The sequence below is a fragment of the Xenopus laevis genome, chromosome 2S, assembly GCF_017654675.1.
Source record: "Xenopus laevis strain J_2021 chromosome 2S, Xenopus_laevis_v10.1, whole genome shotgun sequence".
Classification (NCBI taxonomy): domain Eukaryota; kingdom Metazoa; phylum Chordata; class Amphibia; order Anura; family Pipidae; genus Xenopus; species Xenopus laevis.
In genome coordinates this window covers 85172478-85244566 of record NC_054374.1, presented here as the reverse complement: position 1 = coordinate 85244566, position 72089 = coordinate 85172478, and the positions used below count along the sequence as shown (strand labels likewise).

General features: G+C 37.9%; 1 protein-coding gene across 1 annotated transcript; it reads left to right on the top strand.

Annotated features, from left to right (window-relative positions):
• The first annotated feature begins 40275 nt into the window (after positions 1-40275).
• Positions 40276-59207, top strand: ca4.1.S (carbonic anhydrase 4 gene 1 S homeolog). Its single transcript, NM_001086319.1, is given in 8 exon segments — positions 40276-40415; positions 49272-49310; positions 50262-50435; positions 53149-53294; positions 53856-53945; positions 54497-54563; positions 56006-56166; positions 58248-59207. Coding segments are annotated over 8 exon segments (942 nt in total). The 5' UTR covers positions 40276-40330; the 3' UTR covers positions 58428-59207.
• The last annotated feature ends 12882 nt before the right edge of the window (positions 59208-72089 follow it).

The window sequence follows — 72089 nt, the reverse complement described above, 5'->3', positions numbered from 1 at the left end:
CAAAAAATTCCATTTATCTCAACTCATGTCCAAAATGTGACTCTCCCTCTCCGAGCACTTTTCATTTAATTTGGAATTGCCCATTAATAGAAAATTATTGGAAGGAGATAAAGGAATTTTTAAGCAATAAATTAAATTCTCAGATACTACTTTCCTCAAAAACCGCTCTACTAGGCGATGTTAATGACATGGATTATAACACTTTAAAAAAGAATACTAAAGAATGGAGCATCTCAAATATATCTTCATTTATCAAACTAACTTTGGCTGCAGCTCGTAGAATTATCTTCAAAGATTGGATTAAGTCTACTTCTCCTTCTGTAAAGGTCTTATCAGAACTACGCAGTCTGTACATCAATGAAGCTATAAACCTCAGTTTAGATAACAAGAAGACTCAACAAACAATAACCTCCAAATGGAAAATGTATTTACATGGCTTAGACAAGGAAGAAAGAGAGAATATTAATAAATTCCTTTATGGTTCCATGGATGAATAAATAAATTCTTTACTACATAGCCTTAATAATTTGACCTTATACTGGAAAAATTGACTTTTATTATTTATAGAACTATGAACTTACATTTTAAAGTCAATCCTTATATCCTAGATACAATTTCATGAAGACAATGTTTCATTAGTTATTTTTATATTTTGAATACTTAACTCTGGACGTACAGAAAATCTACCTTTAATTTTATTATTGTTAATGTTATTGTGGTTATACATATCATGACATTTATCAATTGTACTTATTTCATTATCTATGAATAAAAAGAATTAAAAAAAATTAAAAAAAACAGCAATGCAGCATTTCGCCCCAGAATTCCATTGTAACTGCTGATACATGCTGATACATGCTGATACACAACAATTAGATTGTCGCAACTTCTGCATGTTGCACCACCATGAATGAATATTAGATTCTTTTTGAGAAACCACCTGCAGGCTGGGCTGATTAATTGGTACTGCTACAAGTTGTTAGAAGCATATACAGCATTGTGTATGGTCACAAGTGTCTTTCTGAATGGCATGAATGTAGACTCAATATAATGTCCATGTTAGCTCTGTGCACTTGTGCTTTTGAAGGAGGCTATATGTTTTTTCTGTATATTTTGTTTGGTTTTTTGTTGTTGTTGTTTTTTAAGCTTTAGTGTGATATTCTGGGGCTGCTTTCCCAGTTCAGGAAGTTCTTTCTTTGGTGTGTTTCTACTAGCCACAGCCCTTGATAAACTGGTGCCCTTTACCTCATAAATTCTATTTTGAGCTGGAGGAGGCTGGTTATAGGCAAACTGATCCCTGTGCATTTTCTTGATAGTTTGGCATGCACGGAAGCCTCCTTTTCCTTCACAAGTCACAGGAGGGTCATAGCTGAATTCTGCATATTCACATGAGGAAGGGAGTTTCCATAAAACAAATATATGTCAGCAATTCAGTAAATGCTTAGGGGCAAATTTACTAAAGGGCGAAGTGGCTAACTCTATTGAAAATTCGCCAGCGTGACCTTTCGTTTCCCCTGAGCGCAACTTCGGATTTTAGTGAATTGCTGGCGAAAATTCGCCTGGCGAAGTGCGACGAAGTGGATGCTGGCGCAACTGCGAATCTTAGTGAATTTGCCCCTATATATCTATACTTGCTTGTAACTATATAATCCCTATTAAGTCAGTCGTGTGTAGTTCTTTCTCTTCTTGATAAGTTAACATATACCTTTGACCCATCAAATTATTTATGGATTCCCCTAAAATATCCTATTGGTTATCTATGTGACTGTTGCTCTCTTTGGAGGCACAAAGGGAGTGAAAAGACGGTAACAGAAAATAGTGTACATAACTAATAAGATATAACTTTGCAGTTCACTTGCATCATATGGAGGCATAAAAACTTAAACAGCTGTGCACAATCCAGCCTTGTAAAATCGACTTTTTCATGACTATATATATTGTACAGTGTCCTTTTAAACCAGAACTAAAGCTTAACTAAAGAAGTAGCTAGAAATGTTGTACATTATGTTTTGTGTTTCTGTACCAGCCCAAAGCAACCACAACCCTTTAGCAGTAAAGACATGTTTCTCCAAAGATGCCCCAGTAGCTCCCCATCTTCTTTTCTGTTGATTCACTGCACATACTCTGTGCTGATGTCACTTACTGAACTTAGGGACCCACTCACAATATACAGTACACATAGAATAGAAATGTCACAATAAAAGGCTGTACAGATAATTACTAAATGGCAGCACATAAACTAGTGCAACTAACATCAGAATTTAACAGAATGTAATATCAGCCTTGATATTACAGGCCAAACTATTTTTCTGCTTGATAATTTGCAACGACCCCTAAGCTTAGCTTCTCAACAGCTGCTCAGAGCCCACTGAGCATGTGAGGGTCACAGACACTTTCCAAGATGGTGACCCCCTGTGACAAGTTTGAAGTCCTGGATCATTGCTGCTATTTACAAGCTAAAACTTTAGGCTGGTGCAATAAGTTTAGTATATAAAATGTGGCATTTTAGCCATATTCATTTATAGGGTTAAATTCTCCTTTCATTTAACTTAAATTTTGCTAGGATCTATCTGCAAGAAATATATGACCCTACAGCTTTTTTACTGTATAGACAAACAACATTTGTAAAAAGGTTGAAAGCTCCAGGAAATATCAGAATTATTGAACCTATTTTTTTTCTGCTGAGGCTAATATAAACAGGTGACTTCTGCAGCTAAAAGTGGAATATGCAAAGCATTGATGCAAGATAAGACTATTCATCATATATCAATCATGCAAGACAAGGAAATTGAAGATCAGATAAACATTAGATCTTAAAATCTAAAAACTTTTCAATATAGAAAACAAAAGGATATGTGTAATACAGGTATGGGAGCTGTTATCAAGAAAGCTTGGGACTTGTGGTTTTCCAGATAAGGAGTCTTTCCGTAATTTAGAACTTCATACCTTCAGTCTGCTAAAAATCATTTACACATTAAATAAACCCAATAGGAACCCAATAAGAATTCATTATATCATAGTTGTGATCAAGTACAAGGTAACGTCTCCTATGAAGTCTATGGGAGACAACCTTCTTGTAATTCGGAGCTTTCTGGATAACCTTCACAAACATTCTGGATAACAGGTTTCCCAATAACAGATTCTATACCTGTATACACATTTAAAAACACATTTGCAGACATACAAGGTAAATACTTACAGAGACATTACAGTGTTTCACTTACAAAATGAATTAAATCGATGACCTCAAATTTATTTTAAGGGACAATCGTGGAACTTCTTAATGCAGTTATACATTAAAGGGGAACTATTGCAAAAATGAAAATCTAAGGTGAGATGTATCTTATGGAAATAAGGAACTTTCTAACAATAATCAAAATTCTACACAGATTGTGACTTAATAAAGTATCCCACTCTCTGCAATCTGTCTCTCTACATGCAGGAGTCAGATTTTGATGGACTGTTAGGTCTCATACATTGGTTGGTGCTCTCTTTGCTTTGACAATACATTAGAGCTCTTTGTTTAAAAAAAACTAAACAAATTCCAACAGAAACCCTATGGGGCCCATTTACTTAGCTTGAGTGAAGGAATAGAATAAAAAAAACTTTGAATTTCGAATTTTTTTTTGGCTACTTCGACCATCGAATTGGCTACTTTGACTACGACTTCGACTTCGAATCGAACGATTCAAAAGAAAAATCGTTCGAGTATTCGAGCATTCGATAGTCGAAGTACTGTCTCTTTAAAAAAAACTTCGACCTACCGAGGTGCCATGTTAGCCTATGGGGAAGGTCCCCATAGGCTTTGTAACAATTTTTAGGTTGAAGAAAAATCGTTCGATCGATGGATTAAAATCCTTCGAATCGAACGATTCGAACTATTTGCGGTCAAACTATTTGCGGTAAATCCTTCGACTTCAATATACGAAGTCGAAGGATTTACATTCGGCAGTCGAATATCGAGGGTTAATTAACCCTCGATATTCGACCCTATGTAAATCTGCTCCTATGTGTAGAGAGGGGAGTGAAGCAACAAATCAAGGTTCAAATTTATTCCCATAAGTGGAATAAGTGTACTCATTATTAACTAACCCTCTACTGTATATTCTTTATTTTTTGGTTGTAATAAATTATAGATTTGGGGTTGGTGCATCTTTCCCTCATGGGATCCCATAATATGATCTGTGCCGATGATGAATATTAATATTCTGTACATAATTTATAGTTGATAATATTTAGAAATATTCTTTTTTTTCAAATTCTTTTTATTGAGTTTGCAATAAAATATAAATAATTTACATATCTTTTTGATAATCACCAGCGAATGGCAACGCAGAATCATACATATGTAATTCAAAAAGAATTCGTACAATATAAACCGTACACATTAGAACAAAAAAATGTTAAAACAAATACAAATTTAAATACAAATATAAATATAAATAGACCTGTACTTTCCATATAGCTCAAGCTACAATAGTTACAAAATAAAATGAAGACTCAATCAAGAAGATTTAAAGAAAATAAACAATGCATTTTGTGAAAGGGCTTAGCCTTTAAATAATATAACTAGTTTTCAGTCATCTTTCCCCATAAGTTTGTGAATGAATTTTCTTTTAGCGTCATCAAGAGTTGCAATATAAAAAGACCATCTACCATCTCCTATTCCTCTGAGATAATTCATCCACTCTTTAGAAATATTCTAAGGAGGAAGCTTATAAAAAACCTTTTTCGCAATCTTTCCCCTATGACTTGCTAGCCTGAACAGGCACATTGTGCATAATATAAACATATCCGAAGCCCGGTGATCTATATAGTACCGGTATATATATTCCTCAAATTTTTCAAGTTTTATTTGGACGCTTGAATAAGGATTGTTTATATATGGCAGTTATGACACTTTAACTCTGTTTTTCGAGCTTTATTTGCATGCTTGAATAAGGACTGTTTTTGCATGGCAGTTATAAGACTTTAACTAACTGTGTGCATATTTACTAGACTGTGTACTGTTTTATGCAGAACAAAAGAAGTGCTGTATGAAGCCAGTACCTAACATTTTGACCATCACCAATAAAGATGTACTCGTGCACACTTATATATATCTTTATATTTTAGTGATTGCTTTCTCTTCATAGGCATGGTGATTATGTAAAATTTACAACCACCGTGTTGGACACAATATATTTATTCAGCAACTATCAATAATATTCTAATATTATTACATTAACAATACATGATTTTTTGTTGCTATTATGTCCCATTACCATTATATCCAGCAGCTGAGGTGTGGGGATAGGTAAGATTTATTAGCTGTATAGAAATTTAAGAAATTCAAAACCTTTATCTACAGTCATTGACCTCAGTTTCCTATTCCTGGCACATAACCTGACACCAAACAACTTCAAACTGGGACATTGACCCCTGCACATACTTGTACCTAGCATATCTTGGTAGAGGAATTGATCCCTATACATCTAACACTAGTACGCCCTAGTACAGAGACAGTAACGTAACTACCTGTCTCGGGGCCCGGGTGCAGGCTGTACTCCAAAAGCAAATTTCACTGTGGATTTGCTTGCGCTCAAACTGTCGGCGGGCCCAGAGGGGGTGTGGGCCCTGGTGCAGTTGCACTCCCGTTAGTTCCGCCACTGTACAGAGATATTAATTCCAGCATTTTCTTGCACAGCTGCATAAACCCAAGCCCATACCAGTGGAGAGACAGATTAGAGGATATCCTGGCAATGAACCAGTAAAGATTTTTATTGTTATTAAGATTATACATCCTGGCACACAGGTATCAACAATAGATGCTTCATGAGGCAACCATTGCGTAAACTAGCAGAATAATCCAGCAGCACCAGGACATTTTACTTCCCCAACATCATAAGTAAAGGCACACACATATGCCAACTGACCTAGATCTAGTCTATGAGTAAGTGCCCCAATAGGTTCGAAACACGTTTTTCCTATGTCATAACATGATTTATAATTTTTCATAATTCTGCTTTGATTTTGTTTGGAAATCTCACAACTCATTCTCACTTACTATACTTACTTACTATACTTAAGCTATTACTTATACTTAAGTCCCATCAAGCTATAGATAATATTAACTCTTTCTCGGTTGTCTCAATAGTTCATTCAGATCACACCCTGCCCTGGCCATTTGTAGTCAGAAATTAAATGAAATATACTGTATATACTTGTATTTGTATCTTAAAGATTAGATACAAAGAAAAAAACATTACATGGGTGTTATGGCCTTATGTTATTATTAAATGCAGCCATAAAATGTTTTGACATAAGCCATCCAATGTGACTGTAATCCAGCATAGCTGCAGAAGCAAAAATGTCTGATAACAACTTGTATAGGGAATAAAAACAGTGTACAGAAATGAGATCCCTTACCCTGAAACAAAATAATTAACAGAGCACAGGAGTGTATGTTATAAAAAATAAATTTTATTTACCTTTTAAAAGCAGTCATAAAAGGAAGGAACCCATGTTTAGGTTTAGTCCACACGAGGAGATTCGGGGAGATTTAGTCACCTGGCATCTAATCACCTCTTCTATTGGGCGCCAAAATATCCCCGAACTGCCTTTGTGTGTCTTCCCATCCGCTATAATGAAAAGTCTCCTGTGCTAAAGCAAACGTGGTGCTTCGTTTTCCGAAGTTGCCTCACAATGAAACTTCGGGCGACTTTGGAAAACGAAGCGCCATGTGTGCTTTAGCGCAGGTGACTTTTCATTATAGTTGATGGGAAGACACGTGAAGGCAGTTCGGGGAGATTGTCGCCCAGAAGAAGAGGCGATTAGTCGTCAGGAGACTAAATCTCCCCAAATCTCCTTGTGTGGATTAAGCCTAATGCAATTTGTGGTGACATGCTACTTCTTCAGTCTTTCTTCTTATCCTTAAACCTGTTATTCAGACAGCAATTTGAGAAGGCCAACTCCCACAGAGCCCATTATACACAGATAAATCTAGTTTTTAAAAATAGCTATATTGGCTTGAAAAAAGACCAAAGTCCTTCTACAGCCCCTCTAAATGAACCCAGTGCACATACAAACACACAGCCACACCAACCCCTCCATACACTCATATAAATTATATATAAACCAATATCTATACTAGGAAACTTATACATTATGAGCTATATATTATGCTGTGTAAAACAAAGTAAGTTCTGGCTGAAGTTGTTCAAAGAAAAACCGCGTAAAAAATTGAAACCATATTTACACCTTTTTTAACGGCGATGCCTGTCGATAAATGGTGAATTATTCTGCTGTTTTTTTACACCACATAATAAATATGCCAATAACAGTAGATTTTAATATCACTATAGCCTTGGATATTAAGTTCGTCCAAAAAATGACCCTTTTGGGTTTATTTTATGTTAAAATATTTTTTAGCAGACATAAGGGGGAATGTAATTAAAAATAACATGCAATGTTTAAAATAAAGTTTTTGCAAATGTTTAGCACTGCTCACAATGTAAAAACATTTGCTGGCAAATATTACATCACTAAGCAAAGGTTAGCAGTAACACCTGCTCTGGAGGTTCTTTAAATACTTTGCTCGTTAAACTACGCTTTGCGATTGCAAAATGTTATTACACACACAGCGGATGTTTGCAAAAGCCATTTGGTCACAAACTTTGCGAGGAAGTTGATCTGTAATCGGTTAAAAAAGGATGCAAACACAGTCGCTAACATTCGCAACGATCTCTGCGAATGAAACATATTATATTATATTCCCCCATTAAGCTATGGTGATCCAAATTACAGAATTCTGGAAAACTTCAGGTCCCGAGTCTTCTAGATAATAGATCCTATACCTTATAAAAAGTATAAAACAATGTAACCACAGGGGTATTCCTTTTCTAAATACAACGGAGCAGAAATATATATATATATATATAATATAATATATGTGTGTGTGGGTGTGTGTGTTCTGCAATGTCCATTTTGTGAATTTGGGGCCAAAACTGTACCTTGTTGTCTATATTGGGTCTTACCTGTTCTCCATAAAGAGCTGAAAATACCCTCCTCCCATCTGTATAGACATCATGGACTGTAATTACCAACATGTACATCTCATGGGCTAAATACCACAACAACTCCTGCTAAAAGTAAAAAGTAAAATCATTTGTGCTGATCTTTACTGCAGTTTCAATAGATTGTTTTTGATATATAGAGCTATTCTATATGAATGAGACAGAAGGATACCTTTCAGCTGCATTGTTGTATAAAATATCTTACTTGTACATCTTACTTGTGACAAACAGACCCCAATACACAAAATCATAAATTGTTATGTATGATACAATCACAATTAGAAGTGTAACAATAATGGCAAATGCACCTGTGAAATACTAGGGCGTCCTTAAAGGAAACATATAGCACAGAAAACACTAAAGCACTAAAAAAAACTCCAATCTTGTAGACAATAATGAATAATATATGGTGCTGATTTTATTATTGGCCAAAAATTAATATTACCTTGCCCCTTCGGACAAAAATTAATATTATATGGACCCCTTTATTGGAGCTCCCCAAAGATCTGCTATGGTCTATGTTTCAAATGAGGGGTGGGTGTGTCATAACTGTCCCTCCCAGAAGCAGAGTAGGAGGGGGACAGCCAATAACAGCCCTGCAGTAGCACAGGCAAAAGACAGTTTTCAGTTCCCTATCAGGTCAGCCTAGCTGCTAACTGGTCCTATGCTACAGTACAGTGTGCTGAGTGCCGCCAGCAGCAGGAAGTGAAACAGATGGCCGGAACTATTGAGATTTTTGCAGAAATTTTCAATAAATCATCCTGAAACACTACTTTCTTAAGCACACTATATTTAAAAGCGTATAATGCACTGGCACATTCTTGTTTATTTAAACAATATGTCTCCATTAAACATATGAGCCCTGATGCTTAACTGACTTATGCTCAGTTTAATATATGGTTGCAAAACAAGTTATAGGGGTAGACAGACTTTGAGGCCCACTAACAACTTCTTGTGTAGTCAATAGGAAAAGAACCCTAAAGATTCTCAGCTTAATTGAAGCCCCTAAACATGAATAAAAACAAATAAATAAAGCTGCACTTATCTTGCCTTGAACCAAATTGTATAAACTTAATGGAACCAATTAGCCTGTTCCTCTGGTAGTAATAAGGTCCCTATCAAACATTGCATGAGATATGGATAAAAACCACATGTCGTATTTTATCTAAACATCTTAAAAAAGTACTTCTCTTTACCATAGAAACATGAATAGGAACATACAAGTTGGGGTCCTTCCCTACTATTAACAATGTGCTAATAATTTGTAGTAAATACTCCTGTGGGGAAGCTTATTTAGTCATATTTATTGCAGATTTGTTGATATCGTACTTCCATAATAAAATTGTATAAATAAATAGCATCCAAATTTCCACCGTGTGACCAGTATATAAAGTTATACTCATCCGGCTTTGTTTGGCTGCCAGACCTTACGGGACATCAGTTATAGTTCACTGGAATACTGCCTATCGCCGTGCTTAGGCTGCCTCATAGGATAGATTACATAATATGTGTAGTCTGATCCATTCCATCTGCCTTCTCAATATTCATTGCTGGGGCCCCCGCATCTCTTCCTGAACGAACTCCCTGACAGCTGTTGCGCCACCAAACAGGGCTTTCTCAAGGGGTTGTATATCACAGGAAGTGACCTCCTTATTAAGCAAATCAGTTTTCCAAGTCCTGTTCACCATAGAAACCCATTATATATACAGTATATATACTATATGTACATTTGTGTCAAAATTGCTGCAAAGCTGGAAGGAGGAATCACTACCCGTAGATCCAAATGTTTAACCATTTTAAACTCCTGCTGTACACATACTATATTGTGGCCCAGAGATGATTAAATAACAGAATTCCAAATAAACAATACTAGTTTATGATAAAAAATCATGTAGTTGTAGCTCATTCTTATAAATAATATACATAGGTAAACAACTAATATTAATAAATCATGAAATCACCCTGGTGTGCTATCTGTACAGAGCACTGCATAAAACAACCACACAAGCAACTATCACCTAGGAATCTATTTGTAAAATGTGTATGTAAAAATGTCAATGATTTTCACTCAAACTTGGGTATTTTTGGATTTTTTCCTTAAGAGTGGGTATGTCCAGAATTGAAAGATTATCAGATAAAAATTATTCGGCATTACATAGCTCATTCACCCTGGGGTTATCCCATAATTGTGAAAAATGTGTAATGTTTTATCATCTTTCCTATTAAAACCAATCACCAAAAAAGAATTATATAAACTGTGTGTTGTAACTGTTACTCCAGTTTATTCTGAACATGTATCACTATGCTACTTGTAATTAACATTCATTCAGTATATCATCCCACTTTACTTTAGAATCACCAAGTATATATGCGAGTAAAAAAGCTGTGTTTTCAACCATCTAGGTGTCAGTTCCTGAGCTATATATTGCTCACAGCAGATTAGATTCCAAATTCATGGCATTTATATATTTAGTCATTATCTGTGATAAAGATAACCCCATACTTCTTTCACTTGTAACTTCAAGATGTAACAAAGATCTGAAAGAAACTGCGACCATAAGTCACATTGAAGGGGTGGGTCACCTTTAAGTTTACTTTTACTATGTTATAGAATGGCCAATTCTAAGCAACCTTTCAATTGGTCATCATTATTTAATTCTAATCGTTTTTCAATTATTTGACGTCTGCCTCTGACTCTTTCCAGTTTTCAAATGGGTGTCACTGACCCCATCTTAAAACAAATGCTCTGTAAGGCCACGCATTTATTGTAGCCTTAATCATTAATTAATCATTATGATTAATCATTATTCAGGCCCTCTCATATTCCAGTCTCTCATTCAAATCAATGCATGGTTGCTAGGGTAACTTGGACCCTAGCAACCAGATTGCTGACATTGCAAACTGGAGAGATGCTAAATAACTCAAAAACCACAAATTGTTTCAGAATATCACTCTAGAATATACTGATAGTTAACTCAAAGTTGAACAACCCCTTTTATGAAAAGAGCAGTACAGTGATATGCCATAAGTACTATTACTTTAATATGTTATAGTTAAGTTAAATCCTCTTGATATTAGCACTGAGTTTAAAGGGAAACACTTCTTTAACCACATATTATCTTCTATGGCTATATTTTGCAGTAGAGCGCAGTAAATCCATTTCATGAACACTTTTGACTTATTTCATTCTATTGTTATGCCATTAGTCTGTGCTTTTCCTAAATCAACATCAACATGCATTTTTATTTGGATAATGGTTGTGTATAAATAGATGCCTAAATGCCCTTAATCAGCTTTATTTTGGTATCTTGTTCTTTCAAAGGTGACCTTTTCATTGGCTACCATGCAGTATTGTGGTTCTTGGCAGCAATGCACAGAGTGTACCTCATTTTACTAGCACAATGCCTTGCTGTCTTTGCCTTTTTTCTTGCTTTGCGTGAATCGAGGTAAAGGTCAAAAACAATATTGAAATTAAAATGTTAAAGAGTGTTAAACAGTCTTAATGCTTTTAAGAGGGGCTTGGAGAATCTTAATATTCCAGGGTATTGTGATAAGAAAATCTACAATTAGAATATACAGTATATATATATATATATATTTATATATATATATATATATATATATATATATATATATATATATAGTTTATGTGAGTGTATGGAGGGGTTGGTGCATGTAAGGGTGCTGGGTTTCCATATGGAGGGGTTGAACATGATGGTCTTTGGTCTTTTTTCAACTTAACTATGTAAGTTACAACTGCCAAAAAAATGTTTTGGATAACAGGCCTCTCCTATGAATAAACTGTGAAAGCACTACAACAAAACTGATTGTGGCTCAAATTTATGGCATTTTAGAGCCGCCCACTGTTTACTGAGTTAAATGTAACCACTTAGAAACACTAGGGCAGGTTAAGATTATGAATTCATGGCAGATGATAAATAATAGAGCAAACGTGCAAGGATGATATCTACAGTATGTATTAAAAGTGTGCCTGCAGTGGTTCCATCAGACCAGGTATTGGGAGGGGTCAGCACTATTACATAACCAAAGGGTCTGACCTACCACATTCCTATATCTGCTCATATTTTTGGCTTGGATTTGGTCCACTCGTCACCAATAGAAATGCTCTGTGGGAAGACAAAGAATATAGTAGAAGTCACGGATGGGCACTCTGCAGCTCTCCAGAATCTGCTGAATCTAGCACACAATCGATGGGATATTTTTAAACAAATTTTGCCAGCCTAATATATGCTAATACATAATTAAGAATTCATTCAGACGAATGCTAAATGCTATTATCTATGGAGCTATCCAATATGAGACTACTATAAGTAGTAAATAAAGGGAAACCTGGCCACTTGGGATTCAAATTGCAAAAATATGTTGTTAAAGATCACAGAACTGAACCCACAGTGCTTGAAGAATATTTGTTGTTACATTACTTCTAGCTCGACCAAATTATTTTTCCATAGCCAGTAAGAAACCCAGAGTCACTAAGCATTGTAGCGATAATCACGATAGGGCGCCTGGGGAAATTAGGTGGTCGGCCTTATCAGGCTGATCCAATAGTTTGACACCAAAGCACCCAAGCCAACAATCAGATCCCAGTGGAGCCCAGTGCAGATCTGCAGGATTGATATATGTCTGAGCCATGGTCAGATATAAATCAGCAGTGGACTAGTTGGAGGCGATTCGTCAATTTGTAGTAAGCACTGTTCATTAAGTATATGGCTTATAGCCTAATCTTTAGTCAGCATTCTTCCTTGTTTAATGTTTCATATTGTTTCATAGAGATAGCCTTTTCTGTTTCCCCACTGTAGTTGTACATGGTAAAATGAAATTTCATAAACCTGTAATGATAAAGTTATTTGCATGCCAATCACATAACTTACCTTTATTATGCCATGCAATAAAACTGAATGTGCTCATAAAACAAAACACTTTTAACACTTTACTATAAAACTTCTACATTAATCATATTTTTCACTGTTTTACCTTGTGTCAAGGTTACTAGTTTTACTATTACTCATATCCATGTTTCTACTAAATATACTGGAAAGAAAATCATTTTCAGAAAAAATATCTGAAAAAAATATATTGAAGAAGAATTACAGGGGTTATTGATTTATGACTTGAAACCCAAAATGAATCTCCCATGCTGTTTAGAATGGGCTCCCAGGATCCTTAACTATACAGAACTCTACACCTACAGCAGACAGTAGTAATTATGTAAAATAATTTAATCTATATAAGCATCTTACACTGTGTAAAATCACAAGTGTTCCAAAACCAGTATACTGAATGTAAAAAGCAGTTGTAAAAAGCAGTCTAAAAACTGGTGTAACCTTGCACTGCTTATAAACTGCTTTTTACTTAAAAATATGGTGATGGTGTAGATTTCTCTTTATCTCTCTTAATCCAGCTCTGAGGTGTAATAAAGTTATTCCCTTTATAATTTATGGGGATGCATATGCAAATTAGGGACAGGAAAGGAAAACATGGACACAATTTTTTTACTTCCTTGTTTTGTGACAAAAGTCACGTAATTTCCCTTCCCGACCCTAATTTGCATATGCAAATTAGGATTCGGATTCAGATTCAGTTCGGTCAGGCACAGGAATTTGACCGAATCAGAATCCTACTGTATAGGGCAGAATCCCAAACCAGATCCTGGATTCAGTGCATTCCTACTAATTTACATGCCTTTATCAGACCTTTAACTATATAATTCAGAAAGTTGCCAGCACTTAGTTATAGAGACTCCCTGCATTTCTTACTGTCAACTTTATGTGATGTTCAAAAAGTGGAACGGGAAATAATTTGGGTGGGTGTGTGTATAAATACTGTATATAATATATATAGAGAGAGAGAGAGAGATTGCTACATGAAAATCTTCCCTTTCTTGAGAAATTCCCCCGCCATTCGTATATATTTTACAGCCTCCTTGGATCTGTAAACATTAATCTGGCCTCTTTCATTTCTCTCTTTAATCTAGGTCTCACTGTTTGGAATACACAAAACAGAAAAGAGTTAATTCTCTGTGTTTCAGAAAGAGTAAAGGGTCCCTTAAGACCAGGGTCCACCAGGAAAAGATTCAGTGCCCCAGCAGGGCAGCCCAACACTGTGTAGGTATTCAGGGCTGGTCCTATCACATGTGGGGCCCAATTGGGACCATGTTGGCGGGGCCCCTAGACAAAGTGTTGCTGACTACTGACACACCAAGTATTTAGGAAAATAAGGGCATACAGGCACAAAATAGAAAGGAAAGGGGCAGACAAGGTAACATAATAGGGGCACACAGGGTAAGAGAGAGAGGGAGGAAATAGGAGAGTGGACTGGGCCAATTAGTTTGGGGCAGGGCCGATTCAGCTTGGGAGCAGGCTTGGTTGGATTGGGGGCAGGCAGGGCCTATCAAGGTTGGAGGAAAGCTGGGCCTATGAGAGTTGGGGGCAGGCTAGACCTATGGATTTGGGGATGGGCTGGACTCTCAAAGTTGGGGGCAGGCCAGGCAGCATCATGTGCTGAGGGAAATATTATCTGTGCTGCCCTGTGGTGCGGGGCCCCCCAGAGGTGCGGGGCCCAATTGGGCCCAATTGGTCCAATTGGCCTAAGGCCGGCCCTGTAGGTATTGATATTTGATTTTTATTTTGTTTGTGCCCCCTGATCTCTCCCCCCCCCCATCAATTGAATAAAATCGCAGGTATGATCGGGTAGGGGAGGTAGGAGGGGAGAAGTGGATGGAGGAGGGTTGTGGGCAACTGCCAAAGGGGGGCCCTGAGGTTGGCAGGGGGTTAGGAGCCCTTTGTAGGTGTGTGCAGGCCCCTGATGTGACATCCCCGGTGGGCTCGGACCCCCAGTCTGACACTAGTTATGTTACAACCAAAAGGGTTTGAAATGTTAGCTGATAAAGATGAATCAGTACTTCTCCATAAAGGGGAATTGCAGAAACACAAATATTTAATTATATCATCTGATACACTTTTGTGGCCCTCATCTGATGCTCATAAAACAATAAACCATAATAAAAACATTCACTCTGGAAAGACATAGTTGTCTGCTCATTTATGGCACGCACAGATATAGTTTATAAGTTTATAAGTCAGTCTGTCATATCTAGTGACAAGGGACAGATGTTCTTATATATCCATTGTCAATTTCCATTTCATTCTGTAATGGAACCACCCCACAATTTGTTTTTATGTCTTCCCTTTATTTTATCCTGCCTGAAGGAATCCAACATACCCATAGCCCCTTCATTGGTTCTTTTCCCAAGTTACATTCCTCTCATCCCCTTTCTCAAATTTCAGGAATTGTTGCTATTTTGATCAGCTTCTAGTGATGAGCGAAATTATCGTCCATAGACCCCAATGGGTGAAAAAAATTGTCGCACAAAAAAAAAAGATTGCTGCGCCGCATTGCTCAAAAAAAAAAAAGAAGAAAAAATTGACGCCCATAGACTTCATTGCATTTTGGAGAATTTTTGAAGTTTTTCACATTTTTGGTGAAGTGAAACGGGTCTATCAGCTTCTAATAAATCATCTTGAAGGGTGGCCAATTTATATGATTTTCAGTTGAAGAAAATCAAGATATATTTGATAAGCTGGTCTTTGCATTGTTAGCTCATTCCAGAAACCAACAGTACCTATGAAATATATGAAACCCTTAAGCACTATTAGCGTCATATAGTAAACTTTCACCCTCATCTGCATTACAAACATAGATTATGATTTTTTTACAGATATATTACAGCCCTACAGTGCTGTTAGAAACAACTAAGGTGTGATATCCCGCAGGGCTTTGTTCAGCTGTTCTGGTCCCATGTGATTACTATAAGCCATTGAGATGCTATAAAGACCCCTGCCCTGCACTGAATCATTACCCAATATAGGTTTTGTTTACTGGTTCCTGGGTGTGATTACTATTATTGATATCTGTGTTTAACCATTTGCCTGATTGACTCTGATATTTCTCTGCCTGTCCTGACCCTGGCCTGTGACCTCAACTACTCTGTCTGTTCTGATTTGGTACCGTATTGTCTGATCCTTGTTATTTACTTGTCCGTCCCTTGACTACGCCTCTTGTCCTCAGTTCCTACCACGTGCGGTTCCCTTGCTCGCCCAGAACTCTCCCCCTGGTCCTTTCACACTAAGACCTGGCGGCATCTGAGTAGCTGAGGGCTCCTCTCGAGGCCAAAGGCGGCTGCTACAGGCGGAAGACTGAGCCGCGACCGGGACCTTGGGGTTTGTTCTGGATCTGGGATCATTACATAAGGTCAGCCAGTAATTGGAATAATTAATTCATCTACTAATCCAGTAAGCATTTTGGAGCCCATTTACTTAGCTCGAGTGAAGGAATAAAATAAAAAAAACTTCGAATTTCGAATGATTTTTTTGGCTACTTCGACCATCGAATGGGCTACTTTGACCTTCGACTACGACTTCGAAACGAACGTTTCGAACTAATAATCGTTCGACTATTCGATAGTCGAAGTACTGTCTCTTTAAAAAAAACTTATATATAGATATATTCGAATGGATTAAAATCCTTCGAATCAACGAATTACGGTAAATCCTTCGACTTCGATATTCGAAGTCGAAGGATTTAAATTCGGCAGTCGAATATCGAGGGTTAATTAACCTTTGATATTCGACCATAAGTAAATCTGCCCCTTTGTGTTTGTCTGCTCGTTTGTCTTTTTATGTATTTACCTCTTTGTCTATATTTACATATCTGTCTATCAGTCTATCTACACCTCCTACCCCACCCAAAATCTGGCTGATTATGTAACAGAAAGATTCTGTTACCATTACTGGTGTCTTAGTTAATATTTATAGTGCATGTCTAATAAATCACAATATAGGAGGAAATAGCAACATGTTCATTAATAAAATTCATATATAAAACATATACACGCATATATGCAAAAATCAAAAGTTTTTTCTATTGCATCTGATGTTTTAGTCCCCTACTCAGACATGCTCTTTGCATTAGTATTTAATCCCCGCATTTCCATTTTTTGTGTAGCCATCTCTTGCTTTAAAGCTACATACACATGTGGTGTATACTTAAATGTATACATACTGTATATTTGGACATCAGAACACTAATGTATGCATAAGATCAATGCATAGTTTTTTCTGTTTACAGTGTGTTATAATGCCTCTTTTGGTTCTTGTGTGTATATGTATGTGTGTGTGTGTGTGTGTGTATGTATATATATATATATATATATATATATATATATATATATATATATATATATATATATATATATATATATATATGCACGGCTAATTCTCAATCAAATAATCAAAATTTGGAATAAAGCATTCCTGGGCCAGCACTTCTCTTTTTATTTCATTTCACACATCACAGTGCTCCAACGTTTCGGTCACTTGGCGCCATTTTGTATTGTGATCACTATATAAAGTTTTATTGCACATTGTATACTATCCTTGAGAAAGGTCCCAAGAGGACCGAAACGTTGGAGCACTGTGATGTGTGAAATTAATTAAAAAGACACTTGTTTTACTAAGGGAAGTGCTGGCCCAGGAATGCTTTATTCCAAATTTTGATTATATATCCTATATAATAATCTTCAAGTGTCTCTGCGTCCAGTCCCTGTGTCCGTGGAATTGCGCTACTGCGCATGTGCCCCACGGACCGTCTCTGGCGCGGCCCGTACGTTCTTATGACGTCAGTACGCACGGGCGCAACCCTAGATAAGATGCCTGTGACCTGTCGCCCAGGAGAAAGAAGAGTTAGCTGCTGGAATTACCTGTCCGAAGAGAGGATCTGCCGCCTGCCACCTGAAGAGGATCCACCGCCGCCTGAAGAGGATCCACCGCCGCCTGAAGAGGATCCACCGCCGCCTGAAGAGGATCCACCGCCGCCTGAAGAGGATCCACCGCCGGCTGAAGAGGATCCACCGCCGCCTGAAGAGAGGACCCACCACCGCCGCCTGAAGAGAGGATCCACCGCCGCCGCCTGAAGAGAGGATCCACCGGCGTCTGAAGAGAGGATCCACCGCTGTCTGAAGAGAAGATCCACCGACGCCGTCTGAAGAGAGGATCCACCGCTGTCTGAAGAGAAGATCCACCGACGCCGTCTGAAGAGAGGATCCACCGCCGTCTGAAGAGAACATCCACTGCGACGTCTAAAGAGAGGATCCACCGCCGCCAAAGGAGAAGAAGAAGCCATCACCAAGGAAGAAGACGTCACTAAGGAGAAACCGCGTGAAAGGGCCCCGGCGAACTTGACAGGTAAGTCCCACTGGCCACCAATGTTAACCCCCCCTGGCCACCAATGTTAACCCCCCTGGCCACCAATGTTAACCCCCCTGGCCACCAATGTTAACCCCCCCTGGCCACCAATGTTAACACCCCCTGGCCACCAATGTTAACCCCCCCTGGCCACCAATGTTAACCCCCCCTGGCCACCAATGTTAACCCCCCCTAGCCACCAATGTTAACACCCCCCTGGCCACCAATGTTAACACCCCCTGGGCACCAGCATTAACCCCCTGGCCACCAGTGCTACAAAGGGGGCCCTGCCTACTAATGTTACCCATTCTGAAATGTTGGGAGGTATGTGACGACATATGTTCTAGCGCCCGTTAATGTAACAGGCTTAATGTCTAGTATATATATATATATATATATATATATATATATATATATATATATATCTTTTCTATAAATCGTTTAGGGTAAATATGTATGTTGCATATTCTGTGATTATCTGATCTGTGAAGAAGGAGAATCACAGAGGCATGCAAAGCATTGTACAGAGAACTACAATTTAGCAGACCAAGTGGTCACAGGGGGCCTGGATCATGGGGTCTGCTGTATAGTAGGTCCTCCTCCCCAGCCACCCTCCTTCTTTACAACTTCACTCAGGCAATAAGTGCTCCCGTCCCCCCAAAATAATTTTGTAGCTGGAGGGGCCCAACACTTTCAAGTTACGCCCTGGCATTGCTAAGACAGATACTTAGAAATTACTTTGGAAAAAAAAAAATTAATTAATTATTGTATGGGATATAGAAAAGTCTCAATTACAGAAAAAATGTCACCCTTATAGCCCAGTTTAAGCAATTATTATTTATTTAATTTTTCTCTGTAATAAAATCATTAATTTTCAGGAAATCTTCTTATTTGGAAAAGCCCAGGTCCCAAGCATTCTGGATAATGGATCCCTTACATATTGGAAAGTTGCTTAATATATTGATTTTGTCATCTGATATTGATTAACCACTGCTGACAAGCTGATTAAAATAAACATTAGTCCATCTGCAGAAAATTCTTACCTCCCAGAGGAGATAATATAATCTTTTCTGCATCACTACCCTCTTTGAATAACTGGATAAACATGAACCTAATTAAATTGTGTTTTCTTAACATTTTTATCTAATGCCCACGCCCCCTTGGGTGGGGGCCAAACCATCACCCCAACACTTAACAATGTTGAAAAGGTAAGCCCTGGGGCTGAGAGGGTGGGCAGTATTGCAGAAGCTGCCCATCCTCCCATGAGCTAAAAACAGAGCTGGTTATTATCAACATATTTGGGAGGTTCTTGGCTCTTTTAGTGAACTGGACTACATGTATGAGTGAAGCATAAAAAACTATCCGATTACTTATTGAACTGCACATTGTAACTTCTGGCAATTACACCAATATTTTTTTTTATGTTATATAATGAAAGTACAAAAAAACTTACCTTACAAAAACAACAGCCAATACAATTGGGTCTCTGTAAGACTGTTTGGACCTTTGTGTACTTGAAATGCCATGGCCTATTTTGAGTTTCAATCTAGACATGATACTATATTTTCATGAATACCTATATTATGGTTCTGTTTAAAAAGGCAGTTGAACTTTATTATTCTCACCTAAGCTCTAACCAAATCATCAAAAAACGTTAAGTATATGAGCATAATGTGAGTAAACAAATGTATACATATGTGGTCTCCTTTGCTGCCTTATATCTGAGACTTTGTGGCAGTTCTACAAACCTTGTCCTCAAGGAGTGTATCTATCTGCATTGATTTATATCAGTTTCCATGACACTTCCCTTCTGGGATTTGATTTGTGTCTGTTACCTTTGATACCCATGGGAATGTACTGAAATATAGGGAAGATTAATATTTAAACACATTTGTACTAAATCCTGAGAAAATTCTGTCCTGGTTTATGAGCTGCAGCCATATAATACTATACTTATAATGCTACTTAGTTCTGCATAACAAGGTCTTGGGTTACCCTTTAATTGGTCTCTTACATTAGAAGAAACAATATTCCACTTGCAAAAAAAGTATATATTTAATTACATGACGCTCGGTGTAACACAACAACACGTCTACACACAACATTTTGGGGTTATTTGGTGATTTTTATTTATTTTTTGCTACAGAAAGATTATTTTTTCAGTATCACAGCACCTACTCCTATTTATATATTTTCCACTAGATCCTTCAAAACTTTTGGGTGCATATGAAACATTATCCCAATGAAGACCATGTCATGATAACTGCTTCCCAGACATATTTCTAGCCTTTCACAAACAATTAAACCTATTTTAAAAACACAGACAAGGAGGGGAGGACTGAGTGTGAAAATAAATAATTATGCACATACAAATATACGTAATAAACTAAAATATATCACCTTGTAAAGAATATATCCCCTTTAAAGAGTCGTATTACTTACAAGCCATGATTTGTTATTGATTAAAAATACCATCATTTATACAAAATATTGTATCTGATAAAACAATGTCAGCTCAAGGTCCGGAAATTAAAGCTAGCTGTCCGCCATTTGCATTTCTGTTTGACCACATGGTTTTTTATGTATATCGATAGGTGTATATTATATATGTATAATAAAAGAACACAGATACAAAGATAGATTTAGACCACATGTTCTGCTGCCTAATTCTTTTTTACTGAATGTTTTATTTTAATAAATATACTTCAAAGGAACATATAGTTTTCCTTTTCCCCCAAAATATACCCCCAAGTTTACTTATTAGATTATAACACTATGAAATGCTCATGCACCCCCCTTTGCTGCATTCAGCAGTGACTATTTACTTTTTAAAAAAATATTCCTAAAAAAATATTATGGGGAACCTTAATGATTTGGGGAGAGCATGTGATGTTCAATTGGAGTTTGCCTAGATTGTTGCTTTTTTAGTGGGCCAGTTGTTTGTCATATCACATTTCAGAACACTGCTTTTTTTAAAAAAGGATAAAGCCAAAAAAATGTTTGCAGAGCCCTGGTGCACACTAGGATCCATATTCCACTTGCAAGTATCCCGTTGGACAGGACAGCCCTGGCCCAGAGTTTAACTGACCTAAAAGTGATCTCAAACTTTTGATCGTTTGCCTGTAACTTTGGTGACGGGACATGATGAATATGTCCTATGGATTGCTGGATATGACCACATGCTGAAGAATGAGTAGCAGCCTGGCATGAAATGTTCCAGCCTGAAGGTATCTGCAAGCCTGTCCAGCATTTTGCCTCCCACTGGTTGGTCTGGTTGTGCTAGTCCGAGCACTCATATTCAGCATTACTTCCTCATCTCCCCTTTGTAGTGTTTCTCATAATAAGTTATTTTTGTATAATACCAGTCTACATATTTGTTTGAATAATGTTTCTGTATTTTTAAAGGATGTTCTCCCTCTACATACTGTATATGTCATTTATCACATCAAACTATATCATGTGACTATATAATCTGGGCCTAATCTGTGCCTTGAAAGTTCACCCCTCCCTATTTCTAAAGAAAATACATCAGACATTGAAGGATCTACTACACCAAGCTACAGCATGAAACAATGTTTACACTGCAATTATATGTATTAATTTCAGTGCAAATTTTTTAAAGTGAAAGATATAAAAATAGGTTTTTTTTGCTATTTATTAATGGGATTACACTGTTTGTTCTGTAGAATTGCGATGGTAGTCTAGGATAAATCTAAGGTATTTGTAATTTTTAGTGCATCGTTCACCTTTTTTTTGTTCATGCTTTTTTATTCGGATCTTAATAAATGTCATGACATTCGTGGTTTTAGAAAATGTGAGTTTAGGTTGTGTTTTCTAAAACCACAAAAATTTCACCTTCAATAAATAGCCCTCAACGTGGTACAGGTACAAATGGATCATAAGGAAAGAGAATCATTGTGTTTGTAGTCCTGTGAATGCATTACAAGTTGTGTTGATCATTGGCATGATGTTTTCCACACGGGGAGGCACATTTATCAAGGGTCGGCTTTTAAATTCATGTGATGTGAATTTTTTAAATCTCCTATAAACTCTCAAGAACTCGAAATTCAAAATGTATTATAAAAATCAAATTTCTTAAACTCTGGTGAATAGGATCGACCCGAAAACTCGACTCTTTGATTTCAATTATAAAAACTTGATTCGAGTTTTTTTCTCAGAAAAAACTAGAATCTCAGGAAGGCTGCAAACAACTCCAAATTGATCCCTGAATGTTTCCCACTGACCTAAACAGCAATTTGGCAGGTTTTAGGTGGCGAATAGTCAAATTCAAGTTCTTAAAGGGCCCAGAGTATGATAAATCTTGAAAATCTAATTCGAAAACTCGAAAATTCTAATTTTGAATTCTAATTTTCAATTCTACTCTTGATAAATCTGCCCCTTAGTGTTAATTGTGCATAAACAGAATGTCCCTGTTATTTTTTCAGGGATAATACAGTGACAGTGCCCAAGTCCCATTATAGATGGAATGCACAAAACTGACTCAGAGCCGATTATGCATTAGACTGCCTAAGCCTCTAACAGTCAGGATTGCCATTAGGAGAAACTTAAATATTTTATAATTGCTTGGGGTGGAAACTGTTACTGACTTTTGTCATTAAAATCACAGTACCATTTAAATATCACAAGGCTCAGATCTACTGCACCCATTTAATTATCATAATACACATACAGAACTTTTAATTTATAAATGGTTTAAAGGAAAACTATACCCCCCAAACAATGTAGGTCTCTATGAAAAAATACTGAGTAAAACAGCTCATGTGTAAAACCCTGCTTCATGTAAATGAACCATTATCATAATAATATACTTTTTTAGTAGTATGTGCCATTGGGTAATCATAAATAGAAAATTGCCATTTTAAAAAATAAGGGCCACCCCCTGAGATCGTAAGATTCACTGTGCACACATACAAACCACATGTAAGGTCACATGAGCCAATTAACAGACAGAGTTCTGCATTTTGCTTCCTCGCTTCTTCCTGTTCCAGTTAGTGTTGTAGTATTGCTGGTCAGGTGATCTCTGAGGCAGCACAGATAGAGTCACGAAATGGTGGTTCAAGGCAAGAGATGTAAAAGGGCAATATTTATGTAAATATATATTCCAGTTTGGTAAGATTCTTTAAAATGTCATTCAATTTGATATAAACTATCTGTTGCTTAAGTATTCATTTTGGGGGTATAGTTTTCCTTTAACTTTCTACTGGAGGGATGCACTATCCCTTGGAAGGAAAGAGTTGCTGACCTCTTATGCACTACTAAAAGCAGGGAGTAAGGGGAGTGCTGGGTTAATTGAATTCTGGGCATGTGCAGCCTCTTATGTCATACATCATCAGCCAACTGGATCATCAGTAAAGGTAGACTATCCATTGTGTAGTGATGAACCCGAATTGGGTAGGTGATTCGTTTTAATAAAGGAGCTGATTTCTAAAATTGATTGTTATGGGTAAAGTTCTATTTTAACAAAGTCCTACCACTCTGGTAGGACTTTGCAAAAGGTAAACACCCGCATTTCAAAAATCAGTGGAGGTCTGATAGTACCATTCTTTATTTTAGCATATGAAACTAGTGTTAAGAGCAAAGATTTGATTGTAGGATTTATACTTTTATAAGCAGCATTTCTAACTGAGGTCTGGTCTATATGGTTGTGTGATTGCTCTCCTTAAAGGACCAGTAACATTAAAAAATGTTAAGTCAAAAAAAATTATAGCCCCCTCTAGTACCTCCCAGCACAATGTTAACTATTTTTAATGCTTTTTTAAAAAATAACTAAATGAATATCTGCTTCCGGTTGTGCCGTGTCTTCAGAAATAGGGCTATATGGCGACATGCCCTCAGCTTTATCCTACGTGCGTGCTCCACATCTCCTGACTCAGCTTCTTCTTAAGCCGGAAGTCAGTTGCTGCTTTGCTGTAGAGGATTTTTCACATTCCATGTTTTAACTTTAAGTCGGTTTATTTCTGTGAGTGCTGCTAGCACTGAAGGCAGCACCCAGGTCGTCCATAAATGCTCAACAGCAGTGCAGCAACTGACTTTTAATAAAGCATTAAAAAATGGTTGTTTTTTTTTGGAGGAGGTACTAGAGGGGGCTATAATGTTTTTTTAACTAATTTTTTTTTAGTGTTACTGGTCCTTTAAGCTGAAAGTTTGGGACATGTGCACCCAGGGGCGCTTCTGGGGTCTTTGCCACCTGCCTTTCAGATGCCCCCCCCCCCTTGCACCCAGCACTTACATTTCCATGCTCCAGAGCAGATTGGAGGGGGGACAAAGTGCAATTGTGTTCTCTGCACAAGAATAGCCAAATTTCGATTTAAAAATAAGAATTTCAGCTCTTTAAGTTGCCAGCGGTGGCTTTTTTCCATCTCTGGTAACCTGTGGGCTTCTCAACTTTTCTCATGGCAGCAGCGCCCCTGTGTGTACCTGGACCCACCGTTCTTCATGGTGAATGTTTTGGTTTATCATGTGTAGGATTTATTTAACAGTATGAAAAGCTGCCAACTCTGCCCCCTACAGCTGTTTCATCCACAGAGCATAGGATTCTATATTCCCTGCTATAGATGGTGCTCTCTGTTTTCAGCAGTTCAGCATGTCGGCAAATATTTCCTGAAAGGGCTGCTGTTAAAACACTACAATAGTGCTACGTGTTTAGGCGTCCATTGTGGAATGTAACAGAGCTGCATAATAGGTATGGATGGTTGAGAGAAAAATGTGATACTGTACATTTTGTTATTTTTAACAAGAAAATATGTAAGATGGAACATGCTCTGTTCCTCTCTTTACAGTCATGAATTGGGGCACTTAGTTCAAAAGTTATTGAAGTTCAACAAAAGCATTTGATGGCTTTGTTAGTCAAAAGATTACTCATTCTCAATAATTCTGATTTGAGAGGTATTCTGAACATATATACCTAAACTCTTACACATTCAGTATATACAGGCCTGGATTTGTGGAGAGGCCACCAAGGCCCAGGCCTAGGGCAGCAGGATTTTAGGGGGTGCCTTTAAGTTACTACTAAACCACTATGCATGGTATAATGATATCAATGCTCAGATATACTGCACCCATTTAGTTATCATAATACACATACAGAACTTTTAATTTATAGTTTAACTTTCTACTGGAGGGATGCACTATCCCTTGGAAGGAAAGATTTGCTGACCCCTTATGCACTACTAAAAGCAGGGAGTAAGGGGAGTGCTGGGTTAATTGAATTCTGGGCATGTGCAGCCTCTTATGTCATACATCATCAGCCAACTGGATCATCAGTAAAGGTAGACTATCCATTGTGTAGTGATGAACCCGAATTGGGTAGGTGATTCATTTTAATAAAGGAGCTGATTTCTAAAATTGTTTGTAATTGGTAAAATTGTTTGTAAAGTTCTACTTTAACGGGAAAGTGGGGGCGTGGCCAAGATGGCGATCTGAACGGTCGTGTTTAAAGCAGCTCTCTAACAACCCAGTTATCCTGATTGCCACAGCAGCTGGAACGGTGATTGATTTATGCTGTAACTGCTCGATAACAACCATGGGAAAGTACGGACAGAGAGGGAAGTCTGAACAGTCGCAGAAACTCGACAAATACCTGCAGACACCACAACCTGAGCGGGACCACGAGGACAATCTGCTGAATTACTAGAGGCAATTACCAGCTCGCACTCCAGCACCACAGCGCAACTTGAAGTGATTAAAGTAGACACGTCTCTCCTATGCCAAGATTTACAAAATCTGCGAGAGCGGACCGTTGAAGCGGAGACACGTATTTCTATGCTGGAGGATACTGTGGCCCCATATCCCAGAATGCTGACAACTTTACAGCAACAAGTCGCGGCTCTCTCAGCTAAGGCAGAAGACTTGGAGAACCGCAATAGGCGCAATAACCTGCGTTTGGTGGGCCTTCCAGAGGGCAGTAAAGGCGACGCACCCGAAGCCTTTGTAGAGGCCTGGCTGAAGCGGACACTGGGTGAGAACACTTTTTCTGATATTTTCGTTGTTGAAAGGGCACACCGTATCCCCACACGGCCCCTACCACCGGGCGCTCCTCCTAGGCCCCTGATAATACGGCTCCTTAACTATAGAGACCGTGACGCAGTTATGGCGGCTGCAAGAAAAACAGACCAACTGACCTTTAATGGCGCGAATATTTCACTGTACCCCGATTACTCCCAGGCCGTGCAAAAGCTGCGGGCCTCTTACCAAGGGGTGAAGCGGAGACTCAGAGGTGCTGGCATTATGTACTCAATGATGTATCCGTCTAAATTGCGAGTCATTAAAGGGGATCGCACACATTTTTTTTTAAACAGCAGGAGAAGCTGATCAATGGCTAGACACACTGCGTCTAGCTCCCGCCATAGCCCACAACGGGAGGGTGAAGACCCTGGTGATAGGGCTCCGTTGTAAATCACCAGCTACACAGTGCGGAGACTGGCAGATTTGGGGCCGACACTGCTCTTATCCAGCAGCACACCACGCATTGACCGTACATTTGCACCACCGACTCCAGTTGATCAAAGATGAAAGTTGGGTCATGCAGGGAAGTGACCGCAAGTTTGGAAGTAATCCACCCTGCTAATTACACCTAAGCCACTCTCCCATCCGTCCGGATGTACTATGGTAGTAGACAGCCCTACATCTGATGGCCACTATACGCATCCTTCAATGAACTGATTAGATGCCTGTACTGGTAAGCTAACGGTACCCCCCCTTGGCATTTGCGACACAGGCCTAGGGGCAGTGCCCACCATATCCCCTCTGCAAGGAGACTTTCTTTTTCTGCAACTGCAGATTTTTCGGCGCATTCTATGGTTTTGTGTTCTACGTTAACAATTGCATATTGTGGTTCCAGTTCTATTTCTATGGAGGAAAAGGGCGTGAGCAATGGCACGGTGAAATCAGAACTTAACTCTTCACCTTCCAGGCCTATAAGACTATAGGTTGATGAGTAGCTGTTTTGCTAATTGGACATCATCCTCAGCAAGTTAACAGTTCTTGGTATAGGCCCACCCAGGTTTGGGGGGTGGGCAGGGTGGGAGGGTCTCAAGTCCATGTCAGTCTCACAAAGAGACATAATACGCTGATCTGTACATCAAGTTGGGGTTTTGTATGTCGTGTTTTTTGTTGTGTGTACTCATAGTCTATACATTGTTGGCTATCTGACAGGCTATGACAGGGAATATGGCACTGGTGGCAACCCATTTTATTTTTCTTATCATGGCGAATGTGACACTTGTAACGTGGAAAGTTAGAGGACACAATTCCAAATTCCAAAGACCCCTCATACTTAACCAAATTCATAAACAGCGCCCAGAGGTGGTCCTACTCCAGGAGACCCACCTGACTGGCCAAAAACTGTTAGCCCTCAAACGCCACTGGGTGGGACATGCATATCATGCGCCATTCTCAACCTACTCCAGAGGAGTCTCTATATTGATTAAAAAAGGGGTCCCATTTGAACTCCTCACCCTTCATACTGATTTCTTTGGTAGATTTATAATTTTACATTGCAAGATTCACAATCAGCCATTGATCCTTGTAAACGCCTCCTCCGTTCTCCCTTGCACTCTTAGAACAAATATCCCAAAAGGTACTGGCCCTTCCTGCTGATCCTATATGTTATTTAGGTGATTTCAATAGCATGGTGAACCCAGAGGTTGACAGACTTTCAGGTGTGGAAGCATCTGCCACCCATCTCAAGGAATGGATGGCAGCTCTAGGGTTGCTAGATTTATGGCGTAATAAATATCCAGCGGAAACGCAATTCTCATGTCACTCTAAATCCCATAGCACACTGTCACGAATTGATTTAGCATTAGGCATGGCAACCTTTGCACAACTTCTCCAGGGGATCCAATATCTACCAAGGGCACATTCGGATCTTTCCCCTCTTGAACTTACAATGTCTCTGGGAGTAGCTTCCAAACATGCATTATGGCGTCTTTCCCCATTGTGGTTAACTAATGAACCAGTAGCGTCCAGATGTGTTCAAGACTATGAACAATATTGGGAGGCTAATGTCGACACTGCAAGCACTAATATAATTTGGGATGCCTCTAAAGCAGTGTCAAGGGGGTCTCGTATTACTGCTATAAAAAGTACCAGGGAAGATGCTAGGGAAGTCTTGAAACAAAAGGAGGCAGAAATGCAAGAGCCCCAAGCCATATTTGCCATGGGGAAAACGGAAGAACAACATGCCCAGTTAGTGAAGGCCCAAAAGGAATTAGACATGCAATTAGTAACTATGACTAGGAAGAAACTACTTTACCAGAGCCAAAAAGTGTTTGAATCAGGGGACAAAAATGGTAAGGTCTTGGCCCATCTTTCTAAAACTAAGGAGGATATTACGGTAATCTCAATTGTTATAGACAACGCTGGCATCCCTCATACAGACCCTCAACAAATAGCCAATGTATTCCCTTCGTACTTTAGTGACATCTATGCAGAACAGCACCCTAATGACGGAGCCAATATAGAGAATTATCTAGACAGCATTCCTATTCCCAAGATGTCTGTTGAGCAAAGTCGTTTCTTAGATAATCTTATCTCTCCTCAAGAAATTGCAGAGGCAATCCATGCTTTACCTTCCAATAAAACTCCTGGCCCGGACGGTCTGCAGGCAGCCTGGTATAGACTCCTCTGCAAACAATTAGCTCCCCATTTAGCTAAGGTCCTCAATGAATCTTTAGAATCCCATATGCTCCCTGACTCATTCTATGAGGCGGTGATCATACTAATTCTTAAAGCTGGGAAGGATCCGACCCGTTGTGACTCTTACAGGCCTATATCCCTGCTCAATACGGACGCCAAAATTTTGGCAAAAACACTAACAAATAGGCTTGAGAAAGTCATAACGGAGCTGATACATTGTGATCAGTCGGGTTTTAAGAAAGAAAACTACCTCCCTGAACCTGAGAAGGGTCTTTACTCATGTACAATATTCTAAATACACTCTGAGGGCTTACTGGCATCCCTTGATATTACAAAAGCATTTGATTCAGTTACCTGGACCTTCCTATGGGCAGTGTTAAAAAGGTACGGGATTGGCCCTCAGTTTATTGCTTGGGTACAGTTGTTATACCAAAGAACCACTGCACGTATTCGTGTTAATACCATCCTATCTGACAAAATTGATTTGGGCAGAGGTACTAGGCAGGGCTGCCCGTTGTCCCCCCTCCTGTTTACCTTGGTGGTTGAGCCCCTTGCCATAGCGATACGTCTTAATGCAGAGATTCGAGGCCTTAGGGTCAACAGGACGGAAGACAAAATAGCCTTATATGCGGATGACATAATCCTATTTCTGAATGATGATGGTAACTCACTCACCCAAGCCTTAACCACAGTAGAAATCTTTGGCGACCACAGTGGGCTTCGGATAAATAGACAAAAGAGCAACCTATTTTCTCTGGCGGACTCAAGGGAGGGGGATACTAGAAATGGTCTCCAATGGGTTTCCCAATTCAGATACCTAGGCATAGAGATTACTAGGGATACATCCAAATTCTGCAAGACCAATCTAGATCCAATCATTGCCAAATTTAAGAATGATGCTCTGCACTGGATTAAACTCCCGTTAACGGTTTGGGGCAGAATCAACCTTTTTAAAATGATCTACCTCCCGAAATTCCTCTACCCGCTCCAAAATGCTCCGGTAATGCTGACAAACCGATTCTTTACTAAACTTAATAGTGAAATGAAGTCCTTTATTTGGGCAAATAAATCCTCCCGAGTCGGTTGGGACACTCTTTAACAGCCTCGTATCACACGGGGGGCCTGGCCTTACCTCATATGCAACACTATTTTTTTGCGGGACAACTAACATATACATAATTGGTTCAATCCAGATCCTGACAATCCCTTAACAGCCTTACACGGAAATATTATGGGTTCACTAGAGGCCTTGCGCAACGAGCCATATAGGTCCCTTAAAGACTCACCAGATATTACTGAGGTGCTTATCACCCCTATCAGAGTATGGGATAAGGTAATGAAACAAAAGTCAAGGGTCAGTAACGGTACCTCCCCACATGTGCCCATTTGGAGAAACTCTAATCTCCAGCAGTTCCTTGATCTTCCTGACTTCTATTACTGGCCCCGGATAGGAATCAAGTGGCTATCTGATCTAACAGTGGATGGCATTTTCCCCCAGTTTGAAGTGCTGAAAGAGAAATTGGGAAGTCACAGTCTACAATTTTTTAGATATCTGCAGTTACGCCATGCCTTTCAGTCACAATTTGGTTCTCTCAAACCGAATTTGGGCACAACCGTATGGGAGGATAGACTCTGGGAACCCAACACTGATAAGCTACTCTCACAACTATACAAATTGCTGCCTCCAACCACACCTACCCCCTTTGCCAAAGCAAAACTTAAATGGACTAAGGTAATTCCTGCGCTTGAGGAGGAACAATGGGCAGAAGCAACTGATCATATATATGACTTCCTCATTGCCACTAGAGATAGATTCATACAATTTAAATTCTTCCACCAGGTATATATTACTCCACTTAGGTTGAAAATTATGGGGAAATCACTTAATGCTGAGTGCCCAAAATGCCAAGCTGTGAACGTGGGCTTTGAGCATATGGTATGGGAATGTGTACACATTAGCAAATATTGGTCTGAGGTAATGGGTTATGTAGATGAACATCTGGCTTTGCCTAGGGTTTAGTCTCCAGAGGTGTGTCTCCTGGGAGTAGTGGAGGATCTCCTTCCTCGGGCTAACTTCAGGAAACTGATGAGAGGGATTTTGTTTTATGCAAAGAAACTAATTGCAATTAAATGGATGAGTTCTGAATCACCGAAATTGCTAGACTGGGTAACACTAGTGAACAAAACTTTACCACTTATAAAACTAACATATGCAGCTTGAGGCTCTCCTACTAAATTCGATAATATCTGGACCTCTTGGTTAGATGCCAACCCAACACTTGAGCTTCCAGAGGTACCTCCTGCCTAGATATTCTTGGTGGTAGTGCACAGACCATTTATCAGGGATTTGACCTGTATTTCTATCTTCTCCTTTCCTTGTATTGTATAAGCATTGTGATTGCTCTGTCAGTAGATAAAGCTGTAAGGTCTATTCTGAATTATACATGGACTGTGATTGTCTTGTTTGTATGTCGTTAAAAACAAAAAAATAAAAACCTTTTAAAAAAAAGTTCTACTTTAACAAAGTCCTACCACTCTGGTAGGACTTTGCAAAAGGTAAACACCCGCATTTCACAAATCGGTGGAGGTCTGATAGTACCATTCTTTATTTTAGCATATGAAACTAGTGTTAAGAGCAAAGATTTGATTGTAGGATTTATACTTTTATAAGCAGCATTTCTAACTGAGGTCTGGTCTATATGGTTGTGTGATTGCTCTCCTTAAAGGACCAGTAACATTAAAAAATGTTAAGTCAAAAAAAATTATAGCCCCCTCTAGTACCTCCTCCTTCCAGCACAATGTTAACTATTTTTAATGCTTTTTTAAAAAATAACTAAATGAATATCTGCTTCCGGTTGTGCCATGTCTTCAGAAATAGGGCGATATGGTGACATGCCCTCAGCTTTATCCTACGTGCGCGCTCCACATCTCCTGATTCGGCTTCTTCTTAAGCCGGAAGTCAGTTGCTGCTTTGCTGTAGAGGATTTTTCACATTCCATGTTTTAACTTTAATTCGGTTTATTTCTGTGAGTGCTGCTAGCACTGAAGGCAGCACCCAGGTCGTCCATAAATGCTCAACAGCAGTGCAGCAACTGACTTTTAATAAAGCATTAAAAATAGGTTGTATTTTTTTTTGGAGGAGGTACTAGAGGGGGCTATAATCTTTTTTTAACTAAAATTTTTTTTAGTATTACTGGTCCTTTAAGCTGAAGGTTTGGGTCATGTGCACCCAGGGGCGCTTCTGGGGTCTTTGCCACCTGCCTTTCAGATGCCACCCCCCCTTGCACCCACGCTTACATTTCCATGCTCCAGAGCAGACTGGAGGGGGGACAGAGTGTAATCGTGTTCTCTGCACAAGAAGAGACAAATTTCGATTTAAAAATAAGAATTTAAGCTCTTTAAGTTACCAGCGGTGGCTTTTTTCCATCTCTGGTAACCTGTGGGCTTCTCAAATGACCTCATGTTAGCAGCACCCCTGTGTGCACCTGGACCCACCGTTCTTCATGGTGAGTGTTTTGGTTTATCATGTGTAGGATTTATTTAACAGTATGAAAAGCTGCCAACTCTGCCCCCCCACAGCTGTCTCATCCACAGAGCATAGGATTCTATATTCCCTGCTATAGATGGTGCTCTCTGTTTTCAGCAGTTCAACATGTCGGCAAATATTTCCTGAAAGGGCTGCTGTTAAAACACTACAATAGTGCTACGTGTTTAGGCGTCCATTGTGGAATGTAACAGAGCTGCATAATAGGTATGGATGGTTGAGAGAAAAATGTGATACTGTACATTTTGTTATTTTTAACAAGAAAATATGTAAGATGGAACATGCTCTGTTCCTCCCTTTACAGTCATGAATTGGGGCACTTATTTCAAAAGTTATTGAAGTTCAACAAAAGCATTTGATGGCTTTGTTAGTCAAAAGATTACTCATTCTCAATAATTCTGATTTGAGAGGTATTCTGAACATATATACTTAAACTCTTACACATTCAGTATATACAGGCCTGGATTTGTGGAGAGGACACCAAGGACCAGGCCTAGGGCAGCAGGATTTTAGGGGGTGACATGAATCCCAACCAATTGAAAGTCTAGTTAGTGGAACAGACCAGGTAGACGCAGAATTTTGCTGCAAAAAATCCTTTTATTGACACTACATGTATCGAGCAGAAATGCCCTTTGTCAAGTGTCAGTACTGACGACGGGGTACAGGAACTGACCATAAAGGTTATAAAAATTGATGGGTGAAATACCATATCCAGTGGAAACAAGGAAGCTTCTATGAAGCCCAACCACACCTGCTTTGGTTCGGGAGCTCTGAGGCTGATCATGAAATACAATAGTTTTTTAAAATTTCCCATGCGCCAGTCCCCAGTGCTCCTGACCTGATGATGAAAAGGAGGGGGAGGGGACAGGGGGGACGAACGTCAACTGGCCTAGGGGCTATGTAAATCCGGCCCTAAGTATATATATACCTTGACATAATATAACTGAATAAGACTGTTTTTGAATTTCTCTCTATTTGAATCTCTGCTGATAAAAATGATTTCTTATGTAATTGTGCAAAAATGCAAGTATATAGGGAGCAATCCAGTTGTATTAATATGTACTCTGTTTCCTGATGGGATCAATATATCTTGAGCGCAACAAAGTTCCCCATCTGCCTTTTCCCTATAGGACCAGTGCCGATCTTGTGGTAATTGCCGCCTGAGGCGGCTCCAGTAATGCTGCCCCCAGTAATGCCAGTAGCTCCAGTAATGCCAGCCCGATTACATTTCCGGGTGGGGAGGCAGCAGCGCTAGTGTGGAGAGCGCAATTACGCTCTCTCGCCCTAGTAAAGCCGAATTTCCGGTTTACAGTCATGTTAAATTCGGCTCTTAAAGGCACCAGGAGCGGCTTTTTGCTGCCCCTGGAAACCTAGCTGGCATCTCAGCTCGCCTCATTGGCAGATCGCCCCTGTATAGGACTACAACACATGGAGGGTTGTGGGTGTATCTGCTGCAACTAACAGAGACATGTTAGGGGGAAGTCTGACTTTCACTGCTCTATGTCATTCACTCAACGTGCTTTTCATGTTTAATGATCAGGAGTGACATCCTTCTTGAGAAAGGTGCTCTTGCTGGGGCTGAAAAGTTGATAACCACCAATATAATGATATCAATGGGATGCAGGGAATAGAGACACCCTAAATACATTAAATACAGTGAGAGAGGCAGGGAGGTTTTCAATGATAACACACATGATTTTTTTTTTTTGTAAACTATCTTTATTGATTTTGTTTAAAAAAAACAATAAAATGGGTACAGAAGGAAAGAAGGGAAATAGGGAATAAATAAGGTAATCCACATCAAATCCATCCAAAACAGAGTATAGTCTCATTGAGTAACAATAATTCACCTCAAATCGATTTTCTATAATATTTTGATTAACGCCCAATTTTGTCGTTATCCCATTAAACCTTTAACCAGTTAATCCACCTATTTCAAGTTTTCTATCCAAGGTCTCCATATCTGAAGGTATTGTGGTATATTATTATGCAGTAAACTGGTAGTTTCCTCCCATTTCCTAGTTTCTTCCACAAGGTTCCTCCATTCAATTTCTAAAGGAGGTGCCTGTAGCTTCCATTTTTTTTGGAATCGTAGCAATTGCTGCATATAATAAATGTAATGTTAATCTATCTGTTATCAATTTGTGCTGCTTGTTGTCTACATGAAACAATAATAAAGTAATATTTGAATGATGTAATTCAGATCCTTTTATTTTGTTTATCCTATCAACCACCTTAGTCCAGTATGGGATAATACCCCCGCATGTGAACCAAATATGTTTATATGTACCTATTTCCGAGTTGCAGCTCCAGCACTTCTCCATAGAAGCTGGGAAGATCCTATGTAACTTTTCGGGGGTATAATACCACCTACTTATAACTCTGTATAATATTTCTCTAACTCTTGAGGCTCTAGAGGTTTTATGTATATTTATCAATATTTTCCTCCTGATCATCAGAGGCAGCTCCGTCTCCAACTCCCTTTCACATACATCAAAGAACTTTACTTGGGTCACCCTTTTGTTTGATAGTAAAAGCTTATATATTAGGGAAATAGGTCTATTCTGTGATTTGTTTACTTCCAATATTTTTTCCCATGCAGATATTTCAATCTCCTCCTGCTTTATATTCAGTGCTTTCAAAAAATTATGCAGTTGGTAGTAACACCACGTGTCTCTCGGGTGGGAGCCCCAAATTTCCTGTATCTCCCCAAGCTTATTCTGCCATTCTCTAAGAAATCTACCATTCTTGTCTCTCTACCGTTATACTGCCCCCATCTTACAAATACCCTATGTTCAAGACTTGGGGGAAAGTCCGGATTCTTCAAGAGAGGTTGTAACACTGGAAAAGTGGAAGTCAGGTTATACTCTTTCCTATGTTTATACCAGAGTGACAGTGTAGCTGATATTGCAGGGTGAGATGAAATGTCCTTGGTTATGGTAGTCAGGCTAGTCAAGCAAGTTGCTTTATGGCATTTTGGACATATCCTGTTCTATTTCTATCCATTGTTTGTTTTTACTTTTCCTATGCCATTGCTGCACTCGTGCCAGGTGGACCAAAACATAATATAGATATGTGTCCGGTATTGCCAAGCCACCTCTATTCTTTGGTAAGGTAAGCCCATCATATTTACATCTAGGGGTTTTGTCATCCCAAATGAACTTATTGTATAGTGTTTTCACCCTAGTAAAAAATATTTTGGGTATCTTAATTTTTGTAAAGTTTGTAAATAATACAATATTTGTGGCATTATGAACATTTTAATGGCCTGTATCCTACCAAACCATGACAACCCCAATGTTTTCCACGAACTCAGTTGGTCTGTCAATTTTTTTATTAGAGGGGTGAAATTTGATTGATATAAAGCTAATGGATCGTTAGTAATATGCACCCCCAAGTATTTGATCTTCTCCTGAGACCAGCGGAAAGGGAAACTCTTTTCTATCGCTATTTTGACCTCTCTATTAAGATTTATATTCACTGCCTCGGATTTACTCATATTCACTTTAAAATTTGGTATTTTCCCAAATCTAGACAGTAAGAGCATCAAATTAGGAGAGTTATTCCCGGATTAGTAATAAACAGTAAGAGGTCATCTGCAAATGCTGCAAATTTTATATTCCTTATTTTGTATTTTTAAACCAGCGATATCGAAATTTTCTCTAACGTGCGAAAGCAAGGTTTCCATCACCATTACAAATAGAATGGGCGAAAGAGGGCAACCTTGCCTTGTTCCGTTCCTGATGTTTATCTGGGGGGATAAGATTCCATTAACTCTGATTCTCGCTGATGGATCGTCATATAGGGCAAAAATTCTGTTAGTTATTATTTCCCCTAGACCGAATCCTTTTATAGTTTGGCGTAAAGATTCCCATGAGACTCTATCGAAGGCCTTTCCGGCATCCGTGCTGAGAATCATGGCTGGTGTTTGTTTCTTTTTAACATGGTGGATTAATGACAGAATTTTATAGGTGTTGTCCTTCCCCTCTCTACCTTGGACAAAACCTGAGTGAATAAGCTGGGGGATTTTCTTTCAATCTACTATTCAAAATTTTTGCATAGATTTTTATCTATAACTTGCACAACACTGTGGGTCTTTCCCTTGCTTTGGTATTACTATTATATGAGCTTCCTTAGCTTGAGCCGGAAACTTATTTCCCCTGTCAATTGAATTAAAATATTGCGACGTGTATGGAAACAGTTCCTCGGAAAAGGTTTTATAATTATAGTTTGTTTATGTGCCTGTTCTAGGTTGGCGATTTCTTTTAGCAATGACTAAATTTTCTGCTCTCTCTCGCCCTCTCTCTCTTTATTTTGGTGCAAAGAGCTATTAGCCAACCTCTCAATACACACTTATCAGATTCCCAGAGCATAGCTGGATTTGTTTCAGGTAAGCCATTTTCCAGGAAAAATACCCTTAACATTTTCTTTATCTGTTCCTTATTCTTTTTCATTCAAAAGAATTATATTGTTAAGCTTCCAATTAAATTCCAGTTTAGTAGTTCTTGGTAGTTGGAAACTTATCAATACTGGTGAGTGATCTGACAATGTATTCTGCATTATTTTCGCTTCCTGACAATACTGTACATGCTTGTGAGATGTAAAAATATAATCGATTCTAGAATAACATGCATAGGTTTTAGAATAATGTGAATAATCAATATCATGTGTGTTTAGACACCTCCATACATCCACCAATTGTAAATCAAACAAGTTGTTTTAACCTTTTTCAGCCCCTTATATGAGATATATACATTTTTTATTTGAAGTATAAACTAACGGGTTAAGGGGCAGATTTAAAACTCCTCCCATATATATTATACCCTCCGCAAATTTAGCCGGTATGGATATAAATTCACACAAAAATTTAACTTGGTCCTGATTAGGAGCATATACATTAGCAATAGTAATTATGCTATATTCCACCTTGCCCTTCAGTATCAGATATCTGCCTTCTGCATCTCTCACCTGGCCAGTGTCTATGAAAGGTAGATCCTTATGTATCAATGTCATAACCCCGTTAGATTTTTTTTCTTTGTCATTACTAGTCACCACGATAGGGTAGTGTTTTATCTTCAATTTGGGTATTTTACCTTCCTTAAAGTGTGTCTCTTGTAGTAATACGATTTTAGCCTTTAGTTTAAAGACAAAAGATAACACACATGATTATGCACACTTCTGGTTTAGTATTTATATTGATTTTGACATTATTCTTATCAGGATAAAGAGAGTTACGTAGATTTATTGCTTACTCTGTGCATACAACAACCTTTCCATGCCTTGTGTTATTAGCCTTTGTAGCAACTCTATGAAAAGCTTCACTGAAATCTAAATATGCCCTTTAGTGATGAGAGAATTTGTCCTGTTTCACTTCGGAAAAAATGGCTGAAACTCTGGAAAAATGTGCAAAACACATTGAAGTCAGTAGGTGTCAAACTTGTTTTACGTGCGACAATTATTTCTCACTTTAAATGCATTAAAGTCAATGGGCATTTTTCTTCATCGGACTACTTTTTGTCTTGGTGACTTTTTGGTCTCAGAAACTTTTTATCCCAAATGCATTAAAGTCAATGGGAATTTCTTTTTATGGCAACTTTTTTGTCTCGGCAGCAATTTTGTCTTGGTGACTTTTTTTGTCACTGCAAATGTTTTTGCTAAAAAAATCAGAATTGGCTCAAATCAATGCCTGGTGAAAAAATTTGCTCATCACTAATATGCTCTCATCTTGTTTACAAAAGATCTTTCCAAGAAAGATTGTTCGTTTCAATACACAGAGCTGAATCGTCAGATATACAGGCAGATATACAGGTAGAAACAATAGAATTCTACCTGTATCTGATGATTCAGCACTACTAAACAATGGATGATGTTTGGGTGCCTTCAAAGGCGCCCAAGCAAAATTTTCTGTCCAGCCCGATCGAGCTGACAAGTCTTCTGCTGACATTGGTCGGTTCTTTTCCCACCATACACGCACCGAATATCGTGCGAAAATTCTGCTCAATGCTCCTTTGCACCCTGCACCCACCACACCAGTGCACCTCTGGATTCACAGCTGCATAAACCCTTAAATTATACAGTGATGAAAGGTCCCCTAGACATATGGCAATGACCCAAGGTATGCACATAACAGAAAATAGAGGCCAAAGATTTTTGGCCGGGGTATACCCCATTTTTTATACCTGTGTAAACACACAGATCTGGCATAATAAATGGGGTATGCTCCCTGGCCAAAAACCTTCAGTGAGTGTGGTCTGCATTTTCTACCTTTTAAGGTACAACAAAAAGGACTGGTTTCACAAGTTTACAACGCTCATATGGTTGTTCTGCTTTTTATAAAATGGGTTTATATATATTTTAATGATTGGGTCGCTGTCATCGTTTGGAGACAAACTGTTATCCACATTTTTTGGATCAGTATACTTTTATCTCAAACTTCTATGAACAAAATCAATTTGCAGATCAAAGACAATGCAAATCAAAGACAATGAGTACATTCAAAGCAATTTTACATCTATTGTAAATCATTGATCTGTAGTTGTGTACAAAGCATATCCAAAAACTCAACCACTGCCCTTTTCTTATGACTCCTCCTACTGATTTTCTAAATTTATGCTTCCCACCATGACTACCACCTTTAATTGAAAAAATCCTGGTACAGGTATAGGATCCGTTATCTGGAAACCCATTATCCAGAAAGCTCTGAATTATGGAAAGGCCATCTCCCATTGACTCCATCTTATCCAAATAATCCAAATATTTAACAATTATTTCCATTTTCTCTATAGTAATTAAACAGTACTATGTACTTGATCCAAATTAAGATATAATTAATCCTTACTGGAAGCAAGCCCAGCCTATAGGGTATTTTTAATGTTTAAATGATTTTCCAGTAGACTAAACTCTGATGTAAACAGCACGAAAAATTCGTAATTTTTTTTTTTTGGAATTTATTAAACCCTGAGGATGGAAAATCTGGCATCTCAGACCTGTCAAGGTTGCATATAAGTCATTGGGGGAAGTCCCAATGATTTTTTGATGTGTGCTGGGTTTCGTGCAATACCCTGAAGTTTTCGGAGTTTTCGGATAAAAAATCCTGAAGAAATTGTGAAAATAGGATAAAAAATCAAAAAAAAAAAAAACCTTGAAAATCTGATTTTTTTTCCCGCAAAGCAAATTTTCAGGAAAATGTAATAATAAATAAGCATAAAAAACCTGAGCAGATTTGACTGGAGTTTGTAGCAGAAAATATTAAGATAAATTCGGAGTTTCATACCTTAAAGATTTTTTCATAAATCTTTAAGGTATAAAGATCCAGATTACGGAAAGATCCGTTATCCAGAAAACCCCAGGTCCCGGGCATGTTGGATAACAGGTACCATGCCTGTACCTTCCAATCATCTTACCAGAGCTCCTTTACTCTAAAATCCACAACTCTTAAGGTGGCCACAGACGTAACAATTACAATCTTTCTTGGAAAAGATGCGATTTAACATCAAGTACAAAACATTTCAGTTATTTGTTTAAATCAGATGCTAAGGGAAAACGTATCACAGTGTTACAGTGTTTCTTTACAATGGGTTTCTGGATGAGATATTTCCATACCTATAATACATTTTGGGATAAGGAATTGCATTGACATTTATTGGTGCAGTTAAAGAATTTTCTGCTGAGGGTGGATAGAAAGGAGGAGTTCACCTACTGTATCTGGCTACTTGTTCCTGTCCGATATAAAAAGTCACAACAGAAATGTGATCACAGTCTAAAGATTCTGATTAGTTCTGGCACAGAGCACAGCTCAGCCTGTAGCAGCAATGATGAAATGCTTCTCCCTCACTTTGCTTGTTAGCCTGTCATTTATCAAGAATTCAGCAGCAGCAGCAGCAGCAGCAGCAGAAGGTGAGTCTATTTTCCTTCCTCTATGTGCTCTGCTCTCTGGGTCACAATAAGGACAGGACAGGGACAGTTGCTCGTGTATAGAAGACTCTATGAGGGTTATTACTCATTTAACTCTGCAATAACAGAGATGAAGAATACTTGGCTGAAGAATATGAAGATAGTAAAGTGTATGTTGCCACTAATTGTTAATTGTTACTTTTCAGTAATTTAAAAATCCTTTCTTTTAGCCTGAAAAGCGTAGGGACACATCACACATGCAGTCTGATAAGAGTGATAAGAGTTCACACTCTGCACCTTGACACTGAAGTGATATAATTGCAATTTAGTTTTCTTTTCTACATGATGGGGCTCGGACACAGCCATGCATGTTTATTTTAAAGTAGTTCATTTTCTTTCAGGACAGATGATATCGAAGTATCATACCTGTAAAGAATAGAAAATTGCTGTGATTTGAGCAATTTCTAACTTAGAAATAGAAGAAATGCTTGGACAGCAAAGGGGAGGTTTAACAGCTCATCTGAGTCAGCTACAAACATGCGGCAAGTGCAGGGTGGAATGCAATTACAGGTGTTGGAATAATAATCTCTGCTTGCTCAGCTTGAAATAGGAATAAAAAGCTGTTTTATGTTGGTTTCAAGGCTATGGATATTCCCAGGACAGGAAGCGTTTGCTTGATTACTGTCACATCAGGACCTTGTTTATGTTCAAATAATATGTACCTTTTGATGAACTGTAGTGGTAAAATCCTGGAATAGTGCATTTTTCACATTGCATTTGCTGCATTGCTGTATACATGTTTGTGTATATGCATTCCCTTGCAAAAATATACAGAACCCAACCAGTTCTTTCATTTTATAAAGCCTACACAAGAAATGGTGTGCTCTGTCATTTTTAGTTCAAAGAACTGAAACCTCAAATTCTTATTATATTGTTTTATGGCAGAAAATAAAATACTTTTTTATATTCCAGAGCATGTGAGATTTAAAAAAGTCTTTCTTGTATTTTTGCTGATGTTTCAGGACACACGTTCCTTTTTCAAAGCACAATTGCACACATATGGGGGAATGTAATATGTTTCGTTAGCGCAAAAAATGTTCCCAAACACCTCTGCAAAAGCTGGCGACCATGTTTGCTTCCTTTGTGGCCAATTACAGACCTTGACGACGTCCTTACACTGTTTGTGAACAAATGGCTTTTGCGAACATGCGCAATGTATGTAATAACATTTTGCAATTGTAAAGCGTTTTTTGCGACAAAACTTCAGAGCAGGTGGTAACGTTAACCTTTGCTTAGCGATAATGAGCAATGTAACATTCGTCAGCGAATTATTTTACATTGTGAGCAGCGCTAAACATTTGAAAAAACGTAATTTTAAATAACGCTTGTGATTTTAATTATATTCCCTCCATAAAGTTCAATTCAATCAAAACCATCAACCCCGCCCATAACATGAGGTCACTTTTAACCCCAGTGTGTCCACGTTGGTTCCTCTGAATAACTGGAGAATGGCTAAACAATATTCTCTTGGCTACTAAAGTTTTATCTTGTGTATCACTTTCACGTTTTATAGCTGATACATTGTCTATTGCTCAAATCACAGCAATTCTGGTATTTTTCATTGCGGATGCCCAGCGCCTTTTCGTTTTCCCTAATGAAAAACTAATATGAGAGTTATGTCCTGTAAACCAGGTTTTAAATATTCTACACATTTGTTTTTACCACATATGCCAAATAGCATGTACACTTAATCCCTGATCAGTTTACCTCTCTTATATACATGTCTAGGCTTATGTTTTAACTCATTGCACAAAACGGAGTCACTATCTATATGTCCCACTGTTTGTTGATCTAACCTGGAATCCACTGTTTACTTTTACTTTCTAGATTTTGACAATTAAGTTGTGTTACTATTTGGAAAGCTGTCTACATTTTTTGGATATCATTATGTCAGAAAACATTCGCTCATAGCCTAAATTTCTATCAATCTGTTTCTCTTGTGCATATACGTAAAACTGTCATAGACTGAGAGACTGGCAGATTCACTCTCAAATGACAAAAACTTGCAAATCATAATTTCTAATCTATACGTGTTATGTACTGTTAGTTCTGCCATCTTCCTTCAAGACCCCCTCATGTTTCCTTAAGTTTCCTAAATGACTGAAATCATTAAATGTAATGACTATCTATTCAACACGTCATACGATCTCTTGCAGAAATCTGTTTTATGGTGTCCAATCATTGGGACATTACTATTTGGAACCCCTTTTGGGATCAGTTGTACACAGTAACGCCATACATATTTTGTACATTTGCGATACAGTCATTTCATTTCATACACAACTTTAAAGGGGACAGAGGGGAAAATAGACATATAATCTAATGTAAATGACAATCTGCCTTTTTCTCTGTAATAGTCTGTAAGACTATTTTGGACCTTGTAATAACTAACAATACTGAACTCATCTCTAACATTTGTGTGGGTGAGCATTTAGGGAATAGTGATCATAACATGGTCTCCTTTGAGATTCTGTTGCAGAAGCAATTCTATAAGGGAGTAACTAAAACACTAAATTTCAGATGTGCAAATTTTGACAGTATAAGGGCATCTCTGCAACATATTAAGTGGGAAATGCGGAACAAAGATGGGAAGTCTTCAAAACGCTGCTTAATAAATATACATGTCAGTATAGTCTCCTTGTAAGCAAGGAACGTTGTTGCAAAGCAAAACCTTTTTGGTTCAATAGAAGCGTTGATGTTGAGGTGGGTAAGAAAAGACGTGCTTTTAAGGCTTTCAAGTTAGCTGGTACAGCCGAATCATTTATAAGGTACAAGGAGGCCAATAAATCATGCAAAGAAGCTATAAGGCAAGCTAAAATTGCTATAGAAAAGGATATTGCAGCAAGCAGTAAAAAGAATCCAAAATTATTTTTTAAATATGTTAATAGTAAAAAAATGAAGCAGGAAGGGGTGGGACCCTTACTATCAGAGGGGGGTCAGCTGGTTGATGAACACAAAAAAAAAGCGCAGATTCTGAATTCATATTTTTCGTCTGTCTACACAAATGAGGAACCAGTAAGTAAAGGTTTCCTTCTTAATAGTCCCAATTCTAGTAATACAACTAATGATGCATGGTTCACACATGAGGAAATTCAAAAGAGAATAGAACATATTAAGATAAACAAAGGTCCAGATGGTATTCATCCCAGGGTACTTAGCGAGCTTAGCTCTGTGATTGCCAAACCTCTTTACTTAATTTTTCAGGATTCATTGAGATCTGGCATAGTGCCGAGAGACTGGCGAATTGCTAATGTGGTGCCTCTATTTAAAAAAGGATCCCGTTCTCAGCATCAAAATTATAGGCCAGTTAGTCTGATGTCAGTAGTAGGAAAGCTTTTTGAAGGGTTATTAAAGGATAAGATACTGGACTTTATAGCAAATCATAATATTATGAGTGTGTGCCAGCATGTTTTTATGCGTAATAGATCTTGCCAGACTAACTTAATTTCTTTTTATGAGAAGGTAAGCAGGGACCTCGATTCTGGGATGGCAGTGGATGTGATTTACTTAGACTTTGCTAAAGCATTTGATACAGTGCCACACAAAAGGTTACTGCTTAAATTAAGGAATGTTGGCCTGGAACATAGTATTTGTACCTGGATAGAGAACTGGCTAAAAGATAGACTACAAAGAGTGGTGGTAAACTGAACATTTTCTAATGGGACCAGTGTTGTTAATGGAGTTCCGCAGGGCTCTGTACTAGGTCCCTTGCTTTTCAACTATTAATGACCTGGAGGTGGGCATTGAAAGTACTGTTTCTATTTTTGCAGATGATACTAAATTGTGCAGAACTATAGGTTCCATGCAGGATGCTGCCACTTTGCAGAGTGATTTGTCTAAGTTGGGAAACTGGGCAGCAAACTGGAAAATTAGGTTCAATGTTGATAAATGCAAGGTTATGCACTTTGGCAAAAATAATATAAATGCAAGTTATACACTAAATGGCAGTGTGTTGGGAGTTTCCTTAAATGAGAAGGATCTAGGGGTTTTTGTAGATAACAAGTTGTCTAATTCTGGGCAGTGTCATTCTGTGGCTACTAAAGCAAATAAAGTTCTGTGTTGCATAAAAAAGGGCATTAACTGAAGGGATGAAAACATAATTATGCCTCTTTATAGGTCCCTGGTAAGGCCTCACCTGGAGTATGCAGTGCAGTTTTGGACTCCAGTCCTTAAGAGGGATATAAATGAGCTGGAGAGAGTGCAGAGACGTGCAACTAAATTGGTTAGAGGGACGGAAGACTTAAATTATGAGGGTAGACTGTCAAGGTTGGGGTTGTTTTCTCTGGAAAAAAGGCGCTTGCGAGTGGACATGATTACACTATACAAGTACATTAGAGGACATTATAGACAAATAGCAGGGGACCTTTTTACCCATAAAGTGGATCACCGTACCAGAGGCCACCCCTTTAGACTAGAAGAAAAGAACTTTCATTTGAAGCAACGTAGAGGGTTCTTCACAGTCAGGACAGTGAGGTTGTGGAATGCACTGCCGGGTGATGTTGTGATGGCTGATTCAGTTAATGCCTTTAAGAATGGCTTGGATGATTTTTTGGACAGACATAATATCAAAGGCTATTGTGACACTAAGGGGCAAATTCACTAAGATTCGTATTTGCGCCAGGCGTAACTTTGCCGCACTTCGCCAGGCGTAGTTTCGCCAGCACTCCGCAAATTCACTAAAATCCGAAGTTGCGCTCAGGGGTATCGTAAGGTTGCGAAGTTGCGCTAGCATTGATTCGCTAAGCGAAGCGAAGTTACGCTAGTGATGGTTAATTTGCATACGGCGCCAAATTCAAATTTCAATGGAGGAATACGTAGAATCACTACAAATGCCTGGGAAACCTTCAAAACATCAAATAAAATTTTTTTTTTGCCCTACACATGTGCCCACTGTATAGTTAAGTTGCCATGAGTTAGGAAATGTAGGGGGGAAGGAGGGGAGCCCCAAAAAAATTTTCGATCTTTTTCAGCCTATCACCCATAATATAGAAAAAACACCAGTGTTTTTTGGGACTTAGAAAAAATTGTAACTTTTTTTGAAGCAATCCCTATCTACTCTGAGGTGGCGAAGGAAGTCTAGCGTAAAAGGTAGCGTTCAGTACAATGCGCACGTTAGTGAATTTGCGTAGTTATGTCCTTTGCGAAAATTCGCCAGGCGTAAGGGTGCGAAGTAACACTAGCGAATTTACGCCAGCGTTCGTTAGTGAATTTGCGAAGTAACGAAAATGACCAACGCTAGCGAATTGACGCTATCATTAGGCACTTGGGCTTGTGTGAATTACGGTTAGCACCCAGCCGTGATACGTTATTTGGTGAGTGCCGTTATATGTGGAATTATATATATATATATATATATATATATATATATATATATATATATATATATATATATATATATATATATATATATATATATATATATATATAGTAGGGATGCACTGAATCCACTATTTCTGATTCGACCAAACCCCCGAATCCTTCGTGAAAGATTTGGCCAAATACTGAACCAAATTCTAATTTGCATATACAAATTAGGGGTTGGAAGGATAAAACATTTTTTACTTCCTTGTTTTGCGTGACAAAAAGATTTGGGTTCGGTTCGGCCGGGCAGAAGGATTCTGCCGAATCTGAATCCTGCTGAAAAAGGCAGAATCCTGGATTTGGTGCATCCATAATATTCGATGAATGATTTTGTTACCTATAGATTTTATTATTTATTTTAATCTTCTGTTGAGACTAATTTTTGTAGAGGAATCATATCCACAATTTCTTTGTGGCCCACATCTTAAGATTTACTCAATTTAAGGGTCAGTAAAGGCAAAGTGAAATTTAAGAGGGTTTATCAGGTAAAAATGCATAGGGCTACTTTTCCAGTTTTCAAATTTTACAGCCAGTAGTCTTATGCCTCCTAAGATATTTTTTTTAATATAGGTTTTAGGTATACCTTGTTTTTTCACATTTAATGGTAATACTATGTGGGAAGTTTTGTTGCCCATGTTAAATCACCTACCATGCAGGAGATAAAATGTTTAAAAATACTTTTATATGAGCACAAATCTAAATCACCATTTTTTACCCACAGATTTCTGCTTTATTGCACTTTTTCATGTGACTTTGTTACATGTGCTGATACAGATTCACTCAAATAATGTGGTATTGCTTGTTTTCTCACCTGCACTGGAGGCAAAATAGCAGTGGCAACAAAATGTTCTTACCCTTACTTCTCATACGTATATATAGGTACAGAAGAACCTCCATTTTACATTTTTCAGGAGTTCCGAATAAAATGGTGTAGAATTTGGGGAAATGTAAAATCATATATACATTATATATTGGTAGGACCACAAAAAAGGCATAAAATGAGGGAAAATTGAATTAATGGGATGTAAATTTGAATTTTCCCTGTGCTATAATGAGTGAGCTTAATGGTTTGTTCTGCTAAAATTAAATTTTTATGAAATATTATTGATATTATTTTACTTATTAGATAATTGCTTTGATCCAATGTGCTTGTGTGCTATATGTTTACACATATACTGGATTCCCGTCCATGAATCAACTAATCTCTGTTTTTTTCACATCTCTTTATACTTTTCAAAGCGATCTAGAAGGGCCTATCTGAAAGAACTGCCTGTCGTTATTTATTAATTACCTCAGTGTAGTGATGGGCAAATAAATTCGCTAGGCATGGATTTGTGGAGAATTTCTGCATTTAGCTGCTGGCAAATGTTTTTGTGAAACTGCGGTGAAAATTAGCTGGCAAATAAAACTGCCGTGCACATAAAAATTATGGCGTGTCAAAATTATTCGGATGCCAATTGATTTTAATGCATTTGGACAAAAAAGTCGCACATATAAAAATGACGCTTGCATCAAAATTGGCGCACGTCGAAATTATTTTGCAATTTTTTTTTGCCGTTTCACAAATTTTTTGGTAAAACAGGACAAATTCGCCCATCACTACCTCAGTGCCATAAACCTTCATAATCTCCATAATAGCATTGATTACAAGTTGCTTCTAAAAGAGGTCTAAATTTGAGTACATCATTTGAAGACAGGATAGGGGTCCCTTCAGTAAATCAATGGGGTGGTGACTGCCAGCTATTATAGTTAGTATAGTAGGTAGTTAGTCAAACATGAGTAAGAAAGGGGATTATTAGTGATGGGCGAATCTGTGGCATTTCGCTTTGCCGAATAATTTGTGAAATTCCTGCGAAATGGCGGAAAATTCACAAAACGGCGCCGGGGTCTCGTTTTTGACACAACATCCGTTTTTGACACCAGCGTCCGTTTTTTTTTTTTACGCCGGCGCACATTTGCAGTTGATTTGAGTAACAGAGAGGGTTCAGCAGCAGAATGTGGGTTTTTTTAGAACAAAGTGCTGTTCCATTGATCTGCAAGTCCAGTGCTAAGTGAGATAAGCATTTTATTGTAAAAAAAACAATTAGTTGCTCTAAATAAGCAAAAAACAATAAAGATATAAAGGAAGGCTTATATTACCATTTAGCATGCAGAGAGTATACTAACATGATTGAAATAATAGCACCAGCTTGTAATAACCAATTCTAATTCCTATCTGCTCTGGACCTTGGGCATTGTTGAGATCCACAAGGTGACAAGATGGCATTGTCCTTACCTACTCTATGGCAGTTGGTAAGGACAGGATTGGAGTGCACCTCCTGATATGCTCTTTGCAGGGAACACTGTTTTTGTTTCTTTTATAAAATAATAACTAAGGTTGTTCACCTCTAAACACTTTTTTTTAGTTCAGTTGGTTTCAGACTGTTCACCAGAAATAAAGACTTTCCAATCGCTTTCTATTTTCTATTTGTGACCATTATTCTAAAATTTAAGTGTAACGCTTCATTTTTCACCTTCTTATGTCTTTCTAAAGCAGCTCGGTTTCATTAAAGACAGCCGTTATAATTGATACAATAGTTGCCAATAAACTGCTGAGAAACGTATCAACAAATTGTATCAACTAAGGGGCAGATGTATCAAGGGTCAAAGTGAATTCGAGGGAATTTTCGAAGTAATTTTTTGGATACTTCGACCATCGAATAGGATACTATGACTTCGACTTCGATTCAAAGTAAAATCATTCGAATATTCGACCATTCAATAATCGAAGTACTGTCTCTTTAAAAAAACTTTGACTTCAATACTTCGCCAGATTAAACCTGCCGAAGTGCTATGTTAGCCTATGGGGACCTTCTAGAGCAGTTTTCTAAGTTTTTTGAAAAATTGATGGATGAAATCCTTTGAATGATTTTACTTCGACTGCAAAACGGTCAAATTCGGTGAAAAAAAACTTTGACTTCGATATTCGAAGTATTTGATGGTCGAATTTGGAGTATTTATCACTTCGAAATTCGACCCTTGATAAATCTGCCCCTTAATGTAGAATTATCACAGTTCAGAATCTGCACCTGGATCACTGAACTGCCAGACTGAAACACCAGAGACAGTACAGTAATATTAAAGTTTGAACTTGAACTTTGGGGAAAAAAAGTAAGTTATCTACTTCTAGCATTTTTTTAAATCATTTGTTAGACTGAATGGTACCTAAATCACACATTTACTTGCTTGAGAGAATGTAGCTTGCAAAAAATTATTTCTTAGAGCAAATATTGTTAAAGAGCAAAGTCACATGACATTAAAAAGCAATTGGCAACATACCACCGAAGATGCATGGAAGCTAACACCTCCAGCTGTTACTGTTAATATAAATTACAAAATATTCTGTTTGTCATGTTAATGTACATTTTTTACAGTTTTTCTTTTTGTCCCCTTTAATAGGCCATTGGTGCTATGAAATCCAGGCATGTCAAGATCCAGGTAAAGCCTTAGACTTTCATCTATGGATTGGATCAAATATTTAGGTCCTATTTGTTTGTAGGATGGGCCTCAATGATCCTTTTAATACAATGAAGTTCCCGTCAACAATAGAAAAGGCTTAATTGAAGTAGGAGTATAATACATTTGTGGGTCACAATGCTACCAAATTTATTCCAAGTATTCTATGAAAAAAGAAAGCGAGAATATACATGTAAATAATCATTGATTAATTTGATTTGCACCTCATTTTGTCTAAATTTTACCTTAATAGTAGGGATGGGTGAATTTGACCCGTTTTATCCAAAAACTTGCTGCCGGCGAAATGACGCGACACCCATTAAAGTCTTTGGGCGTCAAAAAAATGTAGTCGCGAAATTTTCTGGCGCATGTCTTTTTTTTTGGACGCACAACGCCATACAAGTCTATGGGCGTCATTTTTTGCAGTGAAACAAGGCAAAAAATTCGCCCATCCCTACTTAATAGAGCTAGAAACAGGAGCATTTGGAGCAGAGCCATTTTCTCATACAGAATAACTATTTTTTGTAACTTTTTGCATTGCACTAAATGTATCATTTGTGTAAAACATTCTATGGCACTAACTATAGTTCTATGGCACTAACTGTAACTGAATATACAATTGTCCATGAGTTAAAAAGTGCCACATAGAAACTGATATTGTGATTTTTTTTTTTCTTTAGCTGATTTTTTAATGTGTTGTTTTCAAGCTTTTTATTGAAGTCAGAAAACAACAACGAGTGTAGTTTTAAAGAAATAGGAAGAAAATGCTTGCATACATGTGTAAGGTATATGTGTGTGGCAGAATGAAGCATACTTTTACCTGTTTTCCCTTTTAAATGGTTTTCTAAATCAGTATCGCTTACAAACATCACAACATCAAAACTGTTATCATGAATGTTTCTGGTTTTATATTTTTCTAATTGTTTTTCCAAGGCTATGGACCCAGGTTTTGGAACAAGCCCAATACATTCTGCGGAGAAAAAGAGCAATCACCAATAAATATTCTCACCAAAAAAGCAGTTTTTATGGAATCCCTCAAAGAGTTTGACCTTAAAAGCTATGGTGTCAGTATACGGCAATTGAATGTTACAAATAATGGCCATTCTGGTGAGTAATTGCTAAAGTATCTCAGTAAAGCTATACTACGAATCCCTGGTGCTGCCAAAAACGAATTTGAGAGCTGAGTTTTAGCCAACTTCGGTGTTCCCAATGCCTGAGCAATGCAAGCCTAGGCAAATTTCTAGCTCTGCTTTTACAGAAGAAGATCCATAAAAATAACTTTTAAATACCCTTTTGAAGGTAACAATTCAGGAGAGGCAGATATTAGTGACTGGAGCTATATATGTCACACTCATTAAATAGGAAATGTATGCAGGAATTTCACTTTTTCAAGTACTATTACAAGCTTCCAGGCAAGTTATGTAACATAACATAATAAAAGACACAACAATAATTAGAAAAAAAAAATAGAAAATGTTTTTTTTTTTAGTGCCAGAGTCTTTTGGGGTTAGGTGAAGTCATTAGCCTTTTCATTATTATTATTATTATTATTATTATCAACAAGTATTTTTAGAGCACCAGCATATTGTACAGCGCTGTAAAATGAATGTGCTTATACAAAGAAATCACATGAATTACATACATATAACATACAGAGTTACATACAGTACATAACATCCAGTACCAGTACAAACGGTGAGGAAGGCCCTGTGCAAAAGAGCTTACAATCTAAAGTGGAAAGGAATGCGACACAAGGTGTGGGAGTGGGCAAAAATAAGCAGGTGAGAGATGTAGTATATGGTATTGCATTTGGTAGTTAAACAGAGTGAGGGTAGGCTTCTATACAAAAAGTGTATTTTAAGAGATCTTTTGAAAGCAGAAAGGTTGGGAGAAAGTTGAACAGATTGTGGGAGAGAGTTCCAGAGGGGGGCAGCCCTTGCAAAATCTTGAATGTAAGTGTGTGAGGAGGTAATGAGAGAAGAGTTGAGGAGCAGATCAGTAGAGGAGCATAGTAAGTGGTTGGGTGAGTATATAGAGATGAGTTCAGAGATGTAGGGAGGGGCAGAGTTATGAAGTGCTTTGAATGGCAGGGTTATTCATTTGAAATCTATTCTGGAAGGTAGTGGAAGCCAGTGCAGGGATTGGCAGAGTGGCATGGCAGAGGAGGAAAAGTTGCTCAGGTGTATAAGCCTGTCAGCAGTGTTCATTATGGACTGGAGAGGTGAGCTCCGCCAATGAGGCAAGTTGAGTAACTTGCCTCAGGCAGCAGCGGCCCACTATGTACCAGGGGCAGCAAAAATTCCGCTCCTGGTATTTTAAGAGCCGAATTTCCGGTTTTCAAACTGAAAATTACTCTCTTCTAGCGCAGAGAGCTCAATTATGATAACTGTGCTAGCGTCCTAGCCCTCTCTACCGCTCGTGGACCCTCCGAACCAAAAAGGTGAGCACACCAGGGAGGAGGGGGGGCAGCAGCACCAAGCCAGGATCACCTCTGCTGGCGGGGAAGGCCAATTAATAGAGAGTTACCGTAGTCTAGACATGATATGATGAGAGAGAGAATAGGAATTTTGGTGGCATCTTGGGTGATAAAAGATTGTATTTTGGATATGTTCTTTAGGTGAAATTGACATGATTTAATAAGTGACTGGATATGAGGAATGAAGGATAGGGTAAAATCTATGATAACCCCAAGAGACCAGGAGATGAGGCGATAGTGGAATTGTTTTACTACGATAAATACTTCTGGGATGTTAAGGGTGTTATTTGGGGGAAAGAGAACCATTTCTGCTTTAGAGAGGTTTAATTAAAAAAGCGTTGAAAGAGACCCGAGTTAAGAGCTCTTTTGTCCAACATGTGTGCTTGCAAAATAGATCTAAGTAAACAAAGGCCATAGAGGCAGATATATTAAACTATAAAAGAATACAAATATAATAATGTAAAAAAGGCACAACATTTGCCCAGGTGCAGTAGCAACCAATAAGACGTTTGCTTTTGAACAGGTGACCTGTAAATGCTGCCTGCGGATAGGTTACTATAAGTGACTAGACCTATAACAAACCTTACACTGTTTATTACATAACCTCTCTCACCCCCTGTTTATGCATTTCATACATAGCTAATTGTATTTAGTAACATCTCTACAGGTATTAGTTTTCTGCATTTACCAATGCTCTGTATCCAAAACCTTTTGTATGTTTTTTTTCTCTTTACAAAAATGTAACTTTATAATTAATAAAAAGACTGCAAAAATTGCAGCAGTCCTACAAATCAACACCATTCATTAAGGGTTCACATGTCTGAATCCGCTCCTGAACTTTTGCGTAGTTGGGCTCCCGCCACTTAGGGTTGGCACCTTTTGCTAACCAGGGGGGCGGAACAAAAATGTAATTGGTTGCCATGGGTTACTAGTACAAATTTCTTCAGCATTAGTACATGAGCTTGATTCTAAAATGTTCATTTTACATTCTAAATTAATTTCTAAAATGCATATTAGGTACAAGATCTTCACAATATATTAGCATTAAATTAAATCTTTACACAACCACACTTTATTCAGTTGTTGCTGTGTTACAAAACACAGCATACTTTAACAGGCTTTGGATTCAGATTTTTAGCAGCTTACATTTTTTCCCCAGCTCGACCATAAAAATTTTGCATGGTTGTGTTGCTCTTCATATTTGTTTTACACTTAATTGTGGCTCATGGGTAGAAAAGGTTGGTAGTCCCTGTTCTAAATGTTTGCCAGTCTTTCAATTATAACTATGAGCACTGAATAATTTCTTTATGAATTATGATTTCTTTATGTATTATTAATTTCCAGCCCAAGTAGACCTGCCACCAGGTATTGAAATTTCAGGAGGTGGACTTTCAGGAACTTATGACGCAATACAGTTTCATTTCCATTGGGGCAGTGAAGAATTTCCTGGATCTGAACATACCATAGATGGTGAAAAATATCCAATGGAGGTAATATTTAAATCTCTTTACAGGCCTCTATATTTTATCGTGTTACTATTGAAAATTACATCTATAACAACACCCGAGAGGGCAATTTATTTGATGATTTTATGGTCATTCCCTGTAAATGTACATAACCTGGAATGGTCTTGGCTGATTTTAGAATATGAAATATATTCAATAAAGGGATATATCTAAATCTCCCTGCCAGGGCAACAGATCCACATGTATCACAGGGATATTAAAACTCCCTGGAAAGTGTGCAAGTGGAGTAAACCCTGGATGCTAAATTTAAAGGATCAGTAACACCAAAGAATGCAAGTGTCTTAAAGTAATGAAAATGTAATATACTATTGCCTGTGCTGGTAAACCTGGTGTGTTTGCTTTAGAAACACAACTATAGTTTATATAAACAAGCTGCTGTGTAGCCATGGGGGCAGCCATGCAAAGCTGAAAAAGGAGAAAAGGCACAGAAGACATAGCTGATAGCAGATAAGCCCTGAATTATTACACTGCACACACACACACACACAAATAAAATAATACAACTACCTTTTTTTTATTATACAGCTTCACATAGTTCACAGAAGAAAAACTGCCAAAGCTGATACCGGTGGCACGGGCAGCAGGGATCTGGCTGTTCTTGGATTCTTTTATGAAGTGAGACATTCATTTATATTCATTGTTTGGGAAAATGAATTGTGTATTTAGCAACAGTTGCAGTTGGCAGGATTGGCTAATCCTAATCCTAAATTTGCATTCCAATGATGATTTTCGAATCTTGAAATCTGTTTGTAAAATTAAATGGAGGTTGAGGTTGCTTCTGCCTAAGTAATAGTCTGAGGTATGAATAATAGGTAGCACCAAAATATTCACCCCACCACAACGGATTAGGTGCTTTAATAATGAATTGTAAAAAAACACAACCAAATCTGCATGTAAGAATTTTATTGGACTATTTGGCCTTATTGAGACCTCAGCTAATTTCAAACCTGCCTGTGGTATGTAAAGATACAGTATCCCACAGCAACCAATCATTCATTTTAGTAAAATGTAGCGACTGATTAGTTGCTAGAGTTGCTGTGTATATATATATATATAACTCTTATCTTCAATTGCATATTAGTACAGATTAGGAGAAGTTCAAATATTTTTAAACACAAAGGCATGTAATGGCAAAAAAGTTACTATTGTTTTTGTCTCATTTAAAGGAAACTTCGACTAATAATACTGACTATGAACCACTAATTAATTCCTTAGAAGCCATTAGAACTAAAGGTAAGAAAAATACTGTAAAAATATAGCGATGTTATCTCATATCTGAACTTGAGTTTGCAAATGCCTTGTTGCTTAATATGGCAAATTGTATTATGTGTATTTCAAACCCATCACTTTATTCGTTTCGGGCAATCCTTAACTAAGTCTGAGCCATCAATCTTGTCACAGTTATAAAAGTAATGAAACTGTCTTATAAAATTGCCTTGCAGGTAAGCATTATTATCCTCTTATAAATAATTGTTTGATTTGTGTACTCCTTTAACGTTTTAACTCAGTTCTGCCGCAAGGGGCATTCCATAATGCAGACTAATGACAATCACATTTTCATTCTGAATGTGTTTACTACAGGTACAGGGAAATTCACAAGAGACATAACATAGAAAGTTGACCCTGCTATGGAGAGATTATTTATGGCTCTATTTACCTGGTCAAGCCTCTAATGATGTTTTGCCATACATGTCTAAACCATGCTTTCTTCTGACTTTTTATATTGGGGTTTGGGATGTGATAAGTTTACATGACACACAGTTGTATGACTAAAACTGAAAGTTGCCCAGTAATAATTTCACAGAACACTTGAAAATTAAATACATATTTAATACACATTCAGCTTTTAATTATTTTCTATTCCATTGAAGTCTCTTACTCTTTTCAACTGCCAAAAACATTATATATAGTACAAACACACACACACACACAAAATCGATAATTTATTAAACATGCATTGCATGGCCCGGGGTTTCAGGTAAGTATATATAATCACTGGGGGTGCCTAACATTTGTGTACGAAGCCTTTGCTTCTCCTTAAAGCAAAGGTTAGCATTAACATCTTCTCTGGAGTTTCGTTAAATATTATGGTGCAAAAAAACGCTTCGCAATTGTGAAATTTTATTACATACACTGCACAGTAAGGAAGTCTTAGGGGTCAAAAAGGAAGCAAACAATGAAAACCTTGGTCATTGGAAAGCTCCATACATGGGCAGATAAAGGGCCCAAATCGTGTATGGCCACCTACAGTCCACAACATATCTACATGAATATTATGCCACTCAAAGAAGATAGGGCTCTTGTTGTTTGCCAGAAAGGAAATAGGAAGGAATAGGAAAAAGAAAGGGACTGTTTCATGCAAGCATAGAAAGTGATAACATTTCAGAAGCAAAAAGGTTTAAATAACTAAACTTCTTTTCACAATTGTTTTATTTAGAATACTGCAGCCAGGAAAGACCTTACTAGAAATACAGTACAAATAAGGAAATCAGAAAGGAAAAATAAATGAAAAAGATGGGGAAAAAAAATTACAACCCAGTTTGTATGATTGCCAAATGAAAATTCCTATACTGTTCTAGTAAATGCAATAGTATAATAAAAAGGGGGGTTGCCATTGTAAGAGTCTCAAATCAAATATGTGAAGATTATGAATTTTTGGGTTTTATACATTTCAGGTGCAGTTAAAAATTTCTCGGCTAACCTGACAAAACTGATTCCAGATAAGGAAGAACTTAAAGTTTACTACAGGTACAATGGGTCACTCACCACCCCTCCATGCAATGAGACTGTCACTTGGACTCTATTCAATACAACTATTAAACTGAGTCAACAACAGGTAATAACATTTTAAATGTTGGCCCTAAAGAGTAATTTTAGTAATATACAGTATAATGTATATAATACACAAGAGCCTTGACCTTGCAATGGCATAATTAGATATTACTGGGCCCCACAGTAAATAATTTGTCATGCCCCTAAAATGTCTAGACGTTGACCTGTTTTACCAACACTTATTGAAATTCTATACATATTAGGGCCTCATGGTTCCCCTAAACCTCCTGGGCCCCCATGCAGCCACGGGGTCTGCTTCCTCTGTAGTTACTTCCTCTGTAGTAAACCCCAACTTGCACAGTCTGAATAATGCCTGTTCTCAGCACAATATGCAATATTTATACAATATGAATGCTGTGTGCATCTTATTATGCATTTGTCTTAAATTCAGCTTACTATATCCAATTTCATTGCAGTTTTTTTTATGTAAGGACATAAGAGTTTGTTCAGTAAAACAAATGACCTGTCACTGAACAGAATGAACATTGTGCAAAATCACTAAGCTCATCAAAAATGTCTTAAAATTAGCAATCGCTTACATTTTCATGAAAGGTGTACCCATTTTAATCATGGTTATTAGTGATGGGCGAATTTGCGCCCATTTGCGAAATGGTTTTTGGAGGCCAACGACGTTTTATATATGAGATATGAATTTTCGCGGCCATTTCGCAAATTTATTCGCCGGCCTGGCGAATAAATTCGCCCATCACTAAGTTGAAAATGAGTTGAAATGAATATTTGTCAAATTTTATCATGTATCTGAATTTCAAATTGATTTAAAGGTTAAAAAAGGTCATGTTTCCAACAAGTAAGCATAGTTATTTTAGTTATAGGCATATATGTTACAGTAAATAGTTCTTTTATTACCAATCTATTACGATTGACAGAACTATTTTATTATATTTATGATTATTTAGCATGGTTATAGAAATATTTTATTGCATCAAAATTCATTATCTAACACTTATTAAAGGATAAATAAAGCCCTCAATAAATGTTATATCTAGTAAATGAACCTCTACCTTGAGCATAGGCAGTAAAGTTTGTTGGTATTTGGTGATACCCAGGGTAAAAGTAGGGTTGCCACCTTTTCTAAAAATGGGGGCGGGAACAAAAAGGGGCGGGCCGTGATGTAAAAGGGGCGGGCTAACGTACAGTGATGCAAAAGGGGTGGAGCAACACACGCACTGAGCAAATTGGGGGCAGGCCAAGGGCTTTTTCTTAAGAGTATTACAAATTACCAGCAACTACATTGCCGGTAAATTTGTTATACTGGCCCTGGCCTTGGCAGGTGTTTTACCAGTAAAATACTGGCCGGGTGGCAACCCTAGTGAGAGATTGTGTGGTGGTACTGGCTTTTAAAATGATAACTGAAGGTAAAAAAAATGCAGAGGTCTGTAACCTGGAAATGAAGGCAGGGAAGGTCAGGAAAGGGTTTCCAGAGACCAGGTGAAGTGGACTTGGGTCAGTGGGTATGAGTTCCGTGGCCCACCAGGTTTTTCCCAATATCCTGCCGGCCCAGTCCATCTGTGAGGAGCTCAGACTCCTCTGACTCCCTAGTTCTGCTGTCTTTACATATACATATTCTAACACATTCTTATTTGTCTTTAGTCAATTCAAGACAACTGCATGAAGAGCACTAACTTCTATTAAAGAATGTACTTTTGTTTTGAAATTCAGCAGTAGAATCTAAAATGTTTCAATAAACTGGGAATATAAATAAAAATAATAAAGTTGTTCGAAGCAAATTCCCATTGACAGAAACTCACCAGTTTTTACTCGCCGAGTTTCTTCAAGAGAATTTGCTGGGTTTAAAAAAAAAAATATTCTCGCATTTATTTTGGTTCATGTCGATTTGTTTTCACTGTTTTCCTCAAACTGAAAAAAAATCCTGCGGTTTCAAATTTTACTACATTTGCCTTTAATCTTCCAGTTCACTTGCCTTTGAAACTCCGAACTGAGATAATACCATTCTGATGTTATTGTTGCTTTCTTTATAATTAAGTTTTGCTTCTATGATTTCAAGATATTTACTGAACTTAAAAAATTAATTTTGTAAAAACATCGAATATTTTATCTTTGCAGCTTCGGGCTTTCTATAACAGCCTAAATTTTACAGAAAACCAACGCATGGTGGAAAATTTCCGGCCTGTGCAGAGACTGGGCGATAGGACTGTTTACATTTCAAGCAGCCAAGCGATTTTGTCCTCTTTCCGGTCTTTGTTCATCTGCTTTATAGTTTCTCTCCTCACAATAATGTCATAACCAACGAACTGAACTTACTGTCCATAAACTAAATATTTCTGTTGGAATTCACACAAGCATCTTTTATTTTATCCCATTGCATAAAAATGGTTTACTGTAACAATGGAAATTCAATCTTTATCATTTAGGATGTGATTCTTAGGAACAATACAAACACAACTTTAAGCATTATAATTTATTTTGTCTTCTACATGAAAAGTGTTCAGATATCATATAATTAACATTTAGGGGCCAATTCACCAAGGGCCGAATATCAAGGGTTAATTAACCCTCGATATTCGACTGGGAATTAAAATCCTTCGACTTCGAATATCGAAGTCGAAGGATTTAGCGCAGATAGTACGATCGAACGATCGAAGGATTATTCCTTCGATCGAACGATTAAATCCTTTGAATCATTCAATTCGAAGGATTTTAATCCAACGATCAAAGGAATATCCTTCGATCAAAAAAACTTAGGAAAGCCTACGGGGACCTTCCCCATAGGCTAACATTAAGTTCGTTAGCTTTTAAATGGCGAACTAGGGGGTTGAAGTTTTTTTTAAAGAGACAGTACTTCGATTATCGAATGGTCGAATAGTCGAACGATTTCTAGTTCGAATCCTTCGATTCGAAGTCGTAGTCGAAGGTCGAAGTAGCCCATTCGATGGTCGAAGTAGCCCAAAAAACACTTCGAAATTCGAAGTTTTTTTACTTCGAATACTTCACTCGAAGTTAGTGAATCGGCCCCTTATTGTATTTTATTTAAAACTGTAAAAAATTTCCGTTTTAAAAAAAAAAGAAAACCATCATCATTATGTATAGAATAGATTGCTATGAAAATGCTATCATTGCTAAAATTGCACCTTGTTGTGCTGGCTCATGTACTGCCAGAAGGGCAAGGTACAAAGTGCAACCACATTCAAGCCGCCATTTTTTTTGCACCCTGCTCAGCCATCAGTGGTTGCGGTTCCCTGTGCACGAGCTTCTGCATTAATATAGTGCTGCCTGCATTTGTCAGCACTGTATTCATCAATAACGGATGGATGTGTTCCCTCTCCCACACCATACGTATCCTTTAACTTAAAGGAACAGTAACACCAAAAAATGAAAGTGTTTTGAAGTAATGAGAATATAATGTAGTGTTGCCCTGCACTGGTACAACTGGTGCATTTGCTTCAGAAACACAACTTTAGTTTATGTAAACAAACTGCCGTGTAGCCATGGGGGAAGCCATTCAAAGCGGAAAAAGGAGAAAAAGCAAAGGTTAAACAGCAAATAACAGATAACCTCTGTAGTATACAATGAGATTCTTCAGAACTTATCTGTTATCTACTGTGTATCCTTTGCTTGAATGGCTGCCCCCATGGCTACACAGCAGCTAGTTTAAACATAACTATAGTTGTCTTTATGAAGCAAAAATAACAGTTTCACCAGTACATTATATTGCCATTAATTTTTTGTTGTTACTGTTCCTTCAAGTGTAGAAGTGCTAAGGAGCCCTGTACTTACCTAAGAAGAGAGCTGCCTTGTTCACATGGGTGATGAGTTCTACATCTTACACCAATTTTGAACCTGGTGACATGCACAGTGCTGCAAAACCCGGGACATCCTTGGTAATTAATTTCATATTCATTAAATGCTGCGGTGCAATGTTAGCATTTCCATATACACTCTACCCCATATACAGTATAAACACGTGCTTGTAGTGACTTTTAGTTTACTTCATTTGGGTTCTCTTCTTACCAATAGTCACTGACATTGCCCTTATTTTAAAATATGTATTACATTATGTATATGCAGTTTGAACTAGGGAGTGCCTTCTCCTGTTGCCTATTTATGCAATAAAATATTTGGATGTTGATATCTGAATTGCTACCTCTGCTGAATGACCTCATTTGTTAGATATGTATAGCAAAATCAAAGTGACAGGTTTCCTTTGCAGTTGTCTGGCATATATTAGAAACTGAAACACATTTTTAGCGGCATCTAACCCCCCAAAATTAATAAAGTACTTTTTTTTGTACATGTATTTGTATTTTCTCTTTCTTTTTGTTTAGATATTTGCATTAGATATTAGTATGTGTACACTGCTTTTGGAACTGCTGCAGTGGCAGGCCACCACCACATTAAAAAAATGGATTTACTAACCTTTCTCTCCTTTCTCCTTCTGATTTTATCAAATGAGAGAGAGGCAGAATAGCATCAAGATGCTACAAATTCAGGCAGCTAGCTGGTTGGTTTAACCAGAAGCATCTTAGCAGTTCAACCCTGCTACTAAAAAGAAAGAGAAAATGAATACAAATTGCAAAAGGGATCAAAATGCAGAAATGAAAAATTTTACCCCTTTGAGGAATGTGCCAACAACAGCAAATTGGCTGAATGAACTACAATGACTATATTATCTTATAGGTGATTTACTTACTGTAACGTATGCCATATTGCCTTTTTTGTTGTATAAACGAATCTGAAATCTTAATCAATATTGTTTTATTTTTATTATAGAGTTTAAAAAAAACAATAAACTTTCTTAAAACATTACCATATACGTGGTTATGTATTGTGTACTAAAAGTTGTAATTATCTGCAAGCTTTATTAAAAGGGATGTAAACAATGATGTCTGTCTACAGGTTACTCAGATGTTGCTGGCATATTCAAATGCAGGGACAGTGTCCAAAATAATCACAGAGCAAGGGTAATGGCTAAAGCTACACTTTCAAACCCATATTTGAATAGGTCACGCACATTTGTAGCCACATATAACTCAGCAGATGCAAGTTTTTACATGCTCTTGCCTAAAATGATTTCAATTGGCTGATAGAGTATAATGCTACAGTTAAATCGAGTATGATGCCATAGTGGGCCTTATTTAACAATGATGGTTCAACATGCAAACACTTTGTGCCTGTTTTTGGGCCATTGGACATAGCCCCATGGTTTGCACCCTGAGCTCTCCCAGAATGCTCCCAATCTTGTTCATCAATCAGATGGAAACAATAGAGAGTAAAAGGGAAAACCAACTACTTTAAGGGCAGAGACACATGGTCAGATTCGGGGAGATTAGTCACCCGGCGACAAATCTCCTCTTCTTTGGGGCAACTAATCTCCCCCAACTGCCTTCCCGCCGGCTAGAATGTAAATCGCCAGCAGGATGGCACTGGGAGTGATTTGTTTTCCAAAGTTGCCCGAAGTTTCCTCGTTAGGCAACTTCTAACGACTTCTGGAAACAAAGCGCTCCAAGTGCCATTCTGCCGGTGATTTACATTCTAGCTGGCGGGAAGGCAGAGGAAGGCAGTTTCGGGATATTAGTCACCCCAAAAAATCTCCCTGATTCTGACCATGTGTCTCTGCCCTAAAAACTTGCTGTTTCCCTATGAACTACCAGTAAAAAGTGTTTTGTGGGTGGGCCCAGGGCTGGAACTAGGGATAGGCAGAGAAGGCACTTTCCTGGGGGGGGGCGCCAGGGGCAAGTGCCTTCTCTGCCTATCCCTAATCCACAGGGACATCGCCAATTTATTAACAGGCTTAGAGAACAAATTGCTAACAATAGAGTACACCGCTAATGAAGTTGGCATTCTTTCGGCAGACAATTTAAGGATTAAGCAGTGATATTTACATGTCAGATTACAGAGTTGATCAGTGATTGTATTATAAGCAATTATCACAAGATGGACAAGTGTTGACACCATTAAAGAGGTAAAAAATGATGAGTCTAGCAATTTTGTCTAAAGTTTGAAATTGTGGGTCCACCAAAAGTGGTCTTTGTTGGTATTTCACTGACCAGGTCAATGAAAAACTGGCCAAGTGCCAAACCTATTGTTTCACTATTTCCCCCACTGGTGGGGAATGATCCTAGCAAACATTGTGCCTGGAGGAGGCTCCCGGAGTCAAACAGCAGACTCAAACACCTAGGGGGTTATTTTTCAAATTCCAAATATATCTCAATATTTTTTGAAAAAAAACTCAGACCAAATCTGCACAATTTTTTTTTGGTTTATTTATTAATACACTTTCCTGTAAATTTTGTTTGCAGGAAAAAATTATAAAAAATTGTGAAAAATCTGATTTTCAGTTTTTTTTCCGATTTTTCATCCGATTTTCAATTTTTTTTTTTGCCAGTTGCTTAGAATTGGCCATTCTATAACATACTAAAAGTTTGTTTTGGCAGTTGCTTAGAATTGGCCATTCTATAACATACTAAAAGTTACCTTAAAAGTGAAGCACCCCTTTAAGGCAAACAGCTCTGACATACTATATAACGCAGATATGAGCAGAAGAGATGTTACAAATATTTGGGATCCTACAGGATGTTAGTGCTGAATAAGGATGGGAAACCACTCAAGGCAGGAAAATTAATTGATATCTACAAGTTCAGGATTCTGGAAAAGCACTCAAGTCCATACTTACTGCTGGGTCCGGATGAGTGCAGATCCATTCACATGTGCACCCAGGCTCTCTACAATGGGTCAGGTTTGGCATTCGCCAGTGATGTCATTGGATCTGCACAACATCTGGGATATATGGATATATGGATTATTTTCTTATTAAATGTACCTGAGAGGACCCAGCAGAGCAAATAAAAATACATATTAAAAGAAAATAAATACATAATAATAATAAAAGAAATAGTAATTGCAAAAAAATCAAGATGGGCTCCTGATCACACTGGGTCCCTAGGCTATAGCCTGTGCATTGATCCACCCCTGTATATATATACAGTATATAACATGGTCATAGGCCATAAATCTGAACACGTTAGTACAGGTATTGCACCTGAAATCTGGAAATCCTTTATACAGAAAGCTCTGAATTACAGGAAGGCCATCTGACATAGACTCCTAAGCATACCTTGTACTTGATCACAAAAAGTATTGTATCTCCTGCAAATCTTTAGTGCTTCTAAACCAATGTGGCCCCCCATACAGTCCCCCTTAATTTCTGCCGGCCCGGGCCTTTGTGGCCTTTCCTGTACAAGAGACCTCATCACTACAGCCTACTTATTCATATGACCGAATGGCAGTTTCAGTCAGTTTTCAAGGCAGGCTGAAATCCACAATAACCTTGACATTCTTCAGATTTTACCATAAGAATCACCTTTCGTCTACATTGACTACACTTTCATGAGCATCACACCAGTTATCTTTTAGTGTTTTTTTGCTGCTATTGAGAAGAGTTCTATAGTCTTTACCAAATAAAAAACCAGTAGAGGCCGGAAAGATCCCAGTTTTATTGTTATGTACTGTATATAGGTGATAAAAGAGGTTATATGCTCAGTTTATGGTGCTCTCTGCATGTCAACATGACTAATGACTTCAGAGGCTACAATAAATTTGTTCTTGGGAAAAAACTTGGAAAAAACGGATTACATATCCCTCGAAGCATGCATTATCTTTTTACCTGTGTGGCAGTATATTTTTAAGTTTTAACTACACGTTTACTTCCATTCTTAACATTACTGCTGGTTAATAAACGACTCCGACTGATAGGATATGTGGGTTTATACTACATCACTAGCAATAATGCATCTGGTTATTTCAAATCCTACATCGTCACCGCCTTCACATTTATAACTACGCGTGTGGTGGAACTAAATCTCTGATGGGAGCTATTTGAATGAAAATTGGATTAAACATCAACTTTAACAATGAATGGTTATATTGAAGGACAATGAGAAAACAAACACCCGGAGAGTTTCCAGCACACTGTGTGTGATATCATTTAGTGACTACACATCTGCTTATCTGCCTTATGAGGGAAGATGAATAAACCTCTCCCCTGCAGATTCAAAGAACAATTAGTGACCTTTAGTCCAAGTACTATCATCCTGTTTTAAAACCGAATAGCACAGAAAACACAACAGTGACACATTCAAACATCCATTTACTTTGCGAGGGGGTGTCTATTTCCCTTTATAAAGTGTATATCACTCCCAAAACTTGACTACTGCCAAGATGATTTATGATGGAATTTTTTTCAAAATAAGCAATTCATAGCTAAGGAGTTTTTGTGTGCAAGCTGTTGTGTCAGCACTTGGCACACGATAGTGACTTGAAAACACATCAGTCCTATTTCTAGGCAATTGTCACTTAAAGGGATACTGTCATGGGAAAAAAAAAATTTTTCAAAATGAATCAGTTAATAGTGCTGCTCCAGCAGAATTCTGCACTGAAATCCATTTCTCAAAAGAGCAAACAGATTTTTTTATATTCAATTTTGAAATCTGACATGGGGCTAGACATTTTGTCAATTTCCCAGCTGCCCCAAGTCATGTGACTTGTGCTCTGATAAACTTCAATCACTCTTTACTGCTGTACTGCAAGTTGGAGTGATATCACCCCCCTCCCTTTTCCCCCCCAGCAGCCAAACAAAAGAACAATGGAAAGGTAACCAGATAGCAGCTCCCTAACACAAGATAACAGCTGCCTGGTAGATCTAAGAACAACACTCAATAGTAAAAGCCCATGTCCCACTGAGACACATTCAGTTACATTGAGAAGGAAAAACGGCAGCCTGCCAGAAAGCATCTCTCCTAAAGTGCAGGCACAAGTCACATGACCAGGGGCAGCTGGGAAATTGACAATATGTCTAGCCCCATGTCAGATTTGAAAATTGAATATAAAAAAATCTGGTTGCTCTTTTGACAAATGGATTTCAGTGCAGAATTCTGCTGGAGTAGCACTATTAACTGATTCATTTTGAAAAAATTTTTTTTTCCCATGACAGGATCCCTTTAAATGGGTTGTTCACCTTTGAGTTAACTTTTAGTATGATGTAGAGAGTGATATTCTGAGACAATTTGCAATTGTGTTTCATTATTTATTAATTAAGGTTTTTGAGCTATTTAGCTTTTTATTCAGCAAAATCTTCAATTTGCATTACAAACAATCTGGTTGCTAGTGTCGAAATGACCCTAGAAACCATGCAGTGATTTGAATAAGAGACTGGAATATGAGTAGGAAAGGCCTGAATAGAAAGAGGAGTAATAAAAAGTAACAATAACAATACATTTGTAGCCTTACAGAGCATTTGTTTTTTAGATGAGGTCAGCGACGCCCATTTGAAAGCCGGAAAGAGTCAGAAGAAAAAGGCAAATAATTATAAAACTATTAAAAATAAATAATGAAAACCAATCGTAAAGTTGCTTAGAATTGGACATTCTATGACATACTAAAAGTTTACTTAAAGGCTGTTGGAGGGGGTGTATATGGACACTTTGTTCACCAAAGTTCAAACAAGTGGCTGTGTGCCATTACCCTAAAAGGAAGAAGCTAAAAATATTACAAGGTTGAATTTATCCTTAAATTGTCCTGGGAGAGAAGTCACAGTGGTCTCCTTGGTCTTTCTCTCTCAACCTTGCTCTGTGTTAACAAACTTTTAAAATAAAAATATTAAAGAAGAATCAAGTCAAGAGAACTCAGGCAAAATTATACATGTCTCAACTATGAGACACAATAACTCTGGCATGTCCAAAGTCAGGCCCGGGGGCCAAATGCGGCCCGTTTTCAAATTTACACAGGCCCTCAGCCTCCATCATGAAATTAATAATAATGTGACCCCCCAGCACAGTGCAATCAGGAATTGCGTAGCTGTAGCAGTAATATTAAGGCACATTAGTGAAATGATCTGCCACTTGGTCTATACTGCTGCCTGTGTGCTGAAAGTGTTGGCAATAGACACGTACTTGCACATAGTGACACACCGCTCTCACATACTTTTTTTAGGGCTGAAGGTGCAATAAACGCACTGATGTGCCAGTACAGTAAACTAAAGACGTATGTGAGAGCGTCACTACGTGCCAATACGTGTCTATTACTAACACCTTCAGCTCACAGGCAGTAGTATAGACCAAGTGGCAGATCATTTCACTAATCATGTGCCCCAATTAGGGATGCATCGAATCCAGGATTCGGTTCAGGATTCGGCCAGGATTCTGCCTTTTTCAGCAGGATTCTGCCAAATTCTTCTGCCTGGCCGAACCAAATCTGAATCCTAATTTGCATATGCAAATTAGGGGTGGGGAGGGAATATGCATGACTTTATGTCACAAAACAAGGAAGTAAAAAATGTTTTCTCCTTCCCACCCCTAATTTGCATATGCAAATTAGTATTCGTTTCAGTATTCGGACAAATCTTTCGCAAAGGATTTGGGGGTTCGGCTGAATCCAAAATAGTGGATTCAGTGCATCCCTAGCCCAATTATTACTGCTATGGCTACGCAATTTCTTGCTTAAATGAGGCGCGGAGAATAAGTCCAAACAGACTCCACTTTTAACGCCGTGTACGTGTCCATCTGCATAAGTGAATGATCCTGATCACAAGCTAGCTAGGCTGAATGGTCGCCCCCACACATTTTCAACTCACCAAATCTGGCCCTCGTAGCAAAAAGTTTGGACACCTCTGCCCTAACTGCATAAAATGTCTCATTATAACAATGAGTAATTCCTTTTTTTTTTTTTTTTTTACATATGAGATAAAACTATTCTTCAAAATGTTTCTGTTCCAAAAGGAAACCAACATCTGTAAATATCTATATTATGCTTATCATATTGGTAGTTTACTTTTCTTATACAATATGAATAATATCCAGTACTCAGCTCTTATCTTATGCATAGATGCAGCAACAAATAAATTGCACCACCATTGTCTGTGTTCATTTTTCAACCCAGCACAAGGAGCAGAGTGCAGCTCATATACCCCTCAATGCTCCAACACCTGCGTGCCAAAATCATGTAAATGAACCGTTATGTCTCCTTTAATGATCAGCAAGACTTTTCACAACTGTACTAGGCCAACATTCCATTTGAAACGCTAACCATCACTGTTACAAAAATTGGAAAATTGGATACTTATCAATTATGTTTGATTTTTTTTTCCTTGTTTTTTTTTTTAAATGTTTTATTGTCAGAATTCCAGCACACTGGAAATCCTGTCCTGTAAATAGTGTACAACTCAACTTACAGGTAATTACTGGCTGCACTGGTAAATTGCATGTTACATTGCTATTTTCATTGCGTCAAAGTGGGTGCAACTTGCATAATTATTTTGGCAGTGTTAGCATTCAGGATAGTAAGTGCAAGTTGTTTGTGATGTTGCAGCAAGCAAACGGAGCCCTAGAAGTAACAACCCTAAAAACAGGCACTACAAATGTTTCCTTGCTTCCCTTTATGCTTCAAAGCTGATGCAGCCAATGTTTAGTGCTAGAAAGAATTACAGCAGAGCAAGTAACTCTGTGAATAGTATGGACAAAATTAACTCTGACTGATATGACTGATGTGACACTGGTAGGCACTGATGTAATTTAAAGCCCACCAAACTTTCTAGTAGTTTGTTACATGTAGTCCTATTGATACAGGAAAACAAAACGAGAGATACACTAGTACAGTATTGCAAAGAATACTAAACATGGCTCAGACAGAATAGAGTATTAGGGACACTAATAAAGTAGCAGCGTTACTTTTTGAATAATTCTGGGCTTTTTGTTTTGTGGCATGTACGTCATTAACAATAAACATAAGTATTATTTCTGGTGCATGGAAAATGAAAAGGATTAAATACACTACAAATACCTTTAAGTTAGTATAATGTCATGCAAATATTTGGAATAATTCCAACTTTTTTAAGAGACAGTTATACTGTAGTTATTTGCTACCAGCAATTTTGGAGAATTATTGACTGCATAAACATAGCCAAAGTGACTCCAATGGAGTGTTAAATGCAACACATACATAATAAACTCTGCCCTTGCCTTTTACAGTGTGTTTGAAGGGAACACACGGAATATAAATCCGTTTTAAGCAGTAACTTTTTAAAAGCCTCTTAAATAGACATTGGTCATGCAACCACTTACCTAATATCAAAGTTGCAGATTAAAATTGTGATTGTCCCTTATAAAAAGGATTCCATAAATCTGTGCTGGTAAATCGATATCAGAATTTTCCAGATACCTCTGGTCTCTTGTGCAATTTTTAGAGACACCAGTACTTGATAGTCATGTCTTGTGGAGCAGGATGGAATAAAGCAGCACAAATGCTTTTATTATTGCACATTGTACGATATTCCTTTTGGTGTACAAAAACACACATTGCCTGTGACTGGAATAGCATTTTTTTTATAGATCAAGCTCAAGCAAAAATGATCTTATTGGGACACATGAACAGATAAAATACCCATCTACAAATTGTATGGAGATTTCAATAAAAAACATGGGCAGGACTGCTCCTGCCATGAGGCAAGGTGAAAATCTCGCCTCAGGCCTCACAGAGCGGCCAGTTACCAGGGGCGGGAAAAAGTCGCCTAAGTAACTTTAAGAGCCGAATTTCGAATTTGAAAAACTTCGAAATTCGAATCCAAAAAGACCAACTGAAATTAAGGCAACGTCTTTTTTTTGCCCGAATAGGCCCGTTTTCGATCGAATAGGTCCGTATGCGGCCGAATTCGAAACATACGAATCAAATTAATAGCGCATTCAATCGAATTGACTCCAAATAAGTTCTAAAACGGCAATTCAGCAGGTTTTAGATGGCGAATGGTCAAAGTCGAATTCTAAAATGTACAATTCAAATTTCAAATTCGAATCACATTTGGACTATTCCCTATGCAAGTACACAAAAAATTGCTTGAAATTAGAATTTTTTGAATTTGAAAATTCACCACGACCTTTGATAAATATGCCCCTATTCGGCCGAATTCGAATTCGCCCAAATACGGACCTATTCGATAGAAAACTGACCTATTCGGTCAAAAAAAAAACCTACTTAATTTCGGTTGGTCTTTTTAAATTCGAATTTCGAAGTTTTCCAAATTTGAAATTTGATCCTTGATAAATGCCCCTAAATGCATCCAATGGGCTGGTTTTGCTTCCAATAAAGATTAGTTATATCTTAGTTTGGATCAAGTACAAGCTACTGATAAATATTTACAGAGAAAAAGAATAATTTTTCAAAAATGTAATTATTTGGATAAAATGGAGTCTATGGCAGATAGCCATAGTCTGTAATTCTGAGCTTTCTGGATAAGGGGTTTCCAGATATCAGATCCCATACCTGTATATCTTGTATAAAAATAAAAATACTAGAAAAATCCAAAAAAGAGCAATAGTCAATTGTGTACTTCTTTCACATTTTTTCTCTTCATATTTTGGTTGATATTATGTCAGTCAATAAGAAAATGGATAAAAATAAAGTGGAAACAACAGTGTTTTTGAAAGCACTAAAAGGAATAGATAAGGGATTAGGATTCAACCAAAATCTCATTCTAAATAGCCTTGGACTGGGTTCCACCATCCACTGCTGACAGCATGAGGTATGCCACCCCACAAGCATGGAACCTATTCTCTGGAGTCATTTGGAGGTAGAAATTACTTGTGCTGAATGTCTGTGTCATATCTTCCTAAATTGGTTTGTACAATACTCAACACAATCAAAGATCATGGAACAGATGGATTGATGTAGGAAAGCTCCATTAGTGTACAGGTATAGCATCCATTATCCAGAAACACATCATCTGAGCTTTAAATTAAGGGAAGGCCATCTCCCATAGGGGCAAATTCACTAAAGCGCGAAGCGGCTAACACTAGCGCAAATTCACCAGCGTGACGTCATTTCGTTACTACGCCGGTTTACTAACGGGTGCTGGCGTAAATTCGCTAGTGAAGAGGACCTACTCTAGTGCTACTTCGCACACTTACGCCAGGCGAAGTTGCGCTATGGCAAAGGGACGACATGACTATGCTAATTCACTAACTTGTGGATTTTAATGAACGTTAGCTCTTGCGCCAGACTTGCCTTCGCCACCTCAGACCAGGCGAAGTGCAATAAGGGATAGGACTTGCTTCAAAAAAAGTTGAAATTTTTTCTAAGTCCCAAAAAACGCTGGCGTCTTTTCCTTTTTTAAGGGTGATAGGCTGAAAAAGATTGTATATTTTTTTGGGGGCACCACCTTCCCCCCTACATTTCCTAACATATGGCACCTAAACTATACAGTGGACACATGTATAGGGCAAAATAACAACTCTATTTTATTTTATGAAGCTTTCCCAGGCTTGTGTGGTGTAATATATTTGCTGCTACATATACGTCCACTCAACTTTAACTTGGCCCCGTATGCAAATTAAGCATCGCTAGCGTAACTTCGATTTGCTTGACGAATTAACGCTAGCGCAACTTTGCTACCGTTCGCCTCCCTGAGTGCAACTTCGGATTTTAGTGAATTAGTAGCGCCCTGGCGAAACTTTGCCTGGCGAAGGGCGGTGAAGCTTGCGCTAGCACAACTCTGCAGGTTAGACTCCATTTAAAAAAAATTAATTATTTTAAAGATGCATAATAGGTCCCATAACTGTACAGGAAGTACTACATATCAGCATATAAAAGTTGAGATGGCACAGTAAGTAGCAAGGAATTTAGGCATGATATACGGTAGCACGTTGGTGAACGCTAGAATAATTGCCAGGACAATGAGTAATTAAGCTAGAGACATGCAAATTTACTGTATGTGGGTAAAGACTGATAAAAGTACTGATCTGCTGGGTATTTAGCCAATATTTAGTAATATACTGTATCATATTCATTTTGATTCTAAGCATAATTATAAGATATTTTCTAAAGTCATTGCATTATTTTAAAGCTTTGTTTTGCAAATATTACTTGTTAAACTTCCATGTGTTGCTTGGAAACAAATTGGTTAAACACTTTACTGTAGTTTGACCTGGCAACTCAATAAATCTGGAAATACTATCTATAACAAGTGTTTAGAGTTTGATAGCAAATACAAGTTCTGATTTGATACATAATTAAACTTTGAACATTGCAAGATATCTGCCTAATGAATTACACTTCATAGACTACATACAGTATTATGCTTGTCTTCTAAGTTATTATTTTAATTTTTTCTTTGTAATTTAAAAATAATTCATGCTTTATACTTTAGTACAGTAAAAGAGGACAAATTAGGTCCTGGTAACCTAGTGTGTGGCTTTTTTTCTCTGTATAGTTTCTATTATCATGGTTAGAGTAACCCACTTGTGTGTACATATGCAGAGCTATTAACCTGAAGAAGCTTTGAGCTGACTTGATCTATCTATCTGCAGGTTACGCCAATTGTCTTATATAAGGGCTATTCCAGGGATAAATCAGCCACTAGAGTGTTTGGAGAGGGGGAAACAGGCCACCTAATGACAGGGGAATCTCAGCCTCAAAGAGATTAGCAAATTTGAAGTTAATGCTGTGCAGACTAGTAGTTGGGGCCTTCAAGACCATTGCATATTGGCGCCTTCATAACACCTAGAGGTACCAGGACAGTTCTTAAAAAGGTATTCTGTCATGATTTTATGGTGTAGTTTTTGTTTCTCATTTACACTGTTATATTACAAATAATTCACTTAACCATATAAAATGTTATTCTTATATCTACCAGGGAGCTGTTATCTTGTCGGGGGGGGGGTATTATCATGTTACCCTCCCATTGTTCTGCTGAAGGATTGCTGGGGGTAAAAGGGAGGGGGGGTTATACAGCATTAAAGAGTGACTGAAATTTATCAGAGTACAAGTCACATGGCTGGGGGCACCAGGGAAACTAACAACATGTCTAGCCCCATGTCAGATTTCAAAATTAAACATAAAAAAAAAAATTTGTTTACTCTTGTTGCAAAATGGCTTTCAAAGCATAATTCTGCTGGACCAGCACTA